The sequence below is a fragment of the Phyllostomus discolor genome, chromosome 4 (genome assembly GCF_004126475.2).
Source record: "Phyllostomus discolor isolate MPI-MPIP mPhyDis1 chromosome 4, mPhyDis1.pri.v3, whole genome shotgun sequence".
NCBI lineage: Eukaryota > Metazoa > Chordata > Mammalia > Chiroptera > Phyllostomidae > Phyllostomus > Phyllostomus discolor.
The window spans coordinates 148,999,109-149,071,197 of NC_040906.2; the positions used below are offsets into that span (position 1 = coordinate 148,999,109).

The following is a 72,089-nucleotide window of genomic DNA, read 5'->3' on the forward strand; positions in this document are numbered from 1 at the left end:
CTTTTGGTAGTATGGACATTTTGATTATATTAATTCTTCCTATCCATGAACACGGTATATGTTTCCATTTGTTTGTGTCTTCCTTGATTTCTTTCCTGAGTGTTATGTAGTTTTCTGAATACAGGTCTTTTACCTCTTTGGTTAGGTTTATTCCTAGGAATTTTATTTTTCTTTTTGCTATTTCAAATGGGATTTTTCCCTTGATTTCTGCTTCTGCTGTTTCATTGTTGGTGTACAGAAATGCCTTTGATTTCTGGATATTGACTTTGTATCCCGCCGTTTTGCCAAATTCATTTATTAGGTCAAGCAGTTTTTTGGTGGAGTCTATAGGGATTTCTATGTATACCATCATGTCATCTGCGAACAGTGACAGTTTTGTTTCCTCCTTTCTGATTTGGATGCCTTTTATTTCTTTTTCTTGTCTGATTGATGTGGCTAACACTCCCAGTACTATATTGAATAGAATTGTTGAAAGTGGACAGCCTTGTCTTGTTCCTGATCTTAGTGGAAAAGATTTTAATTTTCGCCCACTGAGTATGATGTTGGCTGTAGGTCTCTCATCTATGGCCTTTATTATGTTGAGGAATGCTCCCTCTATTCCCACTTTGCCGAGTGTTTTTATCATGAATGGGTGCTGTACCTTATCAAATGCTTTTTCTGCATCAATTGATATAATCATGTGGTTTTTGTCTTTGCTTTTGTTTATGTGATGTATTACATTTACTGATTTGCGAATATTGAACCATCCTTGCATCCCTAGAATGAATCCCACTTGGTCATGGTGTATGATCTTTTTAATGTATTGTTGGATACAGTTTGCCAGTATTTTGTTGAGGATTTTAGCGTCAATGTTCATCAGTGATATTGGCCTGAAGTTTTCTTTCTTTGTTGTGTCTTTTTCTGGTTTTGGAATTAGGATGATGTTGGCCTCATAAAAAGAGTTTGGGAGACTCCCATCTTTTTGGATTTTTTGGAATAGTCTGTGAAGGATAGGGGTTAGCTCTTCCTTAAATGCTTTGTAGAATTCTCCTGTGAAACCATCTGGTCCCGGGCTTTTGTGTTGGGAGTTTTTTGATTACTGCTTCAATTTCTTTTGTTGTTATTGGTCTGTTCAGGCTTTCTGCTTCTTTTTCATTGAGTTCTGGAAGATTATATTTTTCTAGAAAGTTGTCCATTTCACCTAGGTTTTCAAATTTCTTGGCACACAGTTCTTTGTAGTAATTTCTTACAATCCTTTGTATTTCTGTGGTATCTGTTGTAATCTCTCCTCTTTCATTTCTGATTGTGTTTATTTGGGTCTTCTCTCTTTTTTTCTTGATGAGTCTGCTTAAAGGCTTGTTGATTTTGTTTATCTTTTCAAAGAAGCAGCTCTTGGATTCATTGATCTTTAGAATTGTGCTTTTAGTCTCTATGTCATTTAATTCTGTTCTGATCTTGGTTATTTCCTTCCTTCTGCTTCCTCTGGGCTGTCTTTGTTGTTGTTCCTCAAGTTCTTGTAGATGTAGGGTTAGGTTGTTTGTTTGTAATGTTTCTAACCTTTTTAGGTGGGCCTGTATTTCTATGAACTTCCCTCTCAGGACTGCCTTGGCTGTGTCCCATAAGTTTTGGGTTGTTGTGAGTTTGTTTTCATTTGTTTCCAGAAACCTTTTGATTTCTTCCCTAATATCATTCTTGACCCATTCATTGTTTAATATCATGCTATTTAATCTCCATGAATTTGAGTGTTTTGGGTTTTTTTCCTTGGGGTTGGTTTCTCGCTTCAGTCCCTTTTGATCCAAGAAAATGCTTGGTATGTTTTCAATGTTCTTGAAATTCTTGAGGCTTGTTTTGTATCCTATCATGTGGCTTATCTTTGATAATGTTCCGTGTACATTTGAAAAGAATGTATATTTAGCTTCTTTTGGATGGAGGGCTCTGTATATATCAGTAAAGCCCATTTCATCAAGGGTATTGTTCAGTGCCACAATATCTTTGTTGATATTTTGTTTGGAAGATCCGTCCATTTTTGATAGTGGGGTGTTAAAGTCCCCCACTATAATTGTGTTGCTGTCCATATCTTTCTTGAAGTCCTCTAAGATTTTCTTTATGTATTTGGGTGCTCCTATGTTGGCTGCATATATATTTACAATATTTATATTTTCTTCGTGGATTCTTCCCTTGAGTATTATGAAGTGACCTTCTGGGTCTCTCTTTATGGACCTTTTTTGGAAGTCTATTCTGTCTGATATGAGTATTGCTGCCTAGGCTTTTTTTTCCTGTCCATTTGCTTGGAAGATTTGTTTCCAGCCCTTCACTTTCAGCCTGTGTAGGTCTTTTATCCTGAGGTGGGTCTCTTGTAGACAGCAGATATGTGGGTCATTTTTTCTTATCTATTCAGGTATTCTATGTCTTTTGATTGGAGCATTTAATCCATTTACATTTAAGGTTATTATTGATAGGTACTTATTTGTTGTCTTTTATGTACGTGTGTTCCTCTCTCTCTCTCTCTTTTCCTTCCCTTCCTTAAAGCAGTCCCTTTAGAATCTCTTGCAGAGCTGGTTTGGTGGAGGTGTATTCTTTTAGACTTCTTTTGTCTGGGAAGCTTCTTATTTCGCCTTCTATCTTGGTTGAAAGCCTTGCTGGATATAGTAGCCTTAGTTGCATATCTCTGGTTCTCATTACCTGGAGTATTTCTTGCCATTCTCTTCTGGCTTGGAGTGTTTCCATTGAGAAGTCAGCTGTTAGCCTTATTGGGGTTACCTTGTATGTTACTTCCTGTTTCTCCCTTGATGCCTTTAAGATATTCTCTTTGTCTTGAAATTTTGCCATTTTAATTGTGATATGTCTTGAGGTGGGTCTCTTTGGGTTCCTCTTGATTGGGACTCTCAGTGTTTCCTGGATTTGTGTAACTTTTTCTCTCATCAAATTAGGGAAGTTTTTCTTCATTACTTTTTCAACTAGGTTTTCGATCCCTTGTTCTTCTTCTTCTCCTTCTGGTATCCCTATTATATGGATATTATTACGTTTCATATTGTCTTGCAGTTTTCTTAATCCTTCTTCATTCTTTCTGAGCCTCTTTTCCTTTTCTTGCTCTTTCTGGATGTTGTTTCTACTTTGTCCTCCAGCTCGCTAATCCGATCTTCTGCTTCATCGATCCTGCTTTTCATTCCTTTTACTGTGTTCTTCAGTTCAGAAATTATATTCTTCATTTCCTCTTGACCTCTGTTGAGAGTTTCTATTTCCTTTTTCATGTTTATATAGTTTGCAGTGAGGTTGATGTAGTTTCCCTCTAATTTCTGATAGCTCATTGTGAGTTCATTGAACTTCCTGATAATCATTGTTTTGAACTCACTATCAGATAGTTGAGTTGCCTCTATTTCATTTAGCATTTTTCCTGAGGCTTCCTCATTTCCCTTCAATTGGGGGTTGTTTCTTTGTTTTCTCATTGTTCATGGGTTTCTTCTTTTTTCTTCTTGTTTCTTAAATTGATCTGTTCTGATTCCCTGAAATTATGGGGTGAACTTCTGTGGTAGAATATTTGTGAGAATCAGTGGTGCAGTCTCCTTCATGTATCCTGGTGTTCACTGCTTCCCCTTATTTTTTTTTTTTTGTGATCAGTTGGAGGAGTAAAGCGAAATGGTTTAAGACAGCAATACAATCTACTATGATATTTACATTAGCAGCCAGTAGAGAAGAGATGGGTTATCCTTTGGCTCCTTATAGTGTTAACCATGATCCTCCACCCCACTATCCACGTTTTAGAAAGGATGGAAAGAGGTTAAGACTCTTATTGGGGACGAGAGGATTGTTAGTTGGATCTAGAAAGCTGTGAGGCCGTGGGAGATCAGATTCTAAGTTATGATTAGATTAAAGATTAGTATATAGGAGTAGTGTATAAAAGAATAGAGACAACCCCCACAATAGTATAGTTCAGAAAATTGCAAGGTGGGCTGAGATCAGGTAGGGGTATTGAGTAGTATTAACAATTGTATGAACTAGGTCTTATTAACAGTAATAGTAAAGTGACAGTCTCATGGCAGAATTGATGAGATCTAGATAACAAGAATAAAGAGTGTAGAACCTTGAGAGGTGTATTAATGGAACACAGATGAAGAATAGTAAATTATCAGCACACTGTGACTGAGATACCAGGCGGAACCTATCAAATGACAGTATAACCAGCCAAGCAAAGAAGCTTATACAGAAAGAAAAAGAATGCCAAAATACTATTAAAATAAAAAATGTCGGAAAAGTGAGAAAAAGATAAAACAAATTTACAGTAACTTGCAAGACTGAAAAAAAGAAAGGAAAGAAAAGCAGAGGATGGAGTGCAGGAGAGATAAATTTGGAGTGGAAAGAATAATATTAGGATGAATGGAAGGGAAACATAAGAGATTACGAGGTATAAAAATAATAAGAATTGAAAAATAGAATGTCACTTAAAACACAAGATTAAATCAATCAACCAACAGCAGCCACAAAAAACAAAACAAAACCAAACAAAACCAAACAAAAACCTGTTGTTGGTTTCTAACTGGCCAGACCAGTTTTTCTGATCTTACTGGCTTCAGCTGGCTGAGGGACCTTTGAAATGCTTCTCTCTCTTCCCAGTCATATCTCAGCGAGACTGTCAGGTACCCTGGGCGCTCCCAAGCTCACTCGCTCTCTAGAGGTCACTGCCACGTTCTTCCAGACTCCGGGGTCCTGCAGGGTTCCAGCTCTATGATCTCAGAAGGCACCCGAGACGTTTTGGGATTCACTGCGCTCTCCCTGGGAATCGTAAAAGTGTGTGCCCCTCCACCAAACGTTTGAGATTCGGGCTCTAGGATCTCCCTAAGCACCATGCCACAACCCTTCTGGGTTCACAGTGCGTGCATCAGGCTTCCTGATGGAGTGCACGACCCCCCTGGGTTCACAGCATGTGAGAGTCAGGCCTCCTGATGGGGCGTGAGCTGAGTCCTTCCCAGCTCTTTGTTTTCCACTGATCCGCACCCTGACCGGGCCAGCGGTGTTGGTGCCTTTCCCGACCAGGGGCAGTCGTGTTGGCTGGGGGCCCTCCCTTCTCCCAGGTCTCTGGGTGGGTGTTCATAGTCCCTGGGCGATTTTTTCCCAGACCAACTGGCCAATCTGTTCCTTCAAGCAACACGTTCTCCCCTGGAGTTGTTCACCCTCCGTATTCGGGGGAGGGAGCAGCGACTCCCCTCTCCCGGGAGCCCTGAGGCAGACCCTGGAGCACCAGGCCTGGGGTCTGCACACCCCCAGACCCCGCGCTGATCCCCAGGTCCCTTTTGTCCTGAAGCAGTCTCCCTACCGTCTGGTTTTCCAGTGATCGCAATAATCCCCAATGTCCTGCTTTCAAAAGTGATTCGGTAGCCCAGTCCACTTGCTCTGCCTCTCCACCGATCCACAAGTTTCCCTCCTCTTCACAGAAACCAAGAAAAACGCTGCCTGGAGCAAAGCCGCCATCTTCCTTCTCATTTATTTTATAATAATTAAGAACAATCTTACATGTTTAAGTTAGTGGAAATTTCATTAACTATAAAACTTTATATTAGTTGAATAATTTTATATTTAATTGCCATATTCTTAAAATACTGTGATGACTAAAAGCATTATTCATTCTCTTCATAAGTATTACTGTTTAAATTGTTAATAAAAGGTATTAGCCCTGGTTGGTGTGACTCAGTGGATTGAGTGCCAGCCTGTGAACCAAAGGGTCACAGGTTCGATTCCCAGTCAGGGCACATGCCTGGGTTGCAGGCCAGATCCCCAGTGAAAGGTGCACAAGAGCAACCACACATTGAGTTTTCTTTCTCTCTCTTTCTCCCTCCCTCTCCTCTCTCTAAAAAATAAATAAATAAAATCTTTTAAAATAAATAAATAGTTAGTAAAAGGTATTAAAATTTTGCCATGCATCTTCCCACCCTTTATATTCTCTACTATGCAGGGTTTGAAAGCCAAGCAGAATATTTGAAGATATACTAGGTGAAATGACCCACTTTTACAAGTCTCTGATACCCTTTTCATGGGGACTAGTAGTTGTATATTATTTCTAGAGGGTAGTTTTCCAATTTGTATAAAAGTCCCTGAAATATTTAACATTTAACTAAATTACATTTTGAGGAGTTATCTTAAGAAAATAATTAAAGGCAGAAAAAAAGGTATGTAATTTCAGTGCTATTTATTATAAGGAAAAAATCAAAATTTCTAACAATAATGGCATATCTGTAATTTCAAAAGTCATATTTTTAAAGATCATTTCATAGCCAGACAAAATGCTTATACATATTAGGTTTAAAACACACACACACACACACACACACACACACAGGATTATCCCAGATATCTATATAAGCATGTATAGAGTCTGTGTGGAGGGTGAGGGAGGAGGAGGATAGTAGAAATTTGACAGTGATTGTTAGGGTTTTAGGATCGTGGATAAGTTTCAATTCTCATTTTCAACTTACTACCACCACAAATTTCTGCAATAAGCATTATAGCTTTTACAAGGATTAGTGTTATTTATATAACTAGATCCTGGTTCCCAGAGCAGGTGGATTAAGTAAACAACCTTCTTGTTGCAAGAAGGTACCTCTAAAATCATGCTTTCTAAAAAGAGCCTTCACGAACAGAACTTATTTTACAGGTGCTGTTTCTAATTAGCCAGTTCCTTGTCATAGCTGTACTTCACAGCATGGCCCGTAATGCCGACATGCTTTAGTGAGGCTGGATATTCCCTTGCTGTTCAGGAGGAGAATTTACTTTTAGAGAAAAATACTATCCTTCTCTTTCAAGTCTATTCCATTCTACCATCCACCTTCTCATCTTAAATCCTTTGCTTAAAACGCACAGTAAATTCTATGTTCCTTGCCCAAAGGTAGGAAGACCTGTTAAAAGACTGTTACAGTAATCTGGGGGAGAAATGATAAGCCTGAAGCAAGGCAGTGGCTCCGTGTGTGTGTGTGTGTACGCGCGCACGCGCGCGCGCGTGTGTGTGTGTGTGTGTGTGTGTGTGTGTAAGTAACTGAGTGGGAGAGGCAACAAATTTACACAGCCCACATGTCCTCCGCCTAGAATGATCTCCCCTTCATCTTTGCTCAGTCAGATCCTCCCACTTTTCAGGCTTCTATTCAAATGCATTCTTCTCCATAAAAATCCTCTTTGTGCTGACAACTGGAAATAGACTTTCTACCTTTTTGTATCTAAACTTCTTATTTTGAAATAATCTAAGTTAACAGAAAAGTTGCCAGCTGAATACAAAGAACACTTACATTAAACCATTTGAGAGTAAGTTGCCAAGTTAATGCCCTACCACCACTAAATATTTTAGTGTGTATTTCAAACAAAAGAGACATTCTCTTTTCTTATGGCTGAGTAGTATTCCATTGTATATCTGTACCATATCTTCTTTATCCAATCATCTATCGAAGGATACTTTGGTTGTTTCCATGTCTTGGCCACTGTGAATAATGGGGCAACAAACATAGGGGTACACATATCTTTGTGAATAAATGTTTTTGAGTTTTTCAGGTAGGTACCCTCAAGAGAGATTGCTGGGTCACATAGTAACTCTACTCTTAGTTTTTTGAGGAATCTCCATACTGTTTTCCACAGTGGCTGTACCAATTTACATTCCTACCAACAGTGAATGAGGGTTCCTTTTGCTTCACAACCTCTCTACACTTGTTATTACTGCTAGTCTTGTTGATAATAGCCATTCTAACAGTTATGAGGTGTGGCATCTTATTTAGTTTTTTTCTTTGCATTTCCCTACTAGCTAATGAAGTGGAGCATCTTTTCATGTATCTGTTGGCCATTTTGTATGTCTTCTTGGGAGAAGTGTCTGTTCAGGACCTCTACCCAATTTTTAATTTGATAGTTTATTTGTTTGGTGTTTAGTTGTATGAGTTTCTTATATACTTTGGATATTAACCCCTTGTCAGAGCTGTTGTTTGCAAATGTCTTCTCCCATTTTGTTGCCTTTCTGTTTTGTTGTGTTCATGTGGGCAGTTTTTTTACTGTGCAGAAGCCTTTTAGTTTGGTATAGTCCCATTCATTTGTTTTTGCTTTTACTTCCCTTGCCTTTGGGGTCAAATTCATAAAATCCTAAGATCAAGGTCCATAAATTTAGTACTTATGTTTTATTCTATATAATTTATTGTTATGTGTCTTATATTTAGGTCTTTAATCCAAAAATGAAATACTACTATTTGTAACAACATGGGTGGACTTTGAGAATACCATACTACACAAAATAAGTCAGGGTGTTAAACCTTTTTAACAGTTTTGGTTCAAAAAGTATAACAGAATATGACATTCTTATCTACTATACTTAATATTTCTGGATTTCCAAAAATATTTTTGAAACACAATAGAACTAAAGGCAAAACTTTTAGGGAAAAATAATACCCATTCTCAGAATTAATAGACAGTTAATTCATGGTTTGACTTAATTCACAGATATTTTTAGCTAAGGTAAATCTTTCTACATGCTTCCTACAGGTGCTATTGTAGATACTACTGAAATAACAGTAGAAAACATTAATTGCCATAACATCCATTTCTCTTCCTTCCTTCCTAATAGAACCCTGATTTTGTCTGGATGCCCCTTCTCAAATTACTGAGGGAAAACCAACCCCATTGTCAAGTTCTGGCAGTCAGCACATGGCATTGCTCTCACTCTTGTTGTAGATAGAGAAGTTGTGTGGCCTACATTGGTTCACTCATACTTAGGGAAAATGTTTCTCTGTTTTTTAGGGTATGAACAAGAATATGTGTACTGTGAGAGAATGCTGGTAAGTATCTTGCAACCATAAGAGAAGCCAGTGTGAATTCAACACTGCTACACTGAGGAAAGCAGAGCAAAACTTTGGGAAGAATTTATATCCATGATGACATTATGGAATTATTGAGTCACCAACCTTCCAGGCCTAACTATTTCTGTACTCTCTGTTATGTGAGATAATAAACTTCTTTGCTATATAATTTTTCATTAAATTGGGCTTTTGAATTTACAACCAAAAGTATCCTAGTTGATCAAACCATGTCTAAACTCTACTCTGAAAGCTGAAATTGTAGGCAGACATCCAGGCCAACCTTGCAGTGCAGAGAAAAATGCTTTTATGGGTTAGAGTCAAGAGTTACAAGGACTTCTCAGTATCCCTGAAGAAATAAATCTGAAAATAATTAGGCTTTTCCCCTCAGACAAAAATGTTCTTCTGGTTCTGTGATTCTGGCAGTACTTTATTAGTGTCAAATAGCAAAGTGTTTGTGTAAACGAGGTAATTTGCTTTGATTTCATCTCCAAACTATACTAGTTCACATTGGATTCACATTTCTCTTCTGAGCTGCTATGAGCATAAATTGTCTCTGTGAGAATGGGTAGATGTGTGCAGATAATTTACTGAACTGATCAAAGGAGAGTCCATGTGTATAGGTGATCTGAAATGCCACCAGTATTGTGTCTGTGTCTTTTCAGACTGATTGTATAGGTTGTGTGGTACAATGGAAAGCATCCTAGACTTTACGTCTGGAAGCACAGGTTGTGATCTGTTTTTTCATTCATAAACTGTAGGACTCTTGCAAGTCTCTTCACCTTCCAACTTCTCTTTAATTTCCATAAAAGTGGTCATGGCAACAAAGGCTCTGATGTTACTTCCAGCTTTCACATCTTGTAGCTCTCATGCATGTCCCGTATTGTCATGCCCAATAAACCATCAGTTTTGTTGCATATTGGTTGCTTTAGTTTGAAAGGGCTTTTTTCAGCCAATGTAGAGAATGCTAAACACTATTTTAATGTAAAGTGTAGCTAAAGATAAAAATGCAGACAAGTAGATGACATTGAAATGCAGCAGATCCTCGGTGACTGAGAGTCTAACAGTTATAGCCTCTCATGAACCTTGGCATTTTCCTAAATTGCGTAAATTATGTTTACCATTTCACAGGTAAATATTTACATGCCTAAGTAATGACTCCGCAAAGCTATGAGGAATGAGGAGGATAATTTATGCCCTAGAGTATATCTGAACTTTGTAATTCAGCTGCATTGAAGAAACTCTCCTTAATATCCTTAATATTGTCTTCAGTGTCCTAGAACAAAGGAGTTACTCAGCCACTTCTGAGGCTGAAATATTCCATGTGAACTGTCACGTGGGTACTTGTGCAACATTCCTGCATGGTATAAATAAACAATTACCTATGTGTTTAATACCCACTGCACACTGTATTCGGTGTATTATGTTTGTTTTTAATTCTCACAACTGTCTTTTGTTATTAAGTCAAATTTACTGGTCTCAGAGAAGTCAAGTAACTTAACCAAAGACAATAGCTAATAAGTGATAGAGACAGCATTTCAACCTAAGATTCTAAAGCTGATGCCTACATTCTTTTTTTAAATATATTTTTATTGATTATACTGTTACAGTTGTCCTATCTTCCCCCTCCACTCCCCTCTACCCTGCACACCCCCTCCCACCCACATTCCCCGCTTTAGTTCATGTCCATGTGTCATATGTATAAGTTCTTTAGCTTCTACATTTCCCATACTATTCTTAACCTTCCCCTGTCTATTTTCTACCTACCACCTATGCTCCTTATTCTCTGTACCTTTCCCCCCTCTCTCCTCCTCCCACTCCCCTGTTGCTAACCCTCCATGTGATCTCCATTTCTGTGGTTCTGTTCCTGTTCTAGTTGTTTGCTTAGTTTGTTTTATTTTTGTTTTAGGTGTGGTTGTTAATAATTGTGAGTTTGCTGTCCTTTTACTATACATGTTTTTTATCTTCTTTTTCTAAGATAAGTCCCTTTAACATTTCGTATAATAAGGGCTTGGTGATGATGAACTCCTTTAACTTGACCCTATCTGAGAAGCACTTTATGTGCCTTTCTATTCTAAATGAAAGCTTTGCTGGATAGAGCAATCTTGGATGTAGGTCCTTGCATTTCATGACTTGGAATACTTCCTTCCAGCCCCTTCTTGCCTGCAAGGTCTCTTTTGAGAAATCAGCTGACAGTCTGATGGGAACTCCTTTGTAGGTCACTGCCTCCTTATCTCTTTATGCCTTCATTCTTGTTGCCCCTTTGTCTCCAGCAACACTGGTCGGACACATCCATTACATGTCAAACACTCCATTTGTTTTTCATAGAAACTGGAGCTTTCCACCTAACTTCACTTTCTCCCTTGAGCGATGCCTCGGCACTTGGAGTCTTTCCACATGTCCTTCTAACACCCACCATTCTGTCAGGAATAAGAACTGGCTGCACTTGGCCTCAAATGTCAGCATGCTCAGCTCTGTAACAGGGGCACCTGACACCTGAAAGAGGCTTATCTTTAGGCATTAAAAGCTCTATTTCCTTTCTCTCTTATTCTTAATTATAAACATTTTCCCCATAAGTATCTACCTCTTCTCTCCTTTCACCATTATCAACCAATTGTCCAAATAACATATTCCCTACTTCAAGTTCTCTCCAGAAAACATCTCCCTTCTAAATGTGTTTTAGAATATTGTACACCTTTACTGATCTTTGAGAAAAAAAAGAAAGATTGGAGGCACCGTCCTAGACTACTCCCCTTCTGTCTTATATTGGGTCTCCTGGAAACAGACTGAAATGGAGAACTGTGTGCAGAAGGTTGGTTAGGGAGGCTCCTCAGGAGATTCACACACAATAAAGTGAGGAAAGGACTGAGGGCAGGAGGACCCACCCAGAGACGGGTCAGCCCTAGAGAGGGGTCTGGGATGAACTGCACAGGATGCACTACATCCTGTCCACCTGGTGGACCTAATTTGTGTCTTCAGTTTACTTACCTCTTCCTCTTCCAGTGTTTAAGGTTCTAAAGACTAGTGTGGAATCTGACTCTGCAGAATTTCAAAGAACCTGAGCTTTCTCTCCTGGGAAACCAAATGGAACAAAGAAAAATTATGAAATATGAAAGTTCTAAAAATAGTAGAATGAAATTGGGTAATGAAAGCCAGTCAAATCTATGTGGAATATAGCATATTACTGATTCATTATCAGGCCACATAATTTAATTATATTCTACTTAGCAATTTTCACACCTTAAATTCTTTAGTGTGACGTCTGTATTATGTGATTAAGAGAAAGGAGAGGGAGAGAGAGACAGAGCCAGAGACAGAGAGAGGTACCACGTAAGGCAAACTTAAATAAGGATATCAGAATGCATTGCAAATTCCGAAACATTTTTAATATGTAGAAGAAATGATGGAGCCCTGGCTGGTGTAGCTCAGTGGATTGAGTACGGGCCTATGAACCAAAGGGTTGCTGGTTCAATTCCCAGTCGAGCGTATGCCTGGGTTGTGGGCCAGGCCACCAGTAGAGAGCACACAAGAGGCAACCACACATTGATGTTTCTCTCCCTCTCTTTTTCTTTCCCTTTCCCTGCTCTCTAAAAATAAATAAATAAAATCTCAAAGGAAAAAAAAGACATGATGGAGCCCTGGCTGGTGTGGCTCAGTAGACTTGGAACCTGTTGGCAAACCAAAAGGTCACCAGTTTGATTCCCAGTCAGGGCACCTGCCTGGGTTACAGGCCAGGTCCCCAGTTGGGGGCGTGTAAGAGGCAACCAATAGTTCTCTCACGTATTGATGTTTCTTACCCTCTCTTTCTCCCTTCCTTCCCTTATGTCTAAAAGTAAATAAATAAAATCTTTATTTTAAAAATGATGGAAATTCATCTTTTGTTTTTCATGAATAATCTGGGTTTGACTATCTTAAATTATTAGTAAGAATGTCCTTCCATTTCACCTTTCCTCAACTTGAGTCATTTATAATTTATAACACAGAGAACATTTTCAGATCTATCTTAACATATAACTCTTTGCTATCTCAGTTGAATTTAGCAAAACCTAGAAAGAAAATTCTTTCCTAAGATATAATTAATTGCTACAAAGTGTTGATTTAAGGAACATACATGTAACTGCTACTAGGTTCTTCTGGTCAAACTTTAAAGATAATCTTTCAAAATATATCTATACATCAATTTCTAGGATAGGAGGTTTTAGTGACTGAATTATTTTGAGGAAAATTTAAAGTTCTTACTTAAAAGTATTGAATCAAGCACATCAGTGGTATTAGTCGTGTTGAAAACAATGATCTATTTTTGCCTTAGTAGGAGATTGCAGCTGACCCTTGAATAATGCAGGAGTTGGGAGCACCAACACCCTACACAGTCAAAAATCTGTGCATAGCTTTTGACTCCCCCAAAACTTAATAAACTGTTAGCCAGAGCCTTACCAATAATATAAACAATGGATTAACAAATGTTTTGTATGTTATATATATTATACACTATATTCTTACAATAAAGTAAGCTAGGAAAAAGAAAATGTTCTTAAGAAAATCGTAAGAGAAAATATATCCACAGTATTTTCTGAAAGACATCCATGCAATGTAAGTGGACCCATGCAATTCAAACCCATGTTGTTCAGGGGCGAACTATAGTAATAAATATGCAAATAATGCTGTTAGGTTAATATGATTAAATAAATTAATAACTCAAGAAACATTCTAAAGTTTTGTGGAACATTTCCATATAAAAAATAAAGGGGTATATGAGTGTGCATGTATTTAAATCATTTCCCTTAATTTATAGTATCCTAAGAATTACACAAAATGAATCAAGTCTGTCTCTAATGAGACCACAATTAATATTTCTTTTTAAATAAATTTAGTAGTAACAGGATATAAACTTATGGAAGGCACCATTTTAAAGTGTTTCACTTACACCATCTCCCCAATGAGTGGAACAGGAACTAGCACAAGGCACGGCTCACTAAATACCTATTAAACTAGTAAGTTGGTACAATGTTGGTGAGGACTAGAAGACAATAAAAAGCCAAGAAATGCCCGGGCCATTCATTGAATGTACTTTGTCTTAGAAAGAGAATTAGCAAAGTATCTAAAGCAAAGTTCAATCCATGTTTGGGTAAACACTAAAACACTCTATTGAAACCTGTCCAAACTCTATTCACCATCTTGGGTTCTTACATAAATGTTCTGAAATCTTTTTAAATAGCATGACAGGCATAAGCCCAGAATCACAACAGCTTTGTTTCAATAGAGAGCTAAGAGATGGCCTGTTTGCAAAATATCTTTACCATGAACTATTCATGCTGGGAAACCAACAAAATACTTACTAATTCAGCTCTAATGCTTAACTGTGCTATTTGACCAAGAGATTGAAATGGTCTGGAAAACTTGGCAAAGAATAGCAAGAGAGACAAGAGAACTTGGCAAAGAATAGCACTCCATGGAGTCACATGAAAACCATAAATACTACATCATCATCACTGTAATGATGCTAATGTGCTTCACAGCTCACAAAGCACATTGATATACAGGTTCAGTTAATGCTCAGGACAATCTTGTGATTCAGGTAATAGTACTGAACCATGTTGGAAGTTTGGGACTACTAATCACAACCTTTTGCAATTTAACCAATCAAAGATAATAATAGCAATAATAATAATAATACCTAGCACATAAATAGCATTTATTTATGTGCTAAGTACTGTCTACATGCTTTAACATCTGTTAACACATTTACTCCTTACAACAATCATAAGTTTCCAAATACAAGTCAAAGCATCTACTTTATTAAATTTGGTTGGCAAATTTAGTTTCCACCTGATACAAAAATCACACTTTCTTGTCCCTGTCTCCTGAATTGAAGATAATCGAGGAATGGCCACCCTAACTGTCCCACCCACGATCATTCTGTAAAACTGACACAGAGAACTGAAGTCTGATGGGAGCAGGCTTGTGTGCTCTGGGGTCTTGTCCTGACAGAGCCTGAGTGCGTGAGCTCCCAGCCCAGGCAGGTTTGTGAGAGGGGGATGCAGCACGTGTGAATGTCAAGAGCTCCCCAGTTTCACTGATCTCTCACAAGTTTTTTCAGTGGGTGGAAAATTGTTACTGAAAACGATGCTGTTCTCTCCTGGGAAGTAAAGCAGATATCCCCTATGCCTCCATGGGAAACTGCGGGAAAGAAAATCAGTGGTCCACTCCATCCTACCTCCAAATCCCCCACAGCGAAATGAGGAAAACTGAGGATCAGGTAGGTTTGTCATCTTTTTCTAAGTCAAAGAACTGGCAAGTGGCAATAACAGGTCTTGAGTCCTAGTACTCTGACAGCAGTCCACATCATGCTCAATCTATGCTATGCTGGAAACCTTCTACTCAGACAAGTTTAATGAAAACTGAAAGTTCAAAATTCAGGAACACTCTTCCGGAGATGCTTTCATACCTCAACCAGATTATTATTGCAATTTCTTGCCACAGGTGCGGAAAACATATCATTGAAATCATTTCTTTCTAAGCCAAATTAAGGGATGGAGTGAAAGACAAAAAAGAGAAAAAGTTTGCATTTCAGCTCACATCAGCATATTTAAAATTTGCCTCAGTTTGATGCTGGTACATTCCTATTATTCAATAGGCACTTACTAGATTGAATAATAGGGCAAACATCTTCAGTTTATAGAATTCCCAATTGTGCCGAAAGCACTAATATTTTGCTTTGGTGAAAATCATGCTCAGGAGCAGATGCTACATTATCCTCTTGTTTGTATTTTCCATCAGTCTTCATTCAACAGGTATCCTAATATAAAACTTCTTGTTACTTTATTTTCCACTATATAAATATACATAATTAATATGTGCTAGTTCATGTAATATTTACATTACTGTTTGTTATTAACAAGCTCAAACTGCAGAGTATGAATAAATCTGACTGCCCATCACCACCAAGAAAGACTCTCATTCTAGTGCAATTAGAGGAAGTCTTTCCTGTAATTTTTTTTTTTTTTTTGGTTTTTAAATGAATGGCTTGAATGATTCACTGTATTGTATTTCTAAAGTTCTTTTGAAGAATTTTACTACAGGGATTTAGAGTTTAGTATCTAAACTCTCATGTAGGCTCTGATCTCTTTAACTATTCTCCTACCAATAAACTCTCCACTTGCAATTATAATAAGAACTTCTGTGACTAATTATAGTAGAATTTGAGTCATGGGGTGAAATGGGAAATAAGAAATCCCAAAGTCCTACAAACTGGACACTGTTCATGTGTCTGTGAGACAGAGGACTTTGGTTTCTGCTGTAATGCTTCCTGATCAAATAAAAAATGAAAAATATTAAGTACTTTTAAGACTTCACATAATCATGAGAAAAATCATTTTCATTTTGAATAAGCCAGTGATTACTTCAAATAATGACATCCATCTCATCTGTCTTCTATTTTCTGCAGACAGATTTTGCTGGGTACCCCTTGAAATGTTACTTGATTTGTTTGACTATTTGTTGTGATGGTTTGGAAGCCTAATTTAAGTATATAATATTTGATTTTAAAAATCAACAAAAGTTGTTTCCACTAACACTCCTAGAGCCAGAGCATCCTTTCAGCTTACCCACCTTAATTTTGTTTCCTAATAAGTCTGGTTAGTTTTATAGTTGTATCCATTATTAAATTCACATAGTTATGAGTAATTTCACTGCCTATGAAAATGTAACGAAAGTATGGTAAAAGCTAAATAATCAGGAAAGAAATGCACTTCAATAATACGAAAATATTTCAAATCAAATTATTTTTTTAAATTTTTTTTTATTTTAATCATTGTTCAAGTACAGTTTTCTCCCCCCTACTCCCATTTATTTTCTATTTCTGATTAAGTAAGCCTATCTATCTCACTAAACAATTAGCTTTCAAAAATAACTAATATATAAAACTCAAAAGTCAAAGATTATATCTTGAATTGCAACAATAGTATAGTTATTTAAATATATGTCTATATTTAATGATATGTTTATATATTTGTATATTCATAAATATATACAATATATATTTGTATATATAAATATTTATAAAGTATATTTACTATATAAAATATATTTTTATATTTTAAATATATTAAATATTATCTTTAATATATTCATATTGTTATGTATTAATATAATATATTATAATATATTTATTTATATTATTTATATATTTATATTTACTATATAAATATATATAAATATATGCTTGTAAGTATATATAGATATACAAGTATACTTATAAATATATAAGTATGTGTTTATATATAAGTATATTTATGCACTTATATCTATTATACAAATATCTATTTATATGTAAACATAAATTAATATTTTAATATTAATATTAATCGATATTACTATAAATCAATGTTTTATGTAGTTATGTATGTTTTACATATTTATATATAGTTATTTAAATATATCTTTTATATATACATCTATATGATGTTTGTCCAGAAGGTATCTAGCCTATAATATAAAAAATAGAGACATTTATTAAAGAAAATACAAGATACAAGAAACACTGTATCTAGGACAGTGATGCTTCAGTCCCCTTCAAAGTAGGCACCTTGGGACTTCACACAGTTCTCCCAGTTGGTGTCAGCTGCCCCACCATATTGTCCTGAACCTCATCTATGGTCTGAAATCTCTTCCCTTGCAAAGGTGATTTTAGTTTAGAGAAAAGCCAGAAGTCACAAGGCACCAAATCTGGGCTGTAGGAGGTTGAGTCACCTGGGTGATTTGATGTTTTGCCAAAAAATGCTGCATAAGATATGATACATGAGCAGGGTGTATTGTCATGATGAAGCTACCAATCGCCAGTTGCCCATAACTGCAGCCTTCTGAATCATATGAATAGTTACTGCAGAGGAATGTTCAAGCTTAATGCAAAATTTGATGCAGACTCATTGTCCTACTTGCTCAGTCATTTTGAATGTGACAGCCACACAGTACACATGCTCACTAAATAGCATCTAACACCCCCACTGACTAGTAGAATGAAGTTGTCATTGTTCACACGTGCATTCCAGTCCACTCTCTTTAGCTGCCAGGTTACATCAATGTTGTGCAAACACTCTCATTATATTACCAGTGGCTGGACTTTTTCCAGACAGACCTCATTCATATTTCTAGAGTTACTTGAATTTCACTTAACTAATACTTTTCCTGATCCATTCCTCTAGTTAAATTCAAGTTTATATTAGCCTATACTCACATTTACTTTTGGAAGTACTATAAAAATTCTTCCAAATTTGGCTTTTTAGCATAGTTCATTCTTCCTATTGCTGTAAGAAATCCCAGTATGATTCATTTCCCAGAGGTAATGGATCTTAGCTCCTGTGACCTTTGCTTCAATGGTTTTATTTTTAAGGTAAAACCTCACTTCCTTAATACATTCTAAGACTAGGCACATGTATTTAGGCCTTAAAAGGCTATATCTTCAAATTTAAGAAGCAAAAGCAGTAGTCATTTCAAAATACATGTGTGTAAAATATAAAAGTATCTTTTAGAGTAGAGGATCCTATAATTCCATTCTCATTAGGAAGTCCAGGACTTGGAGATGGTTTTTACAAAGTTGATAAAATGGATTTGAACTAATCAATCTACATTATCTCAACCAGCCTCCCTTAAACCCAAAGCCCAGCCCTCTGAGCTTCTGTACTTAGTGCAACTCTATGGCCTACACAAGGAGCCCACCTTTGACTTGGGTTTTAATATTGTGCCCTTAACCAATGGCAGATCCACCAACAATAAAAAACAGAGACACTAAATTTAGCACCTAACTATAATTCTTTATAGGTTAGAGTAACCCTAAGTACTATAACAAAGAATCCCTGAAATGTCAGTCACTTGAACAGCAAAAGTTTATTTCTTCCTCCGGTAAGGGTCCAACTGAGAAACTGATTGACAGGTACTTTACATGGTGATTTCAGATGGACTCCTTTGTCCTTTGGCCTTGCCATTCAAGGCCTCACAATCTTCTGCATTCAGCCAACAAAAGAAGAAAGCATGGAAAAACACCTCTTCTTCTTTAAAGCTGTGGCCCAGAAGTAACACACATCACTTTTATTCACATTTCATTGATGAGAAATAATGACAAATCCAGGTGCAATGGAAGGAGGAATTGAAAATATAGTCCTTGATTCGATGGCAACTTCCCAATGAGAAACCTAGACTATGGAATGAGAAGCACAAACAATTTATTAATATCAAAAAATGATTTATTAACATCTATTTTGTTCTGGGTACTGCATTAATAATCAAAGACAACATATGTGAAGTGGCAATAATTAACTGCAGTTTATTCACTCAGTCATTCAACAAATGCTTGTTGAACATCGACTGAGTGCCTCTTGCTGGGCTGTGGACTAAGGAAACAAGGATAGTGCTTTCAATCCAGTGTAGGAGACAGACCTAAATAGTGCTAAATTACCCCAAAGTAAATCAACTACATGTTTAAGGGTTCCAATGTAGGAGCACCAAAAATAGAGATTTCTGTGTCTTTTTTTTCTCTAAAAGAAAACCTTTGAGACAATTTGATCCTTGATATGTCCTTAAAAGGTGTTAAAATGATAATAGAAAGGAAAGAACTTTATGAGACTTCCTTATACTTAAATCATTTAGCATTTTTAATTACATGTGGAAAGAACATCAAAATATTTTCAGAACGAGTGAGGCCTGTAAATTCTCAACTTGGTCTTAGATATTTAAGCAAATACCTTAAAGAATGTCAGAAATAACCTCACAAGTGGGGTGGGATTTGAGTGCTTTGGTAAAAGAATAGGATTCAAAAGAGAAAAGGAAATGAGGGAAGGTGTGCCAGGTCTAAGAACTTGAATAGTGTTAGTTAGATAGCAGACAATGTCAGGCTACCATTATGGCTAGGAATGACCAATTAACCTGGGGGGAGGTGGAGTTCTCTTATGAGCCTAGCTTCACTCAGGCTGTGATTCAGACAAATTAGTTCTATCTTCCGTGATGAACTGTAAGCACCTCAAGGCAAGGACCATGGTCATCCTTTAACTCCAGTTGTGTCTGTCCTATTGAAAGCATCTACACAGGTTTGGACAGTTGACTAGAACTGAATGTGTGCATTCACTTCCTATAAATTCTATGGTAAACAATACAGTAAGGGGAAATCTGTTTATGTTTTTGTTTGTTTCTTTGTTTTTATTGATTTTAGAGAGAGAGAGAAAAGGAGAGTGGGGGAGAGAGAGAGAGAAAAACGTTGATTTGTTATTCTACTTATTTATTTATGCATTTATTAGTTGCTTCTTATATGTGCCCTGACTGGAGATTGAACCTACAACCCTGGTGTGTCAGTAAGATGCTATGACCAACTAAGCCACCTGGCCAGAGCCAGCAGGAAACTTTTAAATCATATCTTGACTTTGAAAACCATGTGTTGTCTGGTTGGGATAGGAGGAAAGTGAATACTTTTCTCGACTGGGATTGGAATGCTTCTGACTTTTATCATAAATTAAGTTTACTATAATCTTTTCTTCTCTGTACATTTCTCCTTCTGTCATTTCCTTTTACTTTGTGTGGTAAATGTGAGATATTTTTCTCCACATAATCTTTACCCCAGAAAACTGGCATTATTTATTCTATTATTCCTAAACATCTGAAGAATTGGGAAAACTCTCAGTTAAAAATTCATGGTGGCATTTGTCACATTTTGTAGAACAAATTCTGGCAATGTTTACTATTGCCAATGTCTAGAGGGCTGTTCCTATTTGTGCTGTTGTAGAAAGGGAACAAGTTATATCACTACCTTGTTGTGCTTCTCATGAACTAGAAAAAGTGGCATGAAAGGTCACAATTCTATCAGTTTTCTGATAAGAGCTTGAATTCATAAGCATGATGGTTGGAAGAATTTGGTTTTCTCTGGGCAGAACTGTGCTTGAAATTAAATCAAATCAAAATGATGGTCCTCAAGACCTTTGCTGCCATTCGGAAAGATAATACATTTTTTTAATTCTAGGGAAGTAAAAAAAATTAGCTTTTCAGATATCAATCTAGGCTGGTTACTAGTTACTGATCACTATTGGTCATAACTCTCTTCTTTTTTTTTAAGATTTTATTTATTTATTTTTAGAGAGGGAGGGAGAAAGAGAGAGAGAGAAGCACCAATGTGTGGTTGCTGGGGGTCATGGCTTGCAACCCAGGCATGTACCCTGACTGGGAATCGAACCTGTGACACTTTGGTTCGCAGCCGCGCTCAATCCACTGAGCTATGCCAGCCAGGGCCCATAACTCTCTTCTGCTGAGTGTAGACACCACTTCGGAATCAGCTCAGCACTCCAGGCACCAGGACCCAGAGTTGGAGTTTGTATGAGGCGAAATTATTTGCTTTTTCTATTATATCTGAAGTTTAAGAAGAAGAAATAAATACAATCCTATAATATTTACAGAGATATCATTGCTCTTCCAAATTCTGATTAGTGCTCCTAATTCCTGTAGACTCTTTCAATACTTTGCTGGAAAATAGTGAAATCTAATTAACTATATTCTAAAAGGGACTGGCTGATAATAAGCAACTAAAAGCATTCATCAGGGGTAAGAAGAAACATTAAAAGTCCTCTTAGCACCCTTAATAATCATAACATTAAAGGAGGAAAAAAGAAAAGGAGGCAAAAATTGACTACATGAATATTGTAAATTTGGGAGTCAGACAACTTAACTACAGAAAATTCAAAACAAAAGGAACAAAAACACATTTACTTTTTGAGGCAAGAGAGTCAAATACAAAATGAACAAACAAATGTAGGACAAAAAAGCAAATATACATGGTGCACATGTTCCAGCCCCCTCCACCCCCATACCCACAGCAAGTATCACTTGCCATTCACAGAAGTCTCAGGCTGAGCCTAGATGCAACCTTAGAAAATTCAGCACTTCAGTTTGTGCAGCCACTGGTACATGAAATGAGGCTTAGTTTTCATTCCCAGTCTTATCTCTGCTGCCAAACTCCACCTAAGATTTTATTGTATATGGAAAGCCAAGAGCTCTCCATATGGCACAGGTAAGTCTAAAAACTTGACAAGTTTAGCAATAAGGCAAGTGAACTGGTCCCATCCAACCTCCCAATACTAGCAAAGGAACCAAAAAAAACCCTCATCTTTCTATAACACTGTATAAAGAGTTTTGTCAGCACTGTCCAATAGAATTGGGGACAGTTATAGAAATGTTACACCTGTTTTTATCTAATCACATGTGAGTATTGAACACTTGAGAAGTGGTACTAGTATAACTGAGAAATTGATTTTTAATTTAATTTTAATATGAATAGCCATGTATAGTTACCATAGCAGATAGCACAGGTATGTATTATCTTTTCTGATCTTTATAATAACCTTGTGAAGTAGATCATCTCCACTAAAAGGAGAAGGAAAAGAAATGCAAAGATATTAAGTGACTTGCCAGTGTTACAAAGCTAGAATGTGACCAAATATATTTTTGAATCCAGTTCTTTGGGAATCCAAGTTCTCAGGTGTTTTTATGGAACCTCATCAAGCTCAAGGCAAGTATGAATCAAAAAAGGACCATCCCCCAAAACTGGTAATTCTATATAGCCTACTAAAACTTCACAATGGGCAGTGCACTGCAAAGACTAATTGGAAGTCTGTAAGCTAACAAAGCCAGTTTCATGGAACCATCAAGAAAGAACTCTTTTACAGCAACAGAAGTAGCCAGAGTATTAGCACTTTCTTGCACCAGTTACCCAAACTCAAACTCCCAGAGTGATGCAAAGAGGGCCAGATGACTCTTGCATGCAGTGAGAGCATTACAGGTTGCATGCTAAGCTTAGGGGAGGCAAGTCTTTTATAATGGGCAGTAAGCTCCTTTTTCCAAAAGGAGCAGGGTGCTTTATCATACTTGATAGTAAGCATGCTTCCTTTTCCCAGTCTCTGTCTTTCAAGGCTATTCTTTATACAAATATTCTTGAAATAACAGCCTAGAATAAAGTCAACCCCAAGACTTACGTAAATGTAAGAGACCACACAACTCCCATAACAGGTGACAAATCGAGAGAAACCCAGACAAGAAAAGAGAGGTGGCTAAATATCACCATGAGAGTCAAAGTGTACAAATAAATATGTGTGTTTGATAGACAGATTCTGTGTTCAAAGTTAAAAACATAAAAGTAATGTTAAAACCAGGAAATTAATATGAAAGTAAATTTTCAAAATAATGATACCACATAAATGTCAGGAATCCTTGGCATTTTTATTGGGCATCAACAGCACATTTATAAATATAATTTCCCCAAAACTAGAGGCTACTTTTCTCTTGGAACTGAAACATAAATATATGCACATAGCCTTCTTCCAGCCACCATAAAATTATAGCATAAAAATCATAGGATGTTAGACCTGAAAGATGCTCAGAAATAATGAAGTCCTAATTACACAGACAGAGAAACTGAGACCCAAAGGCATGGTGTATCTTTTTCAGGGTCACACAACCTACCATCAATAGATCTGAGATGCAGTCACAGGAAGTCTGTACTCTTGACTCTTTCATTTCCATGCAACACACTATCTCTAGCTTCTCAATCTGAAGTACGTTTGGGGGGTGGGGGGAAGATGCCTGAAAACCACCCTTTGTAAAACATACTTTTAGAGGCAGCTGAAGCAGTACCAAGTGATCTGAGATAAAAATCTTGCCTAGATGGAAGCACAGTATGAAACCATGGTCCTGCAAGCAGCTTAAATACTCATTCCATTGGATCTGCCACAAAGGCATGTTACACTGCAGAAGATTTAAAACAAAAATCTATGCACAGCACAGGAAAGTGCCTAGATCTTCTCTGAGGAATTGAGTTCTTCAGTTGTGTCATTAAGCTGAGACAAAAAAAAAGTCATTTCATTTTTTAAATATGCTAATACAACCTCAAACACCAGCTAGTTTAAATGGCAACTACTTCGTAAAGTTCATTTTTTATTATTCTCAGCTGAGAAGCAAATAACATTTCTACAGGTGTCCTTCATATTGAAAAGTCTTTATTTGCCTGCAGCATAGACTCTTTATTGACCAAAACCTTATCTGTACTTCAGAGAACAGATTGTTTCCCCCACCTAACAGCTTTTAAAAAGATGTAGCCTGTCCACACAGGACAAAGGAAAACAGACTTACAAAAGAGACAGAGCAACAGGAGCTGACCAAAGAGTTCCCAATGGCCAAAGCTGGAATAATTTGAACAATAAACAAGTAATGTAGTCTTCAGATTATAACCCAAAAAGCAAAATAAATATCCCTGAGTCCATATGGACATAAATAAATAATATAGGCATCAACAGCACTTTTCTAAAGGTAACTTCCTCAAAACTGGTTACTACTGTCCCCTTGGGATTAAATCATAAATGTATACACATATAAACATAAATTATTGAATAAATAAACACATGGTGGAGAAAAGGCAAATCTCCTTACAGAAGAATTCTAAATAATATACAAGATGTACAAGAATGTACAAGATGTACAAGAATTCTAATATAATATATAAGATGTACATATTTCTCCCTCCAGGAAGTGGGGCTTAATCCCCCACCCTTAAAAGTAGGCTAGACTTATAGACTCAGTTCCAAAAAATAGGGTAGGGAAGGGAAAAATAGAATCCTGGCAAACACTACCTTAACCAATTGACAGGAAAGCACTTTGCTTCCATGGTATTCTTTCCAAAAAACCCCATACCCCAATCTAATCATGAGGAAAAAATCATACAAACCAAGATAGGACATCCTATAGGGTACCTGGTCCATAAACCTCAAGACCATTAAGGTCATGAAAAACACAAGGATTGAGAAATTGTCACTGACCAAAGGACACTGAGGAGATATAATAACTAAATACAACATGGCATCCTAGATTGAAACAGAAAGAGGACATTAATGAAAAAAAATGGTTAAATCCAAATACAGCCTGAGTTCAGTTAATAGTAATAAATCAAAGTAGCCTTCTTCATTCTGATAAATGTACTATAATAATGTAAGATGTTAACAATGGATGAAATAGGTGAGAGGTATACAGGAATTCTCTGTATTATCTTTACAACTTGTCTATAAATCTAAAATTATACCAATATTAAAAAGTAAATACTACAAATTTATTTTATTTTATGTTCCTGCCTGGAGCATGGCAGAGTTTTAAAGCTAATGAATTGCCAAACCCAAGAAGTACAGTTAAAGAAGGATTTGAAAAGCTAAATGAGTTCAACAGCCAGGGGTGGAATAACAACAGATTGTAAAATGAAAGGAAAAGCAATGTTTGTTCTTCACTGAACAAACTAAAGTATTATTTGTGTAGTAGTCTGAGAAGCATAATATGTTCTGATCATTAAAAAAATGAAGCCTTCCTTTTTAGGTCAGCAAAGTGATAAGGTAAAAGTTCAAATCAATAAGCTAACCAGAGTTCATAGAAACATAAATGTATGCTGGTTATCCAGAAATGACTATGTTTAATGATAAAAAAGACTCAAATGAAAAAATGTAAGTTTTAGACAGAGTCCTCAAATTTGGGAAATATTTCTAATTTCTCTTTATGAGCTATTTAAAATACTATGATAATATCCAACTTTTATATTATCACCACCAAAGTAGTAAAACCATTTGGCAAATAAATTGCATCAAGTTCATGTTCTGCAGTCTTCTAAATTACTTTCTGTTTCCACTCAGGCATTTAACCCCAAAGATTTCATCCCCTAACCAACCTCCCCTCTTCACCCAACACACCTGGCCCCATTAAAGAATTCTCAACCACATTCTTGTTTTTGGCATCTTTTCTGGATTTGTCTTCTAAAGAATCTTTTCAAATTGACTTTGTGAAAGAATGAAACTGACTTATGAGAAAGGGGATATATACCTGCTTGCCACGAAACTTTATGTCAATATGGAAAATTACCTGTATAACTTGCCTTTTTTCTCCTCATCTTTGCTTAGAATCATAAAATTGTGTTTTCAAAAGATCCAAGAAAAATATGGGGATAGTTTGTGATATGGATTTTCTTAAAAACAGTTCTTAAAGTCTAATACATATGAATGTTTACTAAGTAACCATGTCAAGTGGGCTGACAAATGCATAATATTTTAGTCAATATATATTGGGTTTGCATTACATTTCATCACTTTTACAGACAAAGAATAAATTTTAAAGTGATACATTAAACATTCAAAGACACAAACATAAGTAAATACCCCTTAGTTCATATGGAGATAACAAATCCATCAGTATGTCAGCATGTCAGCATGCTTAGCAAACAATAGCTTGAATAGTTTGAGTGTCAGGAACTGTGCAAGTACTTTGGCCAGTGCTATCTCATTTAATTCTCTCTATAAATATGTAAGTCACAACAGATATAATTATCTTCATTTTTCAAATTGTGAAAGAAAACTAACAAAGACTGTCACCCAAGAATAGCTGGTGTGTTACTTAAGATAGTATTAGTCCCTTGCACTGATAAACTCCAAACTATTAGTAGTTTAATAAAATAAAATGTTATTTCTTACATATATCACAATCTAATGCAAGCCAGAAGGTTAGTATTCTGGCCATTCAGAGACCCAGGATACTTCCATCCCATCCACTGGGGGATAGAGACTGAGTGTAGGGACAGCACATCAGAAGTTTTTGTAGACCAGCCTGCAGGAGGCACATACCACTTCTGCTAATTCCCTTCCCCCAAAAAATATCCCTATTCTGTTAATAGGGAATCTAAATGTTTTCTCCCTAAAATAAAACATAAGATAAAGGTGTCTATTTTCACTACTAGTAAGCAACATAGGCTCATAACTGAGCCATATAATAAGTTTCAGTAAACCTCAAATGATTGAAATCATACAGACTCTATTTTGTGAGCCTCAATATGATAGAATTAAAAATCAGGTTTTTTTAAAGATTTTATTTATTTATTTTTAGGGAGGGAAGGGAGGGAGATAGAGAGAGAGAGAGAAACATCAATGTGCCGTTGCTGGGGGTTATGGCCTGCAACCCAGAAATGTACCCTGGCTGGGAATCGAACCTGGGACACTTTGGTTCCCAGCCCGTGCTCAATCCACTGAGCTATGTCAGCCAGAGCTTAAAAATCAGTTTTAAAAGAATCTGTGAAATCCTTAAATATTTTGAAGTTATGAAATGCACTCATAAATATTGCATAAACCAAATAAGAAACCATGAAAAAATTAGAAAATATTTTTGACTGAATGATAATAAAAATACAAATATTAAAATTTTTAGGATGAACCCCTAAGAGTACTTAGAGCAAAATTTATAATTCTAACTATATTGTTGGTGAAAAAGTTTTAAACTAATTAATAGTCCAGAAAAAGAAAAAGTAAGGAAAGAAAGAAATAGTAAATATGAAGGCTGAAAATAATTAAAGAATAAATAATAGAGGAAGCTGATTCTTTGCAAAGATCAATAAAATTTTTAAAATCCTTACCTATACTGATCAAGAAAAACCTAAAATTATCAATATCAATAATTAAAGAGCAAATATCACTATATGGTATATTACAAGCATTGAAGGGATATGAAAGGAACATCACGACCAACTTTACGACTATAAATTTAAAACTTAGATAAAATAAACAAATTTCTTAAAAGACATACATCACCAAAAGCAAAACGAGAATAAATAGAAAACTTTAAAAGCCCTATATATATTTTTAAAATTGAATTTATAAGTAAAATCGTCTCATAAGGAAAATTCAAGATTCAAAGGATCCACAGGTACATTTCATTAAATATTTGCTAAACAAATGACATCAGTATTTTCAAACTTTTTCAGAAAGTTTTTAAAACTGATTTTAAGTATATTTTATTGATTATGCTATTACATTTGTCCCATTTTTCCCTCCCTTTATCCCCCTCTACCCAGTACATCCCTCCCTCCAGCATTCCCCACCCCCCCTTAGTTCATGTCCATGGGTCATACACATACTGGTAAGTTCTTTGGTTCCTTCTTCATTTCCTATATTATTCTTAACCTCCCCCTTTCTATTTTGTACCTACCAATTATGCTTCTTATTCCCTGTACCTTTTCCCCTATTCTACCCCCACCCCAACCCCTCCCCACTAATAGTCCTTCCTGTGATCTCCATTTCTGTGATTCTGTTTCTGTTCTAGTTGTTTGCTTAGTTTGTTTTTGTTTTTGTTTTAGGTGTGGTTGTTAATAACTCTGAATTTGTTGTCATTTTATCATTCATATTTTTTATCTTCTTTTTCTTAGATAAGGCCCTTTAACATTCAATTAATAAGGGATTAATAAAGGCTTGGTGATGATGAACTCCTTTAACTTGACCTTATCTGGGAAGCACTTTATCTGCTCTTCCATTCTAAATGATAGAGAATGGATAGAGTAATGTTGGATGTAGGTCCTTGACTTTCATGACTTTGAATACTTCTTTCCAGCACCTTCTTGCCTGCTAGGTTTCCTTTGAGAAATCAGCTGATAGTCTTATGGGAACTGTTTCCTTTTCTCTTGCTGCTTTTAAGATTCTTTCCTTCTCTTTAATCTTGGCTAATGTAATTATGTGCCTTGGTGTGTTCCTCCTTGGATCCAACTTCTTTGGGACTCTCTGAGCTTCCTGGACTTCCTGAAAGTTTATTTCTTTTGCCAGATTGGGGAAGTTCTCCTTTAATATTTGTTCAAATACATTTTCAACTTCTTGCTCTGCCTCTTCTCATTCTTGCACCTTTATGATTCGGATGTTGGAACATTTAAAGATGTCCTGGAGGTTCCTAACCCTCTCCTCATTTTTTTTTAATTCTTGTTTCTTCTTTCTGTTCTGGTTGAATGTTTCTTTCTTCCTTCTGCTCCAAATTGTTGATTTGAGTCTCAGTTTTCTTCCCTTCACTGTTGGTTCCCTGTATATTTTTCTTTATTTCACTTTGCATAAATTTCATTTCTTCTTTTATTTTGCATCTGTACTCAATCATTTCTTTGAGCATCCTGATTACCAGTGTTTTCAACTCTGCATCTGATAGGTTGGGTATCTCCTCACACTTAGTTCTTTTTCTGGAGTTTTGATCTGTTCTTTCATTTGGGCCATGTTTCTCTGTCTCAGGCCACCTTTTACATTTTAAAGGGTGGAGGCTTAGATATTCATCATGGCAGGGCAACCCACTTCACTGCATTGTGATGCAGTCTGGATGAATGTTTCTTCTTTAACTCTTTGGTTGTTGAACTTCCATACAGTTGGATTTTCTGGCAATTCTGGTTGTTTTTGTTTTTAAATTGGTTGTTGTCCTTCTTTTGGTTGTACAAGGAAGCAAAGCTCATTTGCCTACACCTCCATCTTGGCCAGAAGTCTAAAACTTATTTTTAAAGACCAGCATTACTTTGCTATCAAAACTAGGCAAGGTAAGTACAGGAAAAGAAACATTCACACAAATATCTCTCCTAAAAATAAACATAAAAAGTTTTAATAAAGTATGAAGCATGTCAAATACAACATTATTTTAAAAAAACAATACACCATAACTAACAGAGATTTTTCCAAAAATTCAAGAGTGGTTTAACATCCAAAAATCAATTACTTTAAGTCACCACATTAACAGAATAAAGAAAAATGTTGTAAAAATCATCTCAGTAGCAGAAAAAGATAGATTTAATAAAATGAAATATACCCTCTTATTATAAAAACTATCAGCAATTTAAGAATAAAAAAATTCCACTCAACCCAATAAAAAAGATCTAAGGGAAAATTTTGCTAATATAATAATGGTGAATTATGAACATTTTTCACCTCTGATACTGGGAACAAGGTAAGAATATCTGCTTCCGTCACTTCTACTCAGCATTTTACTGGAATTCTAGTCAGTATGATAAGGGTATGCAAAAATATAAAATTGGAAAAGAAATAAAACAGCCTGTAGTTGTAAATTACATGATTTTTTTCATAGAAAAATCATGACTCTACAAAATATTTACCAGAATTGATAACAGTATTCAGCAGGATACTAATTCAAAATTAATATCCAAAACTCCATTGCATTCTTCTATACAAGCAATAAAAATGGAAATTGTAATACAACTTACAAAAACATCAAATATACTAAAATACATATGAATAGATATAAATAAATATGCAAAAAAAGCCTCTACATTGAAAAGTACTAATGTTACTGAGAAAAATTAAGAATAAATGAAGAATTCTATGTTGTTCATAGACCAAAGGACACATAATATTGATAAATTTTAATTCTCATTTATTTTATAGTTTTTGCACAATCCCAACTAAAATTTCATCAGGGTTTTTGTAGGAATTGAGAATTTGATTTTAAAATGTATATGGAATTTAATAGAATCCAGAATACCCAAAACAATATTGAAAAAGAACTAAGTTGGAATCACATCACCTGATCTCATAACTTACTATAAAAACAACAGTAATCAACACAATGTTCTATTGGTATAAAAGTAGGTCAACAGAACAGAAGAGAGGGTATAGAATTAAACTGACACATATTTTAATGGGGACAGTCTTCCCCATAAAAAGTGCTGAAATAAGTAGACACCCATACAGGGTAAAAAAAATAAAGTTCAACACCCTTCACATGCAAATGTAAAACTTTACTCAAAATGGATCATGAACTGTTGGTATGAAAATTCAGAAAATCAGTACTTGTACACAGAAAGCAAGAAGAGATGGAAGAAAGAAGCAGACCACTCCAGGCTGGTAGGTGGCAGGCTTAATAAGCAAGAGAAATTACGTATGAGACTTGTTTGGGGCAGCTGCAAGACAAATAGGTTGCTGTACCTGCCTTAAAAGTTTATGTAGAGGCTCTAACAGGTTCAGTTACATACACCATCCAGATAGTCTAACCAACACACTGCTGTCTCAAAGCTGCACCTTTAAAATTGCTCCAGCTGTGAGAATGGTTGGCAGAGGTACATTCTAAGAATGGGATGGGATTAAGAGCCTCCCATTGCCCAGGTCTAGCTTTCTCATCAACCAGCAGTCCTGTTCTCTCTGACCACCTCCAACATGAACATAAAAGTGAAAGCTATTAAACTCCTCAAAGAAAATATAGAAAAATACTTTTATGACCTTAAACTTGGAAAAGACTTCTTAGGACACAAGGAACTCTGATCATAAAGAAAAAGGAGATAATGTAAACTTCATCAAAATTAAAATTGGCTTATCAAAAGACACCCTTAGAAACTACAAGGCACACCACAGCATGGAATATAGTGTTCACAAAACTATTTTTGTGACAAATGTTTTTATACGTGGACTTGTGTCCAGAATATATACACTTCTCTTTCAATTCTATGTACTCTGTCTTGTTTGAATTTTTATAATGATAAACCACATGTATGCCCAGTCACAATTTAAATAAGGAAATAAATAAGAAAAAAAAGAATAAAGAACCCCACACTCTAATATCTTTTATATCTTCCTTTGCTACCATTGAAGAGCAAATTGAGAAACATACTACTATCCACCCTTCCTTTGCTTGGACACGTAAAGAAAAGTCTTTATGAAGACTGAGGAAGTGAATTTAACTAACAATTAAAGAGATAAAATATGGGAGTAATATGTCACTTCCAAAATAACAAAAGAAGAAATTGGCACACATTGTACATTTTTTCTAAAAATTATTTGGAGCAATTTGGGCAAAATGAAAATGATCAAAGAAGAGGTGAAAATATGGTGAATTATAATAAATAGTTGTTGAAAACCCACAGAGGATGGTAAAATTAAAAATGAGTTGAGTGTGCTCATGATCTCATCTCTTTGGTGCTCTGGCCATCACTGAGGCTCTAAAACATCCTGGTAAATGAGAGCAGCATGTACTAACCAGTTTGGTTTAGAGTGGTTTTCTCCTACTCATTTTAGTGAAAAACCATTGAAATATAGCTTTGGAATGCACTGGTATTTTCCAGGCCATAGTTAGAGAAGAAACTGAAAGTCACAAGTCCCCGAGAAGTTCTTGCATCAACTCCTGATATGTCCATTTTAACTATGATTATTGCCGTTAATCTGCCATTCTAGTGGACTAATACAAGTTTGGTGTGTTGTTATTAATATTTGAATTGGTTCTGCAGAATGTGTTTTGAGTTAAGTGTTATTATAGTCCCTCCTTTCCTACTAAAACTAAAGAGACATAAGGGATTTTCAGGCGCCATTTAACCAGCATTCTTCTAATTAGAAATCACACTACCTCCTTAGAGTTGGTAGTGATTGTAAAACCATGTGTTATTTTCTTAAGAAGATTAGAAAGAAGACAGGACAATTGAGGCTGGGTCATTGCCTGAGTATGACTGTTTCTTTGGTCCTTCACTGCCTCCAATATGATCCCTTAAATTGCTCAAGGAATTCTTACCTCAGGTCCCAAGTCCCACTGACTGACTACCAGCCTCCTCCATTACTACTTTCCTGCTTCTTCTTTTACATTTCACTCAGCCCAAAAATGTTCTTTGTCCCTATATAAAGAATATGAGTGCAGCAGCAAGGAAAATGACAAATGGCCTGGGTAAAAAAGATAATCTTCAAAATGAAACAACCTTGACCCCACATCTCCTCCACAGTTATTACCTTATTTCTCTGCTCCCCTTATCAGCAAAACTCTTAAATTGCTCTTACTCACTTTCTATTTCCTCTCTTCCCATTCTTTCTTGAAACCACATTCAGCCTTCCATCTTCACTCCTGCACCAAACCTCTCTTGTCAAAGCCATCAGTGTCATTCATATTGCCCAGTTCAATGATCAGGTTGTTAGCACCCACAGCCTGTCAGCCATATTTACACCATTGATCACTCTCTTATTTGGTACATCTTCTTCACGTGGCCTTGGGATGGAATTCTCTCTCAGCATTCTCCTCTACCTCACTAGCTGTTCTCTGCTTTGTGGGGTCCTCCTTCCCTACCCAATCTTTAAACTGAGAAGCGCTCCAAGGCCAGTTCTCTGGTTTGTTCAATCTGTCCCGGCTCCCTAGGTGAGCTCACCCTGCCTTTCAAAAGAACACATTGTTAGGAAATAAATGATGGCAAGTTGAACATGTGCAGGAGTTTGGGGTGACTCACAGCCCGAGGAAGGAAACTTAACTCCTACTCTAAAAGGCAAGGACACAAAATAAACCAGTAAGTCATGTTAAAGAGCTAACAATGTAGTTCCCTCCAAACTGCAGAGTTTTTGCTAATTTCACTAGAAGCAGTTAAAAAGATGAATCAGGCATACATCCTACCCTCCAGAAGTGTATGATCTGCTGGGGGAATGGGGGGGGTGCGAGGAGGAGGATGGAAAATAGTTACAAAGTAGGAACAAAATGGTGTCACTAGAGAAATGATAATTACGAGTTATGGGAGCTCAGATAAGCAGAACAGCTTTTAAAGCTCTATGAAACTGTATTATTTCTGATTATTTTTACTGCATACTTTCAAAATAACTACATTTCCTAATTGCCTCTATTATCAAATTGAAAATTCTAAAGTTTTCTGTCCCTTATTCATGCTATTCTTATACTCAATCTTATAATCAGAGTTGGAAGGCCTTTTAATTGAGAACTGTTCTTTCCAGCAAAACTCAAGAACCTAAGAAAAACATAACTATGGATTACTATTTGCGGCAAAAAAAAAACTTTATTTAATTTTGTTAAAGAAAAACAGGTCAAAATTGAGAAATAAAGATATGGGACGGAGGGAGAAATATAGAGAGGTTGCCCCAAGCAGCTAGCTAGCAGCTGGCTCAGCTGTCATTCTGAACCCAGGTCTGTCTGATTCAGAGCCCAAACATTTTCAACTTTTTAGCCTGGCCTCAAATTTATTTTTTTAAAGCCTTTATTATTTTATGTATCTGAACTATAAATTTTATATTACACATGTTCTAACTTTCTGTGAGATACCATGTGATTAGCAAAAAAAATTATTTCCTCTGTGATATATTTGGCCAGATCAGAAACAGAAAAATATTTTTTCATTGCTATACAGGGGTACTAAAACCTGAAGATAGTAAAGTATATATTTTTATTTTTTATTGTTTATGCTATTACAGTTGCTCCTGCTTTTCTCCCTTTTCCCATCTCTATCCAGCCCCTCCTGCTCCCCTCTGTCAGTCAATCCCCATATCATTGTCCATAACCATGGGTTCGAATTTAAATGCACATTTAAACTGATTATATAAGGGGGGCAAGGTACCAGTGGAGGAAAAAAAACATCCAATTTACAATAAAGAGGAGATTGTTGGTGGAGCAATTTCCCTGGAAGAACTAGAGAAACTCAAGACATCCAAAAGTGGTGAATCTACAGCAAACACTGTAAAAGTATAATGGAAACAGAGAGAGAGTATGTTTCTCATTTAAACTGCAGGAAGATGCTAATTGTCTTTAAGACAATCGCCCTATTTTTGGTCTTTAGTAAAATCATTATTATTTTCTTTTATTTTCGATACCTAAAGGATAAATGACACCTATTTCCCCTCTTTTCACCCTGTGGGCAGGAGAAATTAAATCCTGAGCTATATTACACCCACACTAGAGATTTTGATTTTTGCCCCCTGACCTCCCATCCCCACTCCACCCAGAAACACTCACCACTTTCACTCCTGTTCCACACACACCTTGCTTGCTCTTACTCTCATCTTTTGATGAAATCATTTTGATATATCTGTAAGTCCTAATCCACATCAGTCTATGTCCCTTCGTAAAACTGCTGAAACACCAGTTTTTCTTTAAAGTTCCTGGACCTAATCCCATAGAGTCTAATCAGAGGATTTGATCAGCGTTCTAACCAGCAGCCATTAGCTGTGGCTATCTCTATGGTGAATTGTGATTATCTTGTGAATATACATTTATATTTAACTTTACTTTTTAAAAATTCCTTACAGCTATGCATTTAATAAATGTCTCTCACCTCATTGACTACCCAGCTTACTCACAGCTATCCAATAGATAGATTAGATGATAGATAGATAGATAGATAGATAGCACAAATATTAACCAAAACTAAACTCATTTTTTAAAATGCAGAGATCTTTGAGCTTCGTGATGATACTGTTTCACAGTCGGTTTACTGCATTACTCTGAGAACAATTTGTCATAAACATCAAAGTAACATGATATGCTTTTTTCCTCTTTTCTCCAAAGTACACAGTGGGATATATAAAATGTCAAATAATTAGACAAAATTGGACAATCCCACTGAGACACTAAAATATCTCCAGAGTTGAATATTTGCTATGAAACTATAAAATCTTGTTTGAAGCCTGCTTATTATAAACAATATAATTTCTTAATGTAATGGTCCCAAAATTTTTGAAGCATGACATAATGCGAATATGTTTCCAAATGTTAAAAAAAAAGCCTTTTATACATAAGTGTGTATCGTGTATAAAGAAGAATAAATATAAATAAGAAAAGATGGACTAAATTTGGTAATGTCTTCATCAGAAAGAGTTTTGGAACTTAAAAGAAAAGTATCCTTTGAGGAATAATGTAAAAATGAAGTTTACATTCAGAGCAGAAAAAAATTGTAGCAAAATTGTGTAAAAAGATGTATGAATACCAAAATATTACCATGCTTTCCAGGAAGAAGAATATGACTTTTCATGTCTTAACCAGTAGCATATTGTTTTACAGGAACCCTCCATTCAGAAGAAATGCTGTGGCACTTCCCTCTACCCACCCAGAGTGGAACACAAGAGACTACATAGCTGAAGAAATTACAGCCTTCTTACAATGAGAGGCATTCAAGTCTAAGAAGTTTCCAGCTGAAGGAAAATAACCAACAGCTCCTCCACAGTGTAGACTGGAACGGGGAAAACATGAACATCACTAACTGTACTGCAGAAGCCAGTGTGGCTGTGAGAGCCAAGACCATCACTGAGAAGATGCTCATTTCCATGACTCTTGTGATCATCACCACCCTGACCATGTTGCTAAACTTGGCCGTGATTATGGCCATCTGTACCACCAAGAAGCTTCACCAACCTGCCAACTACCTGATCTGTTCTCTGGCCGTGACAGACCTCCTGGTGGCAGTGCTAGTCATGCCCTTGAGCATCATGTACATTGTCATGGACAGCTGGAAACTAGGGTACTTCATCTGTGAGGTGTGGCTGAGCGTGGACATGACCTGCTGCACCTGCTCCATCCTCCATCTCTGTGTGATTGCCCTGGACAGGTACTGGGCCATCACCAATGCTATTGAGTATGCCAGGAAGAGGACCGTCAAGAGGGCAGGACTGATGATCCTCACCGTCTGGACTATCTCCATCTTCATCTCCATGCCTCCTCTGTTCTGGAGAAGCCACCGGCAACCCAGCCCACCCCCTAGTCAGTGTGCCATCCAGCATGACCATGTCATCTACACCATCTACTCCACTCTTGGGGCATTTTATATCCCCCTGACTTTGATACTGATTCTCTATTACCGGATTTACCATGCAGCCAAGAGCCTTTACCAGAAAAGAGGGTCAAGCCGGCACTTAAGCAACAGAAGCACAGATAGCCAAAATTCATTTGCGAATTGTAAACTTACACAGACTTTTTGTGTGTCTGACTTCTCCACCTCAGATCCTACCACAGAGTTTGAAAAGATCCACACGTCCATCAGGATCCCTCCCTTTGACGGTGATCTAGATCACCCAGGAGAACGCCAGCAGATCTCTAGCACCAGGGAGCGCAAGGCAGCACGCATCCTGGGACTGATTTTGGGTGCATTCATTTTGTCATGGCTGCCGTTTTTCATCAAAGAGTTGATTGTAGGTCTGAGCATCTATACTGTGTCCTCTGAAGTGGCCGACTTTTTGACATGGCTTGGTTATGTTAATTCTCTGATCAACCCTCTGCTCTATACAAGTTTTAATGAAGACTTTAAGCTGGCTTTTAAAAAGCTCATTAGGTGCCGAGAACATACTTAGGTTGTGAAAAACCAAAAGGCATGATTTTGACCAGCCTCATGAATGGACATGGGTAAGAGGTACAACATCTTAATTCTTGAACATAGTTGGTTCAGGAGAGTTTGTAAGTATGTGTGGTCTTGTTTTTTGTTTGTTTTGTTCTGTTTGAGGCTTGTTATTTGATGTGCTGTTTGCTACTTCTGGTCTTGTTTGTGGTATATCAAATAAATATTGTCATGCAAAACCAGATATTTTATAGAAGTAATAATAAAGTGAATGAGTAAATGCTTTTTATTATTTTGGCCATTTCAGCTCACCCTGAAATTAAAGAATGCCAAAATAAATCTTCATTTACAGAATTTCTTTTTTTAGGTTTTTATGTAACATTTATTTTTTAAAAGTTAACAAGTGCATTAATAGGAAACTGAAAAACACAAGAAGCAAAGAACAAAGTCATCCATAACCACAAGCAGTCTACAGTTTGACATGTCCTCAGTCCCCTGTGTATCTATCTACACAACTAAGCTTCCATTTTATGTAATTAGGATCATAAGTTATAAATCATGCTTTTTCACACATCATGAATATTTACCATTTCAAAGTCTCCAAACTATGAGTATTCTGATAACCAAGAATACACTACACCAACTCAATGTGAAAGACAAAAAGTGTAATCCTGGCTTTCTCGGTGACAAAAAATTTCATAAAGGACAAAAACAGCAACAGACAAAGATAAAGATATTGGCAAAGTTGCAATTAGATAAAGATATTGGCAAAGAATTTCTTATTACTTATAAACCAAATGTCTGAATACTTACCCTCGTGTGGCATTAAATCCAAGGTTACAGCTCCAAACACTTACAAATTCCAAGGGGTATTGCATGACTACAGAAAGTGTTAAAAAAGTGATGTGCTGCCATCTACTGCTTGCAGACGTGAGCTAAAATCATTTACTCTGACTACTAGCTCACTCCTTTCAGGGGCAAATAGTACAGATGGCATGCCTTTCCTGTTCACGATTACATAAGCTTCCTCATTCCCTAAGAAGAACCTGGGATAAATACACTGGCACTTTCCTAGGCCTGTGATTATGAATATGAAACATAAGCAAATAAGAAATAATCTAAACTTACTGTGGTCAATGTGTTGCTACATTACCTGAAAGACACTTGGGGTCTCCTCCCATTCTAAGAAGTGTCCCAGCTAAGCCTCAAACACACTCTCTCACTCTACCAGGATTAAAGTGAGAGTACATGTCAAATTTTAAAGTAGCTAAATGGGACACAGTGATTAAATAAAGAAATATATTACCTGAAGAACTTTTTTGGAGAATATTACTCATTAAGTTACCAAGTGTGGAATTGAAAAAATTAAAAGCTGAAGATCTATGTTTACAGCAAAGGCCACCCAGCAGGAAATGAGCATGGAATTGTGCCTCCTGGAATCTCTGTAGCACCCATGCCCTAGAGCCAGGAGGCTGCACGTAGGACCCGAGGCCACACTGTGGCCTGACTCAGCCTCCACTGGCCAGGAGTGACCACTGTAGGTGACATGGAGGAGATCACCACTAAATCGAGAGTGATGACAGAAAGGACTGAAAGTCTGTAAATGTTTGTATACTCCTAAGGAAATGATTGTTTTAAACCTCTGCTCTTTATTTTTCACCCACAGTTCCTCATCTCTTCAGTCCTCACAGATCATTGCTTCTCTTAGTTTACTGAGAAGACATTGATTTGCCCCCTCTCCACCTCCATGTCTTAGCCTAATTAAGTCTACCCCCCCTCATCTTCTCTTGCTCCTTTCTTCTCTCTCTCTTCACCCCTTTCTTTCTCCCTCCCACCCCTTCTTCCTCTACCCAATATTCTGTAGTCTAACCTATTAATTTGCTCCAGTCTCTTGGACACCAGAGTAGACTTCCTGTGGCCCTACTTCCCCCTCAAGCTCCTGCTTCATCTCTCCCCTAAATCTTCCACCTAAGTTTCTCCAATCATCAATCCACTCATTCTGCTCCACTTCCACTGAATTTTCTGCTCTATGCCATCTGAATATGCCCCTCCCAGCCCTTTCAAAGCAGATCTCCCAAAGTCATCAGTGACTTGCCAATAAACAATTCTAGTAGTCTTCCCCCTGAGCTTATCTACGTCCCATACTCTCACCGATTGAAAGAGCTAGCCATTTCTTTCTTGTTGAAGCTTACACCTTCCAGGATATTTTACTATCCTGGTTCTCCCACTACCTCCTCATTCTTTGTCTTCCTTTTCAAGGCTTTTTCCTCAGCTCTCACCTCCTGTATATTTGTGCTCCATCCCAACCTCCATCATTTCAACAATTAGTTCTGTGCCTGTGGCTCTTCAATGTGTGTCTTTAATTCTGATTCCTCTCTTCCTCACACTCCAGATCCATGAATTAGGTCTGGTGAATATCTCCCTATAATGACTCAGTCAGTGCCTCCAATAGTCTTTCTAAACTGAACTCATGCTGACTTTCCCACACTCAGACCTCCTCCCTCCACCTGAGTCTCAGATAACAGGACTACCATGCTTTTCATCATTCATATTAGATAAATACAATTCTTTCTCTTTGTGGCTTGTCTCTCACATCCAGATAGTCTTCACTTCTTGTCCATTTACCTCTATAGAAATGTTTGTATATACCCTGTTCTTTTCAAATATTTTGGTTCTCTCACCTGGACTAATCTTTTTATCTGATCCACCTACCTGTGGACTCAACCTGCAACTCTGCCCCTGTACACCTGCCAGATATATCTTCCTAGAACAGTTGTTCTCAGAGTGGCATCTCCAGACTAGCAGTATTAGCACCACCAGAGAATTTGTTAAAAACGGAAAGTCTAGGATCCCACCAAAGACCTACTTCATCAGAAGTTCTGAGAGTAGGGTGCTGCATCAATCTCTGTTTCAACAAACCTTCCAGGAGATTCTGCTGCATGCTAAAGTTTAAGAATCAATATCCTAATGTGTACCATTGATTTTTAATTGCAGTGCTCAAAATCCTCTACTATTTTTCCATCAGTATAAAATGAATTTAGATTCCTTAGTATACTATTCAAGGCTCCTTTACTATGTAGCCTCAGACTCCAGCCATGTCTGGATATTTCCTTATTTGCTGAGCTCCCCTAATATTTGTTCCCACTGCTTCAGAAACCTGACCCTATGGATTCTTACCTTCTTCCACAAATCCTTCATCATGTAATTCACATGCAGCCTCTTCTGTCAAGTCTTCCTGAGATTCCCCTCTCTCCTTTGTGACTATGAAAGTCTCCTCTCCTTGCTCTCCCCTCCCATAAAACCTCATTTGTGTCTCTGTTACTCTATACATCCTATCCTATAGTGCATTTGTTTGTGTGTTTCTGCTGTATGCCCTAGTAGATTGTGAGCCCCTTGAGGGCAGAAACTGTGTTTGTTTCCTCTCTGTATCCCAGGGCCTCCTACTCTGTGTTACACACAGTAGGCACTCAATAAATGTCTGTTAATGTGAAAATTATGTGCCTGGAAGAGAAAAACATAAATGTGCTATCTTCTCTCAGTGAAAAAAACAAACTTCTAAAATCTCATGGTGTAATACTGACTCCCCTTTCCCCCAAATTCCCAGATTTTTCCCCAAAAATGTGAAAAAATGTTTTCACATGGAAAGGAAATGGACTTTTCATTGAATATAAATGAATGTCCTATATTTGTTAAGATTCAGACTAAGCTACTGTTAAAGAAGAGATCCCCAAATATAGGGGCTCAAACCAGATAGTTTCTATCTCTCTCACATGAGAGTCAAGAGATAGGAGGACATCCCAGAGTGAGTAGGAGACTCTGCTCCATGAAGCCATTCAAGCTCTTGAGTTCCTTCCATCTGTGGTTTTGCCTTCCCTCAGCGCTCCCCATTATACCCACGTTCCAGTCCATAGAAAGGGAGAAAAGTAGAGAGCAAATATTTCCCTTTTAAAGAGGTTGTACATATCACTTCTACTTGTATTCTATTGGCAATAGCTTGCTCACCTGGCCACATCAAGTTGTAAGGAAAACTAGGAAAGTAAAGCTCTAGCTAGGCAGCCATGTGCCTTGCCAAAAATGAGAGCCTTATAACAAAAGGAAGAGGGAAAGGATGGATAGAAGGGAACAATGAACAGTCTCTGCCACAAGAGGACATTGGTTTCTGCATGTGCTATTCAAATAGTACTGGGCAAGTCAAATGATTGCCCAGCTGGTGGTGAGCTAGGTATAAGGATGTTGAGATTTAAACTTCAGGGGATTTGACTGAGATTGTGCATTGGCTGAAAACCCAGTATTTATCATGACAATAATATCTATACTATCTAGAAATTATATGAGGAACTCAACTTGCTTTTCCATCACCCTCCACATATTATCTTGGAAATTATAAGAGTTTTAAAATTAAAAAAAAAGGAGATGCATAACTAATTTTCACTTACAACCTCTTTCCTATTTACTAGGTAATTTCCAATCAAAGCCATTTCTCTCACACCTATCTCTGCCTTTAATAGAGAAGAATCTGTATAGATTTATTTTATAAATCAAACCTAATGAAAAAAAGTCTGTTGTTTGGCTTACTCGTTTAACCAATAGTGCTGGCTGCCACTATTGCCCCCTTGAGAGAAGTAACAGAACTGCTTGATATAGTCAGTTTTTCCAGTATAAACATTAGCAGATTAAAACTAAACCCCAGAGGTGACATTTCCATTATCTTCATTAACTAATAAATTAGGACTTCATGGTTTGTATACTTAGTGAAAGAATTCTTGGACATAAGTCATTCCCTTGGAAACCTGGTAGATGCTTTGATTTTAATTGGTGGCAATAAGAACCCCTATTAGTATTGCTGCCACTACCTGCTTTGGATAACTGTATGGGCCTCCTATACGTAATGAACTTCAGTTTACAAACTCGGATAATTATACACAAGGTAAGTTCCAGAGCAAGGTCCAACAACTGTGCTGGTCACCAGCACATGGGATTTTAGTTTCAACCATCACACTAGTCTTAGTCTGCTAATGTGTGTTTGCTGTGTTTGCTTAGTTTTTAAGGTCTTCTACAACAAATTCAAACTTCAGTACAGAAAGCATTTGCAAAAGTAAGTGACAGCTCAGAAAAGTTACTGAAAGGAAGTTTATGACCACAATAGAAATACAAGTAAAGATAATTTTCAATTAAAAGTGCTGATAAATATGGTGACCACTGTATATAGGAATGTAATCACATTTCAGTTTTCAAAAACCACCATACACTACATGTGAAAAAGTATTCTGCCAAATTACCAACTATAATTAGCAGGAAATAAGGAAAAATTATTAACAAGATGAGAAAATGTCTGATCATTACACAGTGTTTGGAAATATTTGTGGGCGTGTTTAGTTATCCCAGTAGAGAGCATTAATGGAATTTTGTGGAAGGAGACAAGGAGGCTAAGTCCTGCAATAAAAAGGGAAGCTAGTCCCACTCAATTGAGAATTGTACCACCCAAAATACCAATATCACCACCTGCTGAGAAATTCAAGAGTATCAGTGTCAATCTGGGATGCTCAGAAGCTTAATGTTAATTCAGGTATCAGCTAGGGTTGACTTAAGAAATTAAAGTCTGAGCTTGTTGAAAGTGCTGCTTATGTTGCTTCAGGAAAGTAGTCTGTTAGCTTCCTGGAAGCTCTTAGTACCTAGTATAAAGAGTGATGCAGAATGGCATTCAATTCATGTCATTTATGTCTGTTGGATTTAATTGAAATGAACATATTGATTATAGACTTTAAGAAATTTAGGAGCAGAACTATGTGGTGGTTAAGGAGGGTACCTTCTCATATGGAAGTGAAGTTGTCAAATATTTAACATTTTTAAATGAAAGAGGGGCATCAGGACAATGATGACACAAAAGAAACAGCAACAGAAGGAGTTGAAAAGTATCAACAGAGTTTTAGGCCATCAAAAAACATTGATTACCCACTTGCTATGAGTTTGAGTGGACTATGAAAAATTTTAGTTGAAAAAGAAAAACAGGTATAAGAACAATGATATGAAGAAAGCAAGACTAGAGCAATGGAAGGGCAAAGGCTGAGAGACCAGATTGGTGGTGGTTTTGAACCCACACACACAAAGTGAGCATCTGTTCTAAGTTTGGCATCAAATCAGGGACTGGGATCTCTGTAGGGAAAGGAGGAGGGAAGAGGGCAGATAGTCAAGGTGAAAAACTGCGAGACCCAGATCCTCAGAGGAGATTTGTAGAATGATGATTATATTTATTTTCTGTTTGTATCAAACAGCATTTTAGAGGGAATTGTCTTTGCTTAAGAGGGTGAGGAGAAAGGAGGCAGAGGGAGCATTGTGCACATGTGAACCTTTGGGGAAATGAAGGTGTCGCCAGAAACTCTGAAGAATGGGGCAAAATGGACACAAGTCCATTTTTGGACTTCTTCGAAGAAAATATGTAATAAACATGGACACAAGAAATAAGGTCATATGAACATGTTTTTCCAGTTTTTTTTGTTATCAAACAGTCCTATATCAAAGTTCATTAAAGAAAAACTAGTTTGAAGATATCCAAAGGAATGATTATGGCAACACTTCTCTAAGGAAAATTTAGACTCATAAGCAGCCTAACAATAATAAGCAGACCAGTGACTCCAAGTGGCTCTGGTTCTTAGTTGAGTACTCAGTAAAACAGGGGATTGGTAAATAAATAAATCAATTACTCAGTTAAGCCATCAATCCTGAGTTAGAAGTTGGTACGCAAAGAACAACAACTTGGATACATAACAGAAATATTTATGAAGTCAGTAAGAAAGATGTTAATAAAATATGCATCCAAAGGTATGTAAAAGTACTTATATGAAAAGCTGAAGCTGCAAGCTAAACCACAGACCATCCTATCTTTCTGTACTTTGGTGAGCAGGAACAGAGAAGAGGTGTTTTATAGAGAACACTAAGAATAACCATAATGCAAATGATTTTCACATTTAAATGTTTGAGCAGCATGTACTTTTTGCCTAATAACTTTACCTGATTACTTCTTGTTTATCAGTTTCTCACTAATGAAAAACTAAGGCCTGACTTCCCTTTCTAATCACACACATGTACATAGAAGCAAAAACAATGTTTTCAACCCCCACTAATGAAAACAAAAGAGAGAATATGAGCACAGGAAAGCAAAGAACAGGATATGAGGGTCTCAGCCTCATTGGTGATACTTAACAAGAAATCATGGTCAGAGTTTCCAAAATACCGGGGGGTGGGGGGGGGGGGGTTGTCTAGCACAAATAATGCCCCTTTTTATTACAAAATCATAAGCTTGTAATTCTGTAACAGAACGAGCACAGATTCAAGCACACAATATGACATTTTAGGTGAAATGTTCAAATTGCTGCCCATCTTGTGTGAGACACTTGTGTACCCTACCAACCACACCAAAGCAAGCCTTACTTCTGCTGGACCCTGTATGTCTATACTGAAGAGATCATGCCTTAGAATGGCTGCCTGCCCACAGACTCCTCCTAAATGGATTATCAGGTGCCCCCTGCTGAGAAAAACAACTCTGGGTGGTTTTTTAAATATAATCTACCATGTAATACCATTTGACACCATATCTCTCTCTTTCTCTCTCTCACACACACACACCATCCTTCCGTATCTGCAGCTGATCTCATGGTCCAAGAACAGCCAGATCTATAGGTTGGCTTATGCTATGAGATGGTCTGGTACAAAAGCTCCCTGCAAACAGAAGGTGATTAGTTACAATGAGGACATTCTCATTGCTCAAGAATTTGTACAAAAAATATAGGAAGAGCCCTGGCTGGTGTGGCTCAGTTGATTGGAGTATCATTCTGTAGACTGAAGGGTCATGGGCTCAATTCCTGGTCAGGCAGGGCACATACCCAGGCTGTAGGTTCAATTCCCAGTCTGGCATGTACAAGAAGGCAACCAATCAATGTTTCTTTCTCACATCAATGTCTCTCTCTGTTTCTCTCTCTCTCTCTCTCTCTCTCTCTCTCTCTCTCTCTCTCTCTTTCTCTCTCTCTCTCTGTCTCAGTCTCTCTCTGTCTCTGTCTCTGTCTCTCTCTAAAAACAATGAGAAAATATCCTTGGGTGAGGATTAAATAAATAAATAAAAATCTATGAAGAAACAGTCCAATGTCTCTGGAATCAGAAGTAGAAAGGAAAGCAAAGTGAGGCTGAAACAAAAAGAGCAGCTGACCTGGGTTAGTTTCTCAGCAGCAGGAGTTGAGCAGAAGAACAGTGTCTCCTGTCCTCTGGAGCTGCTTCTTACAATCCCATATGGCCTTCTGGTTCCCAAACTATGCTCTAAATCCTTGAGGTTTAGCTATAAGAATATTCCAGAAACTCATTTGTCTCTTATTCCAACAGTCACCATTACAGTGAATCACCACCACTTGACATATCCTGCAATGTTCTTTCTTCTAACCAAAGGAGCCCTAACACACAGAGCCCCTCAGTGTCTGAGCTGTGAGCCTCTGAAAAGGCATGCTGGCTCCATTTGGACAGTAAGTGCTGTTGGACTAGATTCAAGTTTTTTCATTTCCACTAACCTTTCTAGTGTGGAAATCTGCATAGTTTCTATTACTATCTGATACCCTTTTGTTCCCTTCAAGAAACTAAATTTCTCCATTTAGTTTTTACTCCATGGACTTCAATTCCATCTATCATAGGTTGTTTTTTGTTGTCATCGTTGTTTTGGAGGTGGTTGTTCTTTGTTGTTCTTGGTTGTGGAAAGGAAGAAGGGCATGGTAGGAGTGACAATGGGAAGAGGAATCAAAGTACTGTCTCAGTTTGTTCAGGAAGCTATAGCAAAATACCATAGGTAAGTTGGCTTATAAACAACAGGAATTTATCCCTCACAGTTTTGGAGGCAAGAGTTTTGAGCTCAGGTTGCCAGGCTGGTCAGGTTCTGGTGAGAGGCCTTTTGTGGGCTGCAGACCACTGACTTCTCCTTGAATCCTCACAAGGAAGCAAGCTCTCTCGTGATTCTTAAAAGGACACTAATGCCATTCATGAGGACTCCACCATCATCACTTCATCTCATTGAAATTACCTCCTGAAGACCCTACCTCCCAATACCATTGCATTGGGAGGAGGGGGTTTCGACATGAATTTTGGTGAGATGCAATAGTCAGTGCGTGACAAGCGCTAACAAGCATCTCTGCATGATTTGTGGACCAGGCTTTGCCAGAGCTGCCTGCAGCCTCTCTGAGTATTCTGAGGGCTTTGGGGAGCAGAGTCATGACATTAACAACCACTAAGCACTCCACCAGGTTTAGCTCAGTCACAGCCATCCTGGGGGATAGAATGACCTCCTTTAATCCAATAAAAGTGTTGTAGAAATTAATATACTCTAGAAAATGGGCATATTTCCAGTGAGATGAGCCTTTTTTAATAAAAACAAACACAAAAAAATACTAAAATCCAGCAGAGGGGCTGGAGGAAAACTACTAAAAAAATTTTCTTGGAGATAAAGTTCCATTTAATCAACAAATATTTCTTAACATCTGTGTGTCAAGCTTTACAACATATTGTGTTGTGAGACAGACTCAATCCTTAAGAAAAACATGGTATATCAAAATTGAAAGCCAAGTAAACAAGTAAGCGAATGCAACAGAGTGTAATGTATTGCATAACAGTGATACATACAATGAGCTATGTAAGTGAAGAAGAAGAAACACACAGCTCTGTGGGTGACGGGGAGAGGAGCTTTCACTGAAAATTTGAACTGGAATGTGATGTAAGAGTTCACTAAGCTGACAATTTATTCAAATAAACAGCATGAACAAAGGCCTGGAGATTCAGAGATCCAAATGGTGTTCAGGGAACGAGAAGTGGCCTGTGGTAGCCAAAGTGTGGGGTAGGAAGGACAGTGGCAGGAGCAGAGGCTGGCTGGGCAGGCATGTCCATGACGGGCCAACTGCCTCACTAAGGACATTGCATCTTATCCTACAGGCAGTAGAAAACTGCCCAAGGAGTTTATCCAAAAGAGAACATGACCAGACCTGCAGTTTTAACAGCATCCTTGAACAAAAGAGGATAAAAGAATGAAGACCAAGTAGACAGGTGCTGGAATAAGCCAGAGAGCAAGAAGGGAGAGTTTGTATTAAGAAGAAAAGGAAAGTGAGAGGAAAGAGAAGGTGGGGAGATTTTAGACTTTAGAGATAAAAGTGGAAGGCAGACAAATCAGTTGATTTAACTGATATGTGACCTTTTAAAGGGAAAGAAAGTGAAGTTTCAGACTGCTAGGGGGAACATGGAGTAATCTCAGCAGCAGATCATAAACTCACAATTTGAGAATACAGTAGACTAGAGCAAGAGCCACCTTTTTAGACAAATAAACCAATGCTTTCTCTCCATTAGACTGTCTCCCCTTGATCAATCACAGTCAGCTGGACAGAAAATCTTTTCTAGGAAATAACAATAGAATCAGAAGTATTAATTCCACACTTCATTTGTCTCCACTATTAGCAATACTCTTGCATCAAACCCTTCTAAACACATTGGTTACTTAATAACTCAGTTAAGCAAACAACTTGCTCCAGCAGATATTCATTCATTTATCATTCAACAAACATTTACTGAGCACCTGCTATCTGCCAGGAATTATGCTAGGTCCTAGATATTCAATGGTGAAATACACCATACAGTCTCCTTGCCTAACTTAAATTTCAGTCTAATTAAAAACAGATCATTTAAGTGGCATTTTCAATGCAGCATGTTAAAAGACAGTAAAGGGTGCTATTTCTCATATTTCTGATTTGGGAAGTCTGGAGTAAGACCTGAGATTGTACATTTCTAACAAATTCCCAGGTGAGGTTGCTGTTCCTCATCTAGGGACCATACTCTCAGTTACATAGGATCATGTAACTCTGTCTAGAGACTGGTCATCCAAACCCATTCAAAAAAAGTTGAGACTTAACTCTGGCAGGCTGAAAATAATATGGAGCATGAAGTAAGACAAACTAGACTTAAGTATTCATTTATTATTGAGTGACATTGGCAAAAGTTGTTTAATCTCTTGAAGCCACACTTTTTCCATCCATAAAAACAGGTGAAATATTTATTTCTTAGGTGTTGTGAGACTTAAATGACACAAACTCAGAAAGGTGCTTTAGTGGACTGCAAACAAAGGTGGGGATAGAAAGTGAAATGAGAAAACCTCTAAAACTGTATAAGGAAGTGAGATGAGGGTTCTTTTTGATAAATGATGCTAAGAAATCAAACACACAATGTCCAGAAACTGTATGGTACTTTCAACGCAAGTTCTGATTTGATCAAGGGAGCCCCCCAGTGGCTGATAGAAAGGACGCATCTAAATTCTCCTGTTTACATAGGCGTTCCCAGGTGAATGAAGACTCATTGTCACATTATAATCTAAGTAGAATAGACCGTGGAGAGTATTTCCTCATCTCCCACATTTAAGACAAGAGAAAACTAAAGCACAAAGAGCTTCTATATACATATTCTGAAAGTTAGAAATCAGGCTATTTATTTTGAAAATTAACCCCTTATATTTTTCCTAGGAATATCAAAATTCAAAAATTTCCATTTCAACATAAGTAAAAGCTACTTTTATTTTCAAAATATATATCTAAAGCATGTGTATAATCACTGAGATCTGAAATTATCACTCAGCAATGTAACCCTGGTGCTTTAAACACATTTACATCATGAAATTATTTTACTTTAGTATAGATGTTCTGGCTGAAACTGTCCTACAATTAAAATACCAATATTTTTGTCTTATCAAAACCTGTACTTGTGACTATTCCTTTATGCCCTCTACTGGCCATAATATTATTATCCAATGTACAATATAAAATATTTCTGTGTGGCCTACTCATCTACTTCATAATTTGTGTGAACACTAGAAAGATTAACTTGGAGATAAAATAAGTAAATAAAATACTAAAGAAATTTACAAAATTTAGGAATGCATCAAAAACATTTAGGCAATGAAATAAACCCAAGACAAATTATTACTGGGGTAAATATTTGGGATGTTAAAAGATTATGATGTCAACTAGTTTCACCTAATATTTGGTCTACAAAATACAGCATCCAGTACAAATAATGCCCCTTTTTTATGTCAAAATCTTTTATTAGAAAATCATAAGCATGTAATTCTGTAACATAACAATATCACACTCAAGTACACCATATGACATCTTAGGCAAAATGTTCAAATTAAAACTATAAATTATTACACCCATATTATTACCCTACCAACCACACTCAAGCAGACCTTACTTTTCTGCCAGACCCTGTATAATAACTAGGCTGTGAATTTTGTTCTTAATTTTAAAATTTCCAACTGCACCAGATTCTATAAGAATGGTCTTTTTATAATATATTACTAAATTTGATGCTGGAAAACAGAAATGTTACAATTAAATTACCACATGTTGAGAGATGCTAAGTTTAGTAGAGGCGACAGAAACGTGTGAGTGAATACAGTAACCAGTCAGATGGTCTTAAGACTAAAATAAGCCTAACTAAGATATATCCCTGGTTTCCACACAGTTTTATACTTACAAACATGCCCACATGCACTCATGTGCGCATATACACACCCCCTGCACAGCATTAAATTATACTTTTGATCCAAAGAAAAATCACAACCCCTAAAATAAACCAAACTATGATCAGTTAAAGCCAAAACAAATCAAATCCCTTATGATCCCCCATGACTCCTCTCCACCACCGACCACATCATCTCTCCCCACTCATAGCTAAGCCTGTTGATACATTCCCACGTGGAGCCCCAGTGACGTCTGCCTCCTTAACAACAGTTGTGGAGGCCCACCCTGTAGTCCTGTTCAGTGACTTAAGAGGAGGCCTATGTTGTTCTCTGGGTCATCTTTGCTGCCAGTCGTACTTGAGGCCTTACATTCCCTGATGTAGAAACTTTCTTGACCCTGTGAACCCCAATTCCTAGTTCCAGGCTCCTCTTTTAGTTCCTCCCTGCCCCCCACATCCCAGCCCAGCGTCCGTATTCATTTCTAGGGCATAATAAAATACCACAGGCTGTGTGACTTAAACAACAGAGTTATTTCTCACAGCTCTGAAAGCTGGTGTCCAAGATCAAGGTGTCAGCGAGTTTGGTTTCTCCTGAGGCTACTCTCCTTGGCTTGTCTTCTTCCTGTGTCCTGATATGGTCTTTCCCTGGTGTGTCCCTGTGTGTGCAAATTTCCTCTTCTATAAAGCTACAGGTCAAAGTGGATTAGGGTCTACTCTAATTGCCTTATTTTGACTTAATCTCCTCCTTTTTTTATCTTTACATATTTATTTGAAGTGCCAAGCAAAAAGGTCCTATCACCAAATAAAATCACATTCTAAAGTAGTAGGAGTTAGATCTTCAACATATGAATCTTGGGGGGTAACACAATTTAACCCATAGCAGCAATGAATACCTAATAGGCCTCAGGAAGCAAGGCCTCATGTCCATGAGTGATTGAGGCTCCCCTGCCCTGATGATCTGCCAATAGGTTCAGCCTGTCCTATCTGCCCACGGAAACTGAGGTTCTGATCATTGCTTGACTGGACCAAAACATCTTTTCCCATAAAATCTCATCAACCTTGGTAGCAACTCTGTGGTTTCCACTGACTGTTATATTGGTTTCTCTGGTCTCCTGTCTGGGTCACAGGCGGAATCACAGGTTCATCTACATCATGTTGCTGAAATAGTACTGCTACTTATAATAATAGTAATTAAAATATTTATTTAGTTCTAGTCATGTTTCAAGTACCATGACACGTGTTTCTCATGTACTATAAGGCAAAATAGATGAGTGAAACTATAATTGTCTTTGTTTCACTGATAAGAAAATATCGACTCATAAAAATTAAGTAGCTTGCTCATGGTCACATAACCAGTAAGTAGCAGAGCTGGAGCTCAGGGATTTTTAACCCCAGGCCTCACGCACTACTACACCCTGTCCATTCCCCTGAGTTGTAACCGCTAAGCCATTTACTGCCCTGTCTCCCTCATCACTCATCCCTGGACATTCCCCCAAGTTTCAAAGAGATGAGACAAGAAAAACTTCTTTGGAGACATTCAAAATAAAACTCAAGCACTGGACAGTCACACTTATATAGACTGGGGTAAGAAATACATTTAAAACTGAAAACACTTTGTTGCTGGTGGTAATTTTAAAACATAGTCCCCAAACTATCTTGAGCTTGATGGATTTTCGATTGCTTAAGCCAAAAGAATAGGACAAAATTGTACCCTGACTTCCTAGTCTAGGCCAGAAAAGACCATCAGTTTTCTACCTAGTCCTCTTGGTATGCTCACTCTGGAACAAGTCAGCTGCCATGTGAGAAATCTGCCTACCCTGAGATCACTAGGCTGAGAGTTAAGTCCAGTGCTCCAACTCAGCCCCAGATGAGCTCCCAGCTGACAACTATGAGCTCCCAGCTGCCATGAGAGTGGGCCAGTGTATGTCCAGAAGTTTTGAATCTTCAAATGACTGTGGCCCAGGCTGAGATCCAACTAATGTGTGACACCGCAAACAAAAACAGCCTGCCCCAGCACTTCTTGAAGTATTTGTCCACAAAACTGTAAGCAAATAAAGTGACTTTTGAGCTAGTACATTTTGGGATAATTTCCAATGCAGCAATAATAACCAGAACATTAATCCACTCAATTTTAATATCTCATGTTACTCCAAGTTCCTGACCTTGTCCCCAGTCTGCTAAGCACGGGAAAGCTTTAGCAATCACATTCACCTGTGACACAGATGTGTTAAAGTACATTTCTAACAAAGGCATACAGAAAAGAGGAAGTACATGAACCTGAAAAGAACATATATAAACACACTTCCTAAAATTTAGGCTGAATCATTTTTACTTTTTAAGAAGAAATAAATATTGCTATTCAGAATGTACCATTTATATGATGTGATGAGAATAACATTTTACCTCTGTGATTTTCTTTCCAAAACCCTTTTCCATACTCTAATCAGAAAAGATCCAAATTCAGTAACATCTACAAAATATCTAAGCAATATTCCACAAATGTGCCAAAGTCAGCAAAAACAAATAAAGTCTGAGAAACTGTCACCTTCAAGAGGGACCTAAGGAGACCTAATGGATAATTAAATGTAATGTGGTGTTTGGATGGGATCCTGGGGCAGGAAAAAGGAAACATTAGGTTAAAAACTAAGAAAATGTGCATAAAGCATTGACTTTAGTTAATGTATCATCAGTGTTATATGAATGATATATACATTGGTTGTGACACATGTACCATACTTATATAAAATAGTAGCAATAAAAGCAACAGGATACAGAGTATGTGCAAACTATGTACTAACTTTGCAATTCTTCTGTCATCTAAAACTATGCTAAAATAAAAATTTATTTTAAAAGAATTTTTTAAACTCCTACTGTTCTATCAAATTTTTACTGTTACTTATAAAATTTTAGTTTATTCAATTCATTCATTAATGTGTATATAATTGTAGGTCCAATTAACAATCACACTATCTTAGACGTGACGCAAAAAAAAAATCCCAAATCTAACACTGCACTATCGTGAATGCTTGGCCAAGCTGTACTCTCTGATACGTTCCCTGTAGTGTGGTACTTCATGTAGGCATCTTGGAAGAGCTCTCAGAGTAGATGCCTAAGATAACATATGGTGTGTTTATTATTTATGCTTAACTGCCCCAGTATCATGCTTTGTAATGCTCACAATTATAAAACACATTTTTCTATCTTGATTTTAAGTTGTTGATGGCTTATATTTAGATTTCATCTTGATTCATCTTTTGACATTTCCCTCCCCTTCTCAATTCCATTCATTCTTCTTATAATAGAATGTTAAATAAATGGGACACTTCTTAATCTCAGCTGAAACTAATAGGTGTCTCATATTCTTACCTTCTAAAGAAATGTGCTGCCTGAGACAGGGCACCTGCACAGATTTTATTTCTTTTGACTTCTGGCAAGATGGAGCAATATGTGGACGCATTGGACCTCCATGCACAACCAAGATTAGAATAACAACAATTTACAGCTAGAATAACACCCGGAACTGATAGAGGATTTATCTGAATGGAAGTCAGACAGCCAAGAAGTTGAAGTAGACCTGTACATCCAGACTGGTAGGAGAGGACGAGCCGGGTGGGCACGGAGGTCGGGGAAAACTTGGTGCGAACTCGGCGCGAAAGCCATCCGGGGCGTGCAAGAACGCAGTGGTGGTCCCTGACCAAAAAGAAGATAGAATCAACCAAGCAGGAAAGCATGATGAAATAAGAATTCAAAAAATCGAGGAAAAGCTTAAGAGCATCCAGGACACCTTTAAACGTTCCAATATCCAAATTATAGGGGTACCAGAATCGGAAGGGGAAAAGCAACAGATTGAACACGTATTTGAACAAATAATAAAGGAGAACTTCCCCAATCTGGCAAAGGAAATAGTCTTCCAAGAAATCCAGGAAGCCCAGAGAGCCCCAAAGAAGTTGGACCCAAGAAGAAACACACCAAGGCACATCATAATTACATTAGCCAAGGTAAAAACAAAGCAGAGAATCCTAGAAGCAGTAAGAGATAAGGGGGCAGTAACCTACAAAGGAGTTCCCATCAGACTGTCAGCTGATTTCTCCAAAGAGACCTTACAGGCAAGAAGGGGCTGGAAAGAAATATTTCAAGTCATGAAAGACAAGGACCTACATCCCAGATTGCTCTATCCAGCAAAGCTCTCATTTAGAATGAAAGGGCAGATAAAGTACTTCTCAGATAAGGTGAAGTTAAAGGAGTTCATCATCACCAAGCCCTTATTTTATGAAATGCTAAAGGGACTTATCTAAGAAAAGAAGATAAAGAAAAAACATGTATAGTAAAAGGACAGCAAACTCACAATTATTAACAACCACACCTAAAGCAAAACCAAAAGAAACTAAGCAAACAACTAGAACAGGAACAGAACCACAGAAATGGAGGTCACATGGAGGGTTAGCAGCAGGGGGTGGAAGGAGGAGAGAGGGGGAAAAGGTACAGAGAATAAGTAGCATAGAATGTAGGTTGAAAATAGATAGAAGGAGGGCAAGAATAGTATGGGAAATATAGAAGCTAAAGAACTCGTAAGTATGACACATGGACATGAACTAAAGAGGGGGGAATGTGGGTGGGAGAGGAGGTACAGGGTGGAGGGGAGTGAAGGGGGAAATGGGACAACTGTAATAGCATAATCAATAAAATATATATAAAAAACGAAATGTGCCAAAAACACATACAGGACTGGCTAAGAAGCGTCCAAAAATAAAAATAAAAACTATAATCCTTAGCCCATAACCAGTCTCCAGGATATTGGAAAGAAAGCTAAGAAATTACTTAAGGTCATTGGCAAGGGCTTTGAACAATGCATTCCTATCCCAGTTTCCATTAAAGAAGTGCCATCCCCCACCCCCACACCAACACCACCAGCCAAAGGACAGGGCTTTCGGAAAACTACTCAGAGAGAATGGTGGTGTTTGCTGAGGGGACCAAGACTGGACAATGAGGAGAGGTGCCTGGGGGAGGGTTTACTGAGAAGCAAGTGTGTTACCTTGCCTGGTGCAGCCATGGGAGAGTTGAACCTCTATCCTTCAGGGTTGGGGAGTGCTGGTAGTGGGACCTGTTCTTATCTGGAAAATGTTAAGGTTAGAGGTTAGATGGAGTGGCTTTTGACTGCAGGGGCAGAAGAGAAGGCTGGGGTGCAAGAAAGCTGCACTTGTACCCATAGTGGGCCAAGACAGCATATTTCCGAAGGGCTAGAGTGGACACAGCAGAAGATAGTCTGCCTTGAGTGACTTCTAAGGTCCCCTGCTCCCAGAGCACTGCTAGAGGGGTGAGGTGAGCCTCACAGAAAGAGATTGCACAGCATAGCCAAGAGCACACACTGGATGGGTCAGCCAGGGAGCACCAAGCCAACTTCAGGGAAAGGTTGAAGGCTCTGGCCATGGATGGGGGTGTCTGAAAAATCCATGAAATGCTCCATGAGAGAAAAAAACAGCATTTGGCCATGAGCCACACAGAGAGCACCAATTCCATGTTATAGTTGGACAAGGTAAGGCCAAATTGCCTCTGTTCCAAATGACCAGAACTGACCTTGAAACCACAGTAACTATCCTACTAAAGTACATTTTTTAAAAAACCTGAAAACAATCTGGGTTGTGTGGCTCAATGGATTGAGTACCAGTCTGTGAGCCAAAGAGTCACCAGTTTGAATCCTAGTCAGGGCACATGCCTGGGTTGCAGGCCAGGTTCCCAGTAGGGAGTTCATGAGAAGCAACCACACATTGATGTTTCTCTCCCTCTCTTTCTCCCTCCCTTGCCCTCTATCTAAAAGTAAGCAAATAAAATCACTTTAAAAAACTGAAAACAAGATGTCTTAAAAGGTTCTACTTTAATTAATAGATTTTTCCCCATGGCAAAGAGGTTAAAAATAGGTAGCATTCTGGAAGGAAGGAATGGAGGCATTTTTATTGTTGTTGTTGTTGTTATTATTATTTATGCATCTAGTGGAGAAAATACAGTTTCTGGCAGACCAGCTTTAACCCTAGAGTCACACAAATTGATTTGTAAGGGAATGGAAACCCTGAAAGAGTTCTAGAATACATAGGTGAGAATCACCTTTCAAAATTATATTGATTCTGCCTGGAAACCAACTACTATACAAATACAAATTGTAATGCAGGTTTGTTCAAGATAAAGAGCTTGTTGGCATAGTATCAAACAATGCCCATCAACCAAATGGAAATCTACTTGCTATGCAAAAAGATCTGTCCCTGCTACTGTCAAGAAATCTATCACTCACCAACTTCAGTTAGAGCTCATCCATCAATCTTGTTTTAAGAAGCATATCCACTCCCATCCGTACAAAAGTGTAAATTTCCTCAGGGAAATTATCTCATGAATTTCTCACACATGACCAAAGTTTAGAGTAGTCCTTGGCAAGTTATTGTGAAGAGATTATCCCCTGACACTGGAGAGCTGTATGTACATAATGATGCCAAAGTCAAGATTTGGGACCTGACACTCTTTTAAAGTAATTCTAATAGAAACCTGCATCTCTAGGTACTTCCCATGTCTGCAATTCTGTATGAATAACAAGACAAATTCAGCAGCAGCCCATGTGCCCTAATGTTCTTCATTTTAAGGGTTACCATCTGTATTAATTTGCTAGGGGACAAAGCATAATTGTCCCCTTATGCAAGGGGGATATGTCCCAAGGCCCCAGTGGATACCTGAAACCACCAATAGTACTCAGCTCTATATATACTATGTTTTTTCCTACACATATAACACACCTATGATCAAGTTTAAACTATCCTTGGAGCCACTATGAAGTAAAATAAAGTTTACTTGCACACAAGCACTGTGGTACCAGGGCATTCACCTGGTAACTCAGATGGCTACAAAGCGACTGATGGGCAGGAGGATAAGAGTATGGAGATGCTGGACAAAGGGCTGGTTCACATCCCAGGAGGGACAGTGGGAACGAGATCTCATCACATTCTTCAGAACACTGCACGATTTAAAACTTGTGAATTGTTTATTTCTGGGATTTTTTTCGATTTTATATTTTCAATATGCAGTTGTCCCAAAGTAACTGAAACCTCGGGGAGTGAAACAACAGAGAAGGGGAGGTACTGTGCCACAGACTGGGTGGCGAAAATAGCAGAACTTTATTTTCTCACAGTTCTGGAGTCTGGAAGTCCAAGATCAAAGTGTCAGAAAATTCGGTGTCTGCTGAGGCCTCCCTCCCTGGCTTGGAGATGGCCCCTTCACACTGTCCTCAATGGCTTTTCCACATTTCCCACAACAGGAGCTCCCAGGTATCTCTTCTTCTCCTTAAAAAGACACCAATCCCATCACATTACAGCTCCGCCCTGAATACCTTATTTAACCTTAATTATCTCCCTGAAGGCCCTGTTTCCCAATATAGTTACATTGGGGTTAAGATTTCCACATATGATTTTATTTTTCCAGGAGAGGGAACACAATTTAGTCCATAACATTACCTTTTCTGCAATAACAGCACCCCAACTAATGCTAAGACTGCCTGAGATAGAAATGCCCAATTTAATTCTGTTCTCTAGCTCTTCAGAAGTCTCAGATAACTATTCAATGTGAGTAACGCTTTATTAATTCACATACCACTCATTTGAAGGTGGTATTATTTGACTTCTGCCACTGGTATATAAATAATAAGCTGGTTTCTAATTGCCCTTATCTTGTCATAAAAGCAGCTGGGCAATCTCTCCTTTCAAGCACTCACTGCTTATCTTCTGTCAAGTAACTATAAATTCAGTGTTCTAATCTTTTAAAAAATATTTTTAAACATTCCTGAGTTTCTAGTGTATAGAAATAACACCCAAGATCCTCATTTGGATAGTCAAGGCCCTCCTTAATCCAGCTCTATTTATGTACCCACCACGGGCTCTGCTCCCTCCCAGTATGACCCCCTACTTCCATCAGACCACTATTCCAGTGGCCCCTGGGCCTCCGATGGCAATTTGACCCCTGGCTTGCCCCTTTCGCCCTTGGTGCCCTAAGCCCTCACACGCTGGAAAGGATTCTCACAATACAGAATATATAAATTGCATGTGCATCCCTTGCTTAAGGACTCCAATAGCCAGGTAGGGTTTCCATTCCTTAGTCACTTTCCTGATGGAATTCCCACTTTTATAAGTCTCATTTCAAGTCCCACCTACGTGAAGAAAGACTGATTTTCCTACTCATTTTTTATGAAGTTGCTGTTCTCTGAATTTAAGATCCATTCCATCCACTCTCACTACGCAGTACAGCTTTTCTTTCTAGTTAATTTTCATAAGTGGGTCTTGAAATGGACCGTAAATTCCTTCAAGTCAGGCAATGCTGACTTTTACAGGTTTTAAACATCCAAAGAGTTCAACAAAGTGTGGAAACATTTGATAAATATTTTTCTCTTCAAAGTGGCTTGAGTTCAAACCCTTCACTACTTCAATCTTCCCAACTAATGCTAATTACTGAGGCTGTGCTGCATCTGGCATTTTACTCATGCTTGATATCACAAACCAATTATGGGCCAACCAGTATGACACAGCGAGAAAAAAAACATGAAAAAGTTTTGAGTATTGACAAATTCCTTCATAGAGGTAGAAAGAATCACTGTCAAAGAAAGAGTTGCTTAAGGAAGTTTCACTGTAGAAAAAAAAGCTCCCCCTTGAAATACTAAGTGGAGAAACAATTTAACTTTATGCACATTAGTGCTAATTATTAGATAATAATAACAAAATTAGTTTCTGTTTTTTAAACCAAATAAATTCAAACCACTTTAATTTTCTAAAGTACTAAAGCAAGTTTTGGGTAGAGAGGGCTGAGGTAGGATGGGAGTGGAATAATGATTGAATTTTTTCTGGTTGAATCCTATCATCTAAGAGCAGTTTCTGCCCCTTTCCAAAACTGAGCTATAGGTGCCTCACTTTGGCCTCAGCCTAATATTAGGCAATGATGAAAAACTGCCTTTTAGCTCTGTGAATCGACGATTCTCAACCCACTAGAACTGCAGTAAACTTCAGTATCTTATATTAAGTTGCCTTTACAACCACCACCCCCCTAAAAGTCATCTATGGTACAATTATATACATACTTAAAGCTTATAAGCTAAAAATACATACTTTTACTAAAACTAGACACAAATGATTGGATGGATTGCACTGAATTGCCTACTAAGATAACCATGCTAGAACATGAACAAAAATTCTCATGTTCATGGAGTTATGTAGTTTGTACTTTCTGGTACAAACTACATAACTCCAAGCAGGGAGAGCTCCTACCTCCCTCTGACTGAGTTCTAGTGCAGTCTGATAATCCAAACAACATTCCCAAAAGTTTTGGACAGGCTATTCATTTTAGCTGAATATATTTATTATCTGACATTAGACCTCCCTTTGACTCATCTACCCATTTTTTTAAATGATAGTTTTTAGTGCCAAAATGATGCAAGTTTTCCCCCACTTAATTCAGTAGTTGATCTTACTTAGTAAATCATATGCAATTAGTTGGAAAAATGGCTACACTTGATTCCTCTCACTGTACTCATATCCCCCCTTGTCATGTAAGTTTGAATGTCCTCAAACTTGACTCTGAGGTAGGCCATGGGACATGCTTTGACCAATAATATGCTGACAAACAAGGTTTGAAAATCACTTGCGCATTGGGGCTTCCCCTCTGGCCACTACCACCACCACCACATTAACAAACACAAACAAACCCATTGCATAATAAAAGGACATGGTCCAGTCAGCCACCCTACCCCCAGAAGCAGAGCTAACAACTGACTACAGAACATGAGAGCCAGCCCAGCCAGAAAATTGCCCAGCATATTCCAAACTACCCCTGCAAAGAAGTGTGAGCTAAATAAATGGGTGCTGTTTTAAACCACTAAGTTATGGGGTGGTTCATTATTCAATAAAAGCTAACTGACAAACCATGAGATTTCAAATAATAGCTTACTATTCCCTTCAACCCTCAATCACTCCTATGACCCCTTGTTTAAGTTGGTCATTGATAGATTTTATTTGTTCCTAAACACGAGGGGATTGTGGGATTGCAGTCCAGGAACCCATTCAGAGATTCAAATGATTGTCTCATAAATGCGAGTCTGGGAATGCAATAATTTTCATCACCTGGGTTTTTACTAATATTGAGCTGTAATGTGTTCCAAATGCTGAAATACAAGCACTGAAGTCCAACATCTTTTATCTGCAAAGTTATTTGAAATCTAGTGAAACAATGAAAGCTTTCAAGTAGAATGAGACTTTTTCTTTGTTTCATTAAATAAACCAAGCAAATCGCATAGTATAGCCAAAAAGCACATTCAAATTTCAGAAATTTGACAGTTTTGTGGATTAATACTGGATCAAACACCCCCAAAATAGCCCTCATTTTTTGTACTAGAGATTTCAAAATTGAATGAAGGGGGAATCATAAAACTAAGTTGTAGCATATTCAAATAAATTATTCATTTATGTCACAAATAAAAATTATTTTGTTTTAGTGGTATTATAATTATTTGGCATTAATTTTTTCTGATTCCTGTGACATACATATTTTTTTAATTTTGCATTCTTGATGACTATTCTTGTTTAATGTTAGGACATATGGATAGATGTCCACCCAAATTTTTCCATGCTGAAATCCACCTTCGCACCAAAACTTACACTAAATGTTTTTTTCTCATCATCCAGTGAGGAGACGAAAACTGACAAGTGGAGACTCATCACAAATATGCTGGGGAGAATTCTTGTAACATTTTTCAAAATCTTCAGAGAGTATTATTATTTCTCAAGCTTTCTTTTCTGCTGCTTTTTTGTTCATTTCATTTGGGGAGACTAAGACAAAGGGGGTTTAATATTCTCAGTGAAATCTTGAATGAGCTACTGGGCCTCTCCTTCTCTGAAGACTATTCTCCACCAGAGTTCAGAAACTCGTGTTCATGTGATGCCAAAATGAACTGAAGTAAGAAAGGCTCCCTTTATTCATTTTTTAACTTTTGAGGCATCTCCATACTGCTTTGTACAGGGGCTGCACCAATCTGCAATCACACCAAGAGTGCAAAAAGCTCCTCTTCTCCACATCTTCAGCAGCACTCCTTGTTGTTGATTTATTGATGGGTAGTCATTCTGTCAGGTGTGAAATGATATATCATTGTGGTTTTAATTTGCATCTCTCTGATGATTAATGATTTTGAGCATCTTTTCATAGATCTATGAGCCATCTGCATGTCCTCCTGGAGAAGTGTATATTCAGGTCCTTTGCCCACTTTTTAATGGGGTTGTTTGTTTTTTTGGTGTTGAGTATTGTAAGTTCTTCATAAATTTTGGATATTAACCCCTTATGAGGGTATCAGCAAATATGTTCCCCTATTCTGTGGGTTGTCTTTTTACTTTGTTGATGTTTTTCTTTGCTGTGCAAAACTTTTAATCCCATTTGCTTATTTTTTCTTTTTTTTTTCCTTGCCTGGGGAGATACATCAGTTAAAATATTGTGAGCAATGTCTGAGATTTTGCTACCTATGTTTTCTTCTATGATTTTTATGGTTTGAAGTCTAACACATAATCTTTAATACATTTTGGATTTATTCTTATGTGTGGTATAAGAAGTTTCATTTTTCTACGCATATCTGTGCAATTTCCCAACACCATTTATTGAATAAAACTATCTTTAACCCATTGTGTGTGCTTGCTTCCATTATCAAATATGAATGACTATAAAGGTGCAGGTTTATTTCTGGGCTCTCTATTCTGTCTCATTGATCTATGTGAATGTTTATATGCCGAGTACCATGTTGTTTTGACTACTGTGGACTTACAGCATAGTTTGCTTTTGACCCAGTGATTCTACTTCTGGGAATATTTCCAAAGGAACCCAAAACACCAATTTAAAAGACACAGACACACCTATGTTCATTGCAGCATTATTTACAATCACCAAGAAATGGAAGCAGCTCAAGTGTCCATCACATAAGTGGATAAAACAACTATGGGACATTTACACACAAAAAGAAGAGTTTTGCACTTTTGCAACAGCATGGATGGACCTGGAGAACATTATGCTAAGTAAAATAAGCTAGTCAGAGAAAGATATACCATATAATTTCACCCATATGTGAAACCTAATGAACAAACTGAACTAACAGGCAAAATAAAGACAGACTCATAATAGAGAGCAGGATGACAGCTAAGAGGAGGGGGAGTGAGAGGCGGAGGGATTAAGCAAAAAGGAAAAAAGACTCATGGACACAGACAACAGTGTGGTGATTACATTGGGATATGAGGAGACTATATGGTAAAAGAAAGAGTTACAATAAAAAGTAAAAATGAAATGGAGAAAAGGAAAGAAATGCTCCCTTTAAAATGCAGCCATCTAGTAGGCAAGTCAGTTAGGTATGGAAAGTTTCTGACTACAAGCGAATCATTTGTGTTTCCAAAAATTAGAAGCTTGGTAGAATAAAACAGTTGACATTCTCAAGTTGAATGAACCTAAATTTTATATTAAAATGGTAATGATTTTTTTGTGCACTGGATAAGGAAAGTTTACTGAGGGAAGACTAAAAGGAATATTTAAGGGTATGCACTTAATAAAAATGAAAATGGATTTTCTTTCCCTGTTGTTTAATGATTGAATATTATTTAACAGCTCATTACATCCTGTGAGGGAACAGACTAAGAATTAATTTCGTGATTATTAGAAATTATACTGACTTCCTGGAAAACTATTCTCTAGTTTTTGTATAGTAAAAATACCCTATCTTCCTGTCACTTGGTGACCTGGGTGTTACATGATCACAGACGTGACTTCCCATTGTAAAAATAAGCAATCCAATGAACCTTCTTTATAAGAGAAAATCTTTCAGAGCTAATGGAAAAAGAGAAGGCCAGGTCTGTTCAACCTGGGATTGCTGTGGTTTCCTACTACCTAAACATAAACTCAATCCCTAAGGGCACTTATCAAGTGATGAATAATTATAGTCCCTTTATTCAGAACCCAGCAATTATGTTGACAGAAAAGCAACCCTGTTGGACTTTCTTTTTGATGGGTGTGAAATTTACTTTGGGAGATATAACCTCTTCCAAACTTGTATAGCTGCCCACACTGTATTACATTCTCTTTATGCCTTATCTCACTTAACCTTCACAAACAACCCTGGGAGATAGATGAGAAATTGAAAGTTAAGGAGCTAAGACAACTTGTTCATGACCACACAGCGTATAAATAACTAAAACATGGATTTGACCAAAGCAGTGTTTTGCAATGACATGTCTTAACCAGTGCCTTCAACTTAACAAAGGAAGTAGCAATGAGGAGACTAGATGACCAACAGTTGTGTGGCTATAACTCACATTTAACTAATTTATTTAGTCTGAAAAGAGAGACTAAAACAGCTGATTGCACTACAAATAAACACATCCAATATATTAGACCGATCCCTAGCAATAGTTTCCTAGGCACCCTTAGTCAATAAGCACCCACGCACCTAATCAATGAAGCCATATGTCAGCTGGGTTTATTGCATATTAAAGTATCCAGGAACAAACAGAAGAAATAATGTGTTTCCAGGAGCAAGGAAGAGATTATTGATCATGATACATGAGAATTCACTTAGGTGCTTTGCTGTAGTTGAGTGGGTGAAAGCAAAGAAGAAACAGGTTGGTTGAAGTAGAGCTCCTGTAAAGAGGTGGATATTCTCCACACTTTGCACAACTTGATTTATGAGTATATATTCATATCACAGAGTTTGCCACCCAGCAACCATATAAAACCATCTACACTCACTGGTAACTGCTCAGAATAACTAATTCTCCTGTTTTCATAGCTAATAACAAGAGGTGCAAAAGGAAAACATAGGGAATTGGCAGAAATGCAGGTGAGGTGGAATCTTTGCCAATGCTGAACTTAGCATTCTGGCAAAGCTTACACTCATTAAACAAGATCCTATCTATAGGGTATTCTTCAGGATAATTTTGAATATAATATATTTTAATAATCATAGCTTATAAATTAAGTAAATAAAGTTAAATCTGTTCTGTTTGTGGAATTTCATATTGAAGTCTTCATGACCATATCCTAGTCCATCCACTCCCTCTCAGCATCCTTCTAGCCCCTCTAACTCTGCCACATCTCACAGCTGGGACCTCTGGAAGAGTCTTTCACTCACCTTTCTTTTCCTCTCTCCCCGTCCTCTTGGCTTCCACCATCATGTCTATGGAATTTATTCTGAATCTATATTACCAGCTAAATTTCCCTCTTAAATTCCCACAGCTTTTTCCATCATTGTGCTGACATCTTCATTATCAATGTGTTTACTCACTTATTTTCAAAGTCATTAGAATGGCCTAGACTAGTCTTGTTGTTGTTCTTTGAATATGCCAAACACATTCCACCTCTAGGCCTTTTGCCCCTGCTATTTTCCCTGCCTGGAACACTATTCCCTTTATACAGAATGTATGGCTTACATTCTTCACATCCCCTCTCTAATGTCAGTGAGATACTCCTGACCATGGTCTTTAAAAACATGATACATGTTACCCCAGAATCTGTATTCCCTATTCCCTTTCCCTGCCTTATACTTCACAGCAATTACCACTTGTACAATATGTTTTACTTATTTATTTCATGTATTGCCTATCACTCCATGCAAAGCTCCTGAGCAGGAATGTTTTTCTGTTTTGTTCATTTCTACATCCCTTGTGCCTAAAACATAAGTGTTTCGAAGTAGCCACCCAATTAGTACCTGTTGAATGGAACAAATGAAAAAGTGAATGAATGAATGCCCCATTGGCACCTCATATAAAACTCCGTATCTTCCACAATCTGCTCCTCCTCCTTCCAATACTTGTTAGTTGTATCTGCTTCCTCCCATTCATTCAGGCCAAACTTTCAATACTTCAAACGAAACTTCTCTTTATCCCTTTGTCAATTGTCAAATTATTTTAAGTCATTCCAAAATCCCACTTACCCACCCTTTCCTACCTATTCCATTTCTATATCCCCAGCCCTGGTCCAGGGTCTCATCATCTCCCATGTCTATCACAGACACTGTTGTGTAACCATAAGCCTTACTTGCCCCCGCCTTCAATTCATCCCAAAGACTGACCCAGACTGAGGTCCCTCCTAAAACACATGAGTCAGATCCTATTATGCCTCTGCTCTAAATCCTTAGCATAGAATTCAAGGCTGCCCATGACCTGATCTCAAACAACTTGCAATTGTTGCCTGTCCTCATGTTCTGTACCAGACATATTGGACAGCTCACCATATCCCAAAGCCACAGAGTACTATGACAATTCCAAGCCTTATTTGTGTTGTTCCCTCAGCCATCCAAGCCAGTTCAGCTGTCAGTGCTCCTGAAAGTGTTCCCTGGCATTTCACTCCCCTTTACCTCCCACCCATTTTGTTAACACCTCTATTTTAGCATTTACCCATTTAATTTAAGTTGGTCCCAATTGTTGGTGTCTCACCATAAACCAAAATCTCTGAGAACTGGCGGTAGGTATCATTTATCTTACATAAGTCATAGTGCCTATCCCAGTGTTTGATGTACAATAAAAGTTAATAAAATATGGATCATTGCTGAACAAATGTGAGCACATATTGAAAATCCCATAGAGAATGACCAGACAGAATTCTCAAACAGAATTCAGAAAAGAGGCACTGGTTTAATAGGGCACAATGTAGGCTAATTTTCTACTCATCATTCAGGACCAGATTCTAGGACCACTAAGGAAGGCCTGCGGCCTGACCCCAGTATACCAGCACAGCCTGTGCTTTGATCACAGCGTTGTTCTTGATTACACGTGACAGATGAGTTCCTTTAGCCCCACACCCAGCATCACACCTACCCACTCCCAGTTCTGGGCTGGGCAACTAGCCCAGAAATAGGAAATAAATAGCCCAAGCTAGGAAATAAAATCATTACTTATATAAGCAAATCAAAATGAAAAAAACAGGCAGAAAATTGGTGGGAGGAGAGAAAAGGGTGTGGCAGGGACCACCTTTATATAGTCCATCTTATTTTGTTTTATCACATTTGATTTGATTTGATTTCACCTTTACAAATAAATAAACAGAAATGTGCATAAATGCACAAATGTGACTATATCAACATACTTTTATTTTACCTTAATATTTTTCTTCTTTGCTTAGCTCCCTGTCCCTCACGAATCCTGTTTTGCCTCAGGCAGCCCATGTTAACAATCCAGCCCAGCATAATTGTCTTCTTTTTCATATAAGCATAGGAGAAAGCTATCAATCATATACACGAGAAATTTGTAATTGTTTTATAAAACTAGATTACTGTATACACTCTTGGGCATCTTGCTTTTCTCACTCAGTTTACTTGAAAATCCCTTCAGATCAACTAGTATGTAGATCTAATTCATTGTTCATAATGCTTGCATAAAATTCTATAATCTAGCTATTGCATAATGAACATGCACTATGGCTCTAGATCTTCTCTACTAATAAACCATGCTATAATAACATGACTGCACAAATATCTTAGTGTGGTGCTCTCTTTATAGGGATAGACTCCCTGAAGTGAAACTTCTGGTTTACGTGTTGTATTTCTATGCCTTTTTTATAATCTAGTTTATCTTTTATCTTTGTACTCCCCTGCTCTGCCAAATGTTATCTTCCCCCCAAAAGGCTAAATGCTTTTTGCCTTCGTGAATGACAGAAACCTTGCCTGCCTCCCCCCCGTAATAGATGTTCTTGGGCTCTTTACTTTCCCTCTGTCTGAGTTTCTTAAATCTCTTGGTGTTAACTCAGTTTCTCTTGCTCCTAGTGACTGTGAGAACTTTTTCATGTTTGTCCCCATGTGAATTTTCTCTTCTGTGTTTGTTCGTGCTTTTAATTATATCTTCATTGGGGTCTTTTGGCAACTTGCTTTAATTTTTAAGTGGTCTTTGAGTATTATAAATATTAGCCTTCTGTCTTCTGCCTGTAGTTCAAATATTATCTGAAGGCTTTCTTTTGCATTTTGACTTAGTTTATAGTATATTTTTCCATGTTTATATATTCAAATGTTCAATCTTTTCTTTAACAGTTTCTAGGTTTCTAGTCACGGGGGAAGATGTCTCAAGCCCCTAGATTTTTCACAATCACCTAGGTTTTCCTGCAAGATATTAATATTTTTTACATTAATTTTAATCCATTTGAATTTTTGTTATTTTTAATATGTTTATTGATTTTAGAGAGAGAGGAAAAGAGAGAAACATTGATGTGAGAGAAAAATATCAACTGGTTGCCTCCCATTTTTGTTCCAACCAGGGACTGAACCTGCAATGCAGGTATGTGCCTTGACCCAGAAGGGAACTCCCAACCTTGTGGTGTACAGTACAGCACTCCAAACCAACTGAGTCACACCAGCTAGGGCTTGAAATTTTTTGTTTTGATTGAAGATGAAGAAAAAAGTGGAAGTGGAATGCTATTTTTATATTAATAGCCAATTGTACCGGCACAATTTATTAAATAATTATCCTTTCTCACTGAATTGATATGTCTATCTACCTGAAAAAGAAAACTGAGAAAAAGTGGCTACTGAGGTAGGAGAAAAGCCAGAAGAATGTAGTATCTTGGAAGCCACATGAAAGAGTAGTTCTAGAATGAGAAAATTGTCAACTGCCAAATGCTGCTAATAAGATGAAGACTTAGAATTGCCCAGTGGATGGATTTAACATCATAGATGTGATAGAAGCTTTGGTCATGTGGATGGTGTTAAGAGAAGGTTTAATAAGACAAATAGCACAGAATTGTGGATAGCATCTGAAATAGGAAGTGATAAATTTATTAAAATTGAAGTTATATTTATACTTGGATTGTTAACTATGATTTTATTTCTCTATATCAGTTTTTCATTAACCAATTAGCAAGAAATAAAAATGACATCTTCATCTTACATGGAACACTTATTGGTTCTCAGTAGATGTATGGTATAAACCGTACATTATAACACTTTCTAGCAGGGGCTATCCTTAGTGAACCAGCACACTAACCAGTGGGACAGGAGTCCAGAACACCAGTTTAAGGAACCAATTAGGTTCCTTAAACTAACAAATTATCCTTTACAATGGTGCCTACATGATCTCACCTGATGGACTGTGCTAAATGATGAAGCAAGATAATACTAATTCTGGTCCGAAACCCCACTCCCACTTAAATAATGTTGGCAGTTTCCTGCTTCGGCAGAGAGGAGGGAAAATAGGTCATCTATGACAGGTGGCAAACTACTACATGACATTTTAATCAAAGACTGACTGTTCTTTAAAACTCAGTTTTAAATTCTGATTTATATATTTTTAAAAGGGCAGTAGCAGAAGGAATAATAGCCCGAGAAATAATGCAGTTCAAATATAGCAGGTTTTGGTAGGAAGTGTCTTTATATGAAAATTGTATACTAGATGAAGATCAAGCATGAAAGAAAAAAGACAGAAGAAAATGCTGTAAAAGATAACGTTCATAGTTCCACCCCAGAGGATTCTAGAACAAAGAAATGATCGTGAACTCCCTTGAAGTATTTTATGCCTCAAGCCTTTATGAAGGCTGTATATTTCTTTTTTTCAAAAAGTAGAATTAAATTAGATTTCTTAACGCTTCACCAATCTTGCTTCATGTGCAGTTCTTTGATTACACATTTAGACACCTCTAAAATTCAGAATAAACATTCTCACTCATTTAGACAAAGTACATCAGAATGAAATTTCCTATGCAATACATTAGCTACAAACTCACATAGGACAGTGTGTGTGAGGAGAGAAAATTCTGACTAAGGTGAGAAATACAGTCAAGTGACATATCTTTATCCTTAAGAAACCAAGAATGTTATAAAACAAAGAAATTTATAAACAAGGGTAAAAATAAACTATCATTTATAAAGCTGAAAAATCACTTGCTTTGATTATTATAAATTAAATAATTTTTAAAAGTAGGTTATTATTATGTAAGTAGTAGATGTCCTTGAATCTTTGAAGCAAATTGACATTAAAATAAGATATTCCGAGCCCTGGCTGGCGTAGCTCAGTGGATTGAACACAGGCTGTGAACCAAAGTGTCGCAGATTCAATTCCCAGTCAGGGCTCATGCCTGAGTTGCAGGCCAAGGCCCCAGCAACGGCACATTGATGTTTCTCTCTCTCTCTTTCTCCCTCCCTTCCCTCTCTAAAAAATAAATAAATAAAATCTTTTAAAAAAATAAGATATTCCCTTGGAGAGATGAAAAAAGCTATAATACATTTAAATTATGTATATATTTTGAAATAAACTAGATGAACTAGCTGGGGGGATTTTTGAGATATTAACATATAACACTATATTAATAACACAGTATACTATATCAAAATATAACATAAGTTTATAACATTATATGAACATGATGTTAGCTTCAGGTGTACAACATACTGATGTTATATATGTATACATTAAAAAATGATATTGTCATTAAGTCTAATTAATACTCGTCATGACACATGGTTACAAATTTTTTCTTGTACTGAAAACTTTTAGGACATAGCATCTTTCAAATACACAATAGAGTATTACTAACTATAGTCATCACATTGCACAATACATCCGCAGGACTTATTTATTATATAACTGGAGGTTTATGCCTTTTGACCACCTTCACCCATTTCACCCACCATTCACTCCCCACCTCCAGCAACTACTAATCTGTTGTATATTTATAATTTTTTAAATATTTCACATATAAATGAGATAAAACTTTATATTTTTATTTCTCTGAATTATGTCGCTTAACATAATGCCCTCCAGTTCTATCCATGTTGTTGCAAATGGCAGGATTTCCTTCTTTTCATGGCTGAATAATATATCATTGTATATACTCATATACCACATTTTCTTTATTCATACATCCATTGATGAACACTGACATTTCCATGTCTTGGCTTTGTAAATAATACTACAATGGACATGGGGGCACAGATGTCTTTTGAGTTAGTGTTTTCATTTCCTTTGAATAAATACCCAGAAGTGTAATTGCTGGATAATACGGTAGTTATACGTTTAATTTCCTGAGGAAACTTCACACAGTTTTTCATAGTGGCTCCCACCAACAGAGCAAAATAAACTATTTGTTAGTATGCTCAGTTTTCAGCTAATATATCAGACTGTTATTGTTGGTTTTTTTAAAAGGTCTCTCAGGGGTTTCCAAGATGGCTGCAGAGTAGCTAGAAGCTCTGTCCACTTGCTCCCAGCCCCAGACGGGTCTTGCAGCTAAACCACAGAGCAATCAACTTGCAAATCCCAGCTGAGTGTGAGTGAGAGTGGCTGTGAGTGAGCGTGTGCATGGACAAGTGTGTGTGTGTGTGTGCGTGTGCAAGTGTGCGAGTGCCTGCCTGCTTGCAAGGGCACTCAGGGGTGGGTGGCCTGGGCTCTCCTGGTGGAGCCACGGCTGCCACCGCCCAGCCAAGTACATCTGGCTTCACAGATTTGGAGCAGGAGCCATTTTGAGGAAATTACAATATCTTCTTTGAAAAGAAGCCACCAGAGCAGCCATGCTTCAGTGCCCAGACTTGTCTCTGTGCCCTCTGCCCTGGGCAGGGCCACACACCCTGCTACCACTGGTAGCCAGGGTCTGGGGGCTGCAGTACTTGCCAAGGTGGGGACTGTCACTTCCCTGGCCCAAGGCACCACTGGAACCACAAATATGACAGAGTCTAACTGAAGAAAGAGGCTGCAGTTCGGCCAAGGAGCCTGATTGCTGTGGGCAGACAGAGGCAGCTGGGCAGCCCTGGCTGCAGAGACCACAGCAGGAGCACAGCAGCAGGAGCCTGAGGCTGAGACTCACTGGAAGGAGCTGCATGAGCATCCCACCAATGTCCAGTGTTAGCGTTTTGCTGCTGGACTCTTTCCTACCATCTCCCACCCCATCAGAATGATACAAGACTTGAAAGATGATGTGTACAGGATATAATCTATTCATTTGGGAGAGAGGAGGAGAAACATCAGTGTAAGAGGGAAGTGTCAATATGTTTTCCCTTGTACGTAACCTAACTGGGGATCCAGCCCACACCTAGAAGCCCTCTCAAGACAGAAGCAGTTGTGGTAGGGGTTGATTGAGCTCTTTAGTCAGCCAGATGGGGGAAAGTTCCCACAAACAAATAGGCCAATAAATATCAGGCCTCAAATACAACAGAGAGCTCACACAATCCACACAAGTGACATTCCCAGGTCATCCAGGTCAGGAGATCAAGCGGTCTGTACCATGGAGGCTCTCTGCTCTGAAGAGAGATGAAAATCACTGGAGACAAACCCACCATCTTTTTTTTTCCTTAAAGGGGCAAAGCACGGGTTTTGTGTTTGCAACTACCCACCTTGGGCCCCAGTGAAGCAAGGGTGGTGCGGACTACAGGCACAAGGAGTCTGAAGTGGGAGGCACTGGGCAGTCTTGGGGGAGCAGCTGTGGAATTTTCAGAGCCAGAATATACCTGGGCCCACCGAAGCCATCTTTCTTGAGGTGAGCTAGGCCCTCCCAGGGGAATATCAGTTACCTTACCCTGTGGGGGGCACCACCCCTCTGCCACCCTCTGGAAATCCCCTAGCCACAATCTCTGAAATCCTGTTTGCTCCACTCAGCAACATTTTTTTGTTCTTTTTTTCGGTTTTGCTCTGCCTTGGTGTTTTGTTTATTTGTTTGTTTGTTTTCTTTCTTTCTTTTCTCCTATCCTGCTGAGGTGGCAACATAAACAGACTCAGGGATCATCAGAGACTAGCATTAGGATGCTGCCAATCCATACACTATCCTAAGAAACAGACTGGTGCTTCCCCCTGGAAATAATCCCGGACAGACTCAGACTAGTGGCTCAGGGGAGGTGGAACACACTCACCACCTTTGTTGAAGTCTGAAAGGCACCTGCCATGGGAGATTCAGGAATCACAGTCCCTTTTCTGCCAAAAGCCCTCCCAGAAAGTCAGGTCTGTGACTAGTCTATGACTGACAGCAGGACAGCAGGCAGAGACAGGCAGAGGCAGATCCTGTTGTGACAAGACATTTGCTGACACACTTCTGGATCAAGTGCTGATAAAAGCCAGCTTTGCAAAAGAGCTTGGCCAACCCTAATAGCAACTAAACCCGGAGGAATCAACCACTAACTGTGGATCATCTGTAGCTTTGAAAATGCAGCCAAGGGCCAGTAGTGGACAGCACCTGACATTGGCTTACACCAGACTCAGACATAGCAGTATCCAAAGGGAGAAACCAGAAGGCAAGATCTAAACTGTGCTGAGACAAATCCATTCATTATTTTTTTCATGATCTTAGCTATATTTCTTTTTAGAGCCTTTTATTTATCTTTTTATGCTATTAAATAATGAATAGGTTAACAATGAGAACAAGGAAGATATCAGAAAAGAAACAAATGAAAATGAACACAAAACAACTCAAAACCTATGGGACACAATGAAAGCAGTCCTGAGCGGGAAGTTCATAGCAAAACAATCGTAACCCTAACCCTAACCCTAACCCTAACCTAAAGAAGATAGAAAAATTTCAAATAAACAACCTAACCCTACGTCTATAAGAACTAGAGGAACAACAACAAACAAAGCCCAGAATAAGCCAGAGGAAGGAAATAGTCAAGATTGGAGCAGAATTAAATGACATAGAGACTTAAAAACAGAATTCAAAGATTCAATGAATCCAGGAGCTGGTTCTGTGAAAAGATAAACAAAACAGACAAACCATTAACTAGACTCATCAAGAAAAAAGGGAGGATCCAACTAAATAAAATCAGAAATGAAAAAGAAGTAACAACTGATACCACAGAAATACAAAAGATTGCAAGAAATTACTATGAACAACTATATATCAAGAAATTGGACAATCTGGGAAAAGTGGATAAATTTCTAGAAATATACAACCTTCCAAAATTGAATCAG

The 72,089-nt window shown here is 37.7% G+C and overlaps 1 protein-coding gene across 1 annotated transcript; it reads left to right on the forward strand.

Annotated features, from left to right (window-relative positions):
• Positions 1 to 35,394: 35,394 nt before the first annotated feature.
• On the forward strand, positions 35,395 to 36,864 carry HTR1E (5-hydroxytryptamine receptor 1E). The gene has a single exon (XM_028510540.2). The coding sequence runs from the start codon at positions 35,576 to 35,578 to the stop codon at positions 36,671 to 36,673; it is 1,098 nt and encodes a 365-aa protein (XP_028366341.1). The 5' UTR covers positions 35,395 to 35,575; the 3' UTR covers positions 36,674 to 36,864.
• Positions 36,865 to 72,089: the final 35,225 nt, after the last annotated feature.

Excerpts from the sequence above, each read along its gene's own strand:
- HTR1E (XM_028510540.2), top strand. The coding sequence starts at position 35,576 with ATGAACATCACTAACTGTACTGCAGAAGCCAGTGTGGCTGTGAGAGCC.